Source organism: Camellia sinensis, chromosome 8 (assembly GCF_055761805.1).
Source record: "Camellia sinensis isolate YWXY chromosome 8, ASM5576180v1, whole genome shotgun sequence".
Lineage (NCBI taxonomy): Eukaryota > Viridiplantae > Streptophyta > Magnoliopsida > Ericales > Theaceae > Camellia > Camellia sinensis.
The window spans coordinates 73629814-73701902 of record NC_138968.1 but is presented as its reverse complement, the minus strand read 5'-3'; the positions used below and the strand labels follow the sequence as shown (position 1 = coordinate 73701902).

The 72089-nt window shown below is 38.2% G+C and overlaps 5 protein-coding genes across 5 annotated transcripts; 2 read left to right on the top strand and 3 right to left on the bottom strand.

Annotated features, from left to right (window-relative positions):
* Nucleotides 1-19598: 19598 nt before the first annotated feature.
* Nucleotides 19599-20471, bottom strand: LOC145797837 (uncharacterized). Its single transcript, XM_082885268.1, has 2 exons — nucleotides 20276-20471; nucleotides 19599-20056 (listed from the first exon to the last, which is right to left on the bottom strand). Exons 1-2 carry the CDS (start codon nucleotides 20469-20471, stop codon nucleotides 19599-19601), a joined length of 654 nt encoding a protein of 217 aa, XP_082741394.1.
* Nucleotides 20472-27395: 6924 nt separating this feature from the next.
* Nucleotides 27396-48507, top strand: LOC114273733 (lysine-specific demethylase ELF6). Its single transcript, XM_028215542.2, has 7 exons — nucleotides 27396-28895; nucleotides 37753-37831; nucleotides 38030-38097; nucleotides 38955-39105; nucleotides 44066-44607; nucleotides 45101-45556; nucleotides 46304-48507. The coding sequence occupies exons 1-7, from the start codon at nucleotides 27749-27751 to the stop codon at nucleotides 48277-48279; spliced, it is 4419 nt and encodes a 1472-aa protein (XP_028071343.2). The 5' UTR covers nucleotides 27396-27748; the 3' UTR covers nucleotides 48280-48507.
* A 6016-nt stretch (nucleotides 48508-54523) lies between these two features.
* On the top strand, nucleotides 54524-56292 carry LOC114273759 (lysM domain receptor-like kinase 3). Its single transcript, XM_028215574.2, has one exon. The coding sequence runs from the start codon at nucleotides 54858-54860 to the stop codon at nucleotides 56130-56132; it is 1275 nt and encodes a 424-aa protein (XP_028071375.2). The 5' UTR covers nucleotides 54524-54857; the 3' UTR covers nucleotides 56133-56292.
* Nucleotides 56293-66164: 9872 nt separating this feature from the next.
* Nucleotides 66165-69763, bottom strand: LOC145796596 (uncharacterized). Its single transcript, XM_082881805.1, has 5 exons — nucleotides 69646-69763; nucleotides 66905-68784; nucleotides 66693-66776; nucleotides 66540-66605; nucleotides 66165-66440 (listed from the first exon to the last, which is right to left on the bottom strand). The coding sequence occupies exons 2-5, from the start codon at nucleotides 67430-67432 to the stop codon at nucleotides 66237-66239; spliced, it is 882 nt and encodes a 293-aa protein (XP_082737931.1). The 5' UTR covers nucleotides 67433-68784; nucleotides 69646-69763; the 3' UTR covers nucleotides 66165-66236.
* LOC114258101 (protein FAR1-RELATED SEQUENCE 5-like) lies at nucleotides 68056-68763 on the bottom strand. Its single transcript, XM_028197954.2, has one exon. It carries the CDS (start codon nucleotides 68761-68763, stop codon nucleotides 68056-68058), a length of 708 nt encoding a protein of 235 aa, XP_028053755.2.
* Nucleotides 69764-72089: the final 2326 nt, after the last annotated feature.

Below are 72089 nucleotides of genomic sequence, written 5' to 3'. Positions count from 1 at the left end.
ATGCCGCGGCGAGGTTTTGGGATCCGGTAACACATGTCTTTAGCTTCGGCGAGCAAGAGATGTGTCCGACCTTCGAAGATTTTCAAGTTTTGATGGAATCTAAACGCCATGAAGAGATTTTGTCTCAGCTTCGCTTTGGTCACGCCCAAGCTTTAGGACAGATGTGTGGGCTCACCATGCACGATGCTCGGTCTCTGATCTGCAACGGGGAACTGGATATCCTTCGCTTGATTCATTGCTTTTCTGATGCCGGTAACCGCGGCGACCATCATTGGCAAGGTTTTCGGCAACACGCCCTTTGCTTGTGCATGCTATCTCACTTTTTGCTTGCCCCGGGCTTTAGCGGATCTAGTATCCGTCTGATTGAAGGTGCTCAAGGCTTGAAAGAAGGAAAGAGCTGCATTGCCATGATATTAGTCGAGACGCTGATGGGCTTGGATGCTTTTTATCGCCAAGAGACGACCAGATTCGCGGGGAGTCCACTACTGCTGCAGGTAATGTTTCCCACCCTTTCTCATATATATATTGCTCACATCACTCGGCCTTCAGGCTCAGCTTTTCTCACAAAGCCCTTTTCTTAATCTTATCTCATCGTACATCTCTCTATTCTTTATTATCTCATTTTTCATCCCTCCCCAGGTATGGTTGATGGATAAATTGCAGGTTGTGGACTCTTGCCCAGCCTACTCAGCTCGCGGCTACTTCTTCCAACAAAGACTAGTCGATGCCCTTGATGAAGGATGGTGGTTCGACTGGATGTGTAATTTTTCTGCGGATCGCATTGCTTGGCGCTGTCCTTAGCTCAATCTTCCGGCAATGAGCTATAGCATGTCCCGGCAGACCGGAATCCAGTTGATTGGTCTGACTCACTGTGTGTTCTACTTTCCGTTCCGGTTCCAGTGCCAGTTCGGTCATGATCAGACTTGCCCGCCAGAGGGGATAGAGTATCCTGCTGCATTCCCGGTACGAGGCGCACAGCTTGCCCGGTATGCCACAGCATGGAGGACTAGAGAGCTCCTGGCCCCTGCTCCTACTTTTAGTTGCATCTTGTCTGATGAGTGCTTGGATTGGCTCAATGAAGAGGCACAGGAAGGGCCTACTTTGGCATCAGAGGCTTCGACCAGCTCTGGGAGGGGGCGCAGGAACACCTGACTTAGCTATGCCCCGGATTTATTACTTTATTAGTACTTTCAAGTTTTCTTTCTGCTTGTAATAAAAAAGCAACTTCAATTCGTATGCAAGAGCAGGAGAGCTCTGTATTGAAATCAATGAAATTGAAGGTTGTGGGTACTGAGAATTTTTTGCTTTGGTCCCAAAAATGGTCTAAGTTGTAAAAAGATTAATTTGAACAAAGTCAACTTTTATTAAAACTTTTCAAAACTATTTTCGATATGGATCAGAACTGGACATGCCTGAAATCTGTCACTGGGATGCACAACCTCGGATCCCTGCAACTTGGAAAGTTGCCCCTAGTCTGAAGAGTACCGCGGCACTGCACAGCAACGGAAAGTTGCCCCTTGTCTGAAGAGCACTGCACCGGAGATCATAGTCGAATTTTTGAATGCTGAATAAACAAAGATGACCGAGATGATCAAATGGACAAAGTTGATCGGGGAAAAGTTTATGGCTGAACTTCAGGATGAAGTTACCTACGTATCCCAAAGATGGGAATCAAGCCTTACGTAGTTCAGGCTTAGGTTTACTCGAGTATTTTCACTCTCCTTTTACGGTCTAACTTTTGCCAAGGCCGCCATTTGGTTTTCAACCTTGCGAGCTCAGTTTTTATATTTTCCAATTTTCAATGCTCTAACTTTTGCCTAGGTCGCCCTTTCGGGTTTTTGGCCTAGCGAGCCTCTCAAGGGTAATATTTCTTCAACTTGTCCATGTTGATCGGTTGGGAGAACTCTAGGCCATCTAGGTCCATCAGAACCACAGCTCCACCCGACCAGATAGACTTAATAATGTAGGGACTAGTCCAATTGGGTCTAAACTTGCCCCTAGGGTCGTGGATGGGAGCTCGGTTGTCCTTGAGCACCAAATCTCCTTCTTTTAGATTCCTGGACTTAACTTTTTTGTTGAAAGCCCGAGCAATTCTGCACTGATATCCTTGAACATGGCACAGTACTTTCAGTCTGCGTTCGTCAAAAAGCATGAGTTCTTCAAATCTGTTCTGTTGCCAATCTGCTTCGGCTATCTGACACTCAGTCAGCACTCGCAAAGACGGAACCTCAATTTCAATAGGCAGAACAGCCTCCATCCTATAAACTAAGGAATACGGAGTCGCCCCAGTAGAAGCTCTAATTGAAGTCCGGTACCCCCACAGAGCAAACGGCAGCTTGTCTGGCCAATCCCGATAAGTTTCCACCATCTTCTGCAATATGTGTTTGATATTCTTGTTGGCGGCCTCGACCGCTCCATTGGTTTGCGGCCGATATGTAGATGACTTATGAAAAACCACGTTGTATTTCTCTAACAAGTCAATCACTTCCTTCTTGAAGTGGGAACCATTATCTGAAATGACCTCGTTTGGGACCCCATAACGACAGATGATGTTGTTTCTGATGAACTTTGCAACATGTGACACCTTCAACACCGCATAGGATTAGGCCTCAACCCACTTCGTGAAATAATCTATCGCGACCAGGATGAACTCATGCTCGTTAGACCCCTTCGGAGTGACAACCCCGATCACATCGATTCCCCAAACTGAAAATGGCCATGGCAAAGTCATATTGTGCAGCTTCAACGGCGGGATGTTCATGCGGTTTGCATGGATCTGACATTTGTGGCATCGCCGAACAAAGCCGATACAATCCTCCTCCATGGTGGACAGTAGTAACCCTGTCTGAGGATCTTCCGTGCCAGCATTACCCCGTTCATATGTGCTACACATTTTCCTCCATGGATGGCCTCCATCAGGCGTTTCGATTCTTCGGCTCCAACGCACAGCTTGTGCATTCCCTGATGACCTCTCTTATATAATTTACCTCCGCAGATGATGAACTGAAGAGCCATTCTTCTGATTGCCCTTTTATCCTTGGCATTTGCCCCTAGTGGATACACCTCTTTCTCCAAAGAAGTTCCAAATGTCGTAATACCAGGGGTTCTCATCTTGAACCTCGTCAATAGTAGCAATTGACTCGTAAGCTGGCGTAAACTTCTGATCAATGATGACTGGACGCATCTGGACTCTAAACGGGATGTCTATCATAGAAGATAGAGTTGCTAGTGAATCTGCAAACCTGTTGTTCTCTCTTGCTAGATGAGCAAAGTTTAGCTTTTCAAATCGAGGAATCAACAAATCCAAGGCCTGACGATACATTATCATCTTTTCTTCTTTGACTTTCCAATCTCCTTTCGCTTGAGATACAACAAGGTTTGAGTCCCCGATGACGTCCAACCGTTTTGCCCCTAGTTCCAGGGCTGCTTCTAGACCGGCAATGCATGCCTCATACTCTGCTTCGTTGTTTGAGACGTTGAACCGGAGCTTGAAAGCTAGAGGGATACAGGAATTGTCGGGCGCTATCAACAACACTCATATTCCATACCCATACTGGTTGGACGCTCCGTCGAAATACATCGTCCAAAACTCGTCGTCGATATGCAAAATGGCCTCATCTAGGAATAAGTACTCAACTGCTTCACCCCCTTCCACCGGATGATCAGCTAAGAATTCTACTACTGCTCTTCCCTTGACCAACTTGCGCGCCACATATTTTAGATCGAATTCGGAAAGCAACAGCAACCAACGAGCTAGCCTACCCGTAAGCGCTGGTTTCTTGAAAAAATATTTGATGGGATTGAGTCGTGAAACCAACATTACGGAGTGAGCTAACAGGTAGTGCCGCAGCTTCCTAGTAGCCCATACCAAAGCTAAGCAAGCCTTTTCCAACGGTGTGTAGCGAGTCTCATACTCTAGCACCTTCTTGCTCAGAAAGTAGATGGCCCTCTCCACTTTGTCCTCTGATTCCTGCGCAAGCATGCAGCCCATTGTGGTCTCAGTTACCGAAAGGTACAATATCAACGGTCTTCCCGGTTCTGGTGGTGACAACACAAGTGGGTTCTGTAAATATTCCTTGATCTTTTCAAAAGCGACTTGGCATTGGCCGTCCCACTGGAATTTCATTCCTTTCTTCAGGAGACCAAAAAGTGGTTCACAAGTCAAGGTTAATTTTGAGATAAACCGTCTTATGAATTGCACTTTACCCAGAAAGCCTCGCACCTCCTTTTCAGTCCTTGGTGGTGGCATTTCTAGGATGGCCTTGATTTTGGAAGGGTCAACTTCGATACCTCTCTATGTAATCAGAAACCCCAGCATTTTCCTTGCTGTGACACCAAACGTACATTTCTGAGGATTCAACCGCAACCGGAATTCTCTGATCCTTTGAAAGAACTTTTGCAAGGCGGTGTAGTGGCCCTCCTTTTCTTTGGACTTGACAATCATGTCGTCCACATACACCTCAACCTCCTTGTGGATCATATCATGCAATATTGTGGTCGCAGCCCGTTGATATGTAGCTCCAGCGTTCTTCAGTCCAAACGGCATCACTCTGTAGCAGCATGTCCCCCATGGGGTGGTGAAGGCAGTCTTTTCTTGGTCTTCAGGTGCCATCACTATCTGGTTGTAGCCTGAGAAGCCATCCATAAACGACAGCAAAGCATGCCCCGCTGTGAAGTCCACTAACTCATCAATGTACGGCAGGGAAAAGTCGTCCTTCGGACTAGCTCTGTTCAAATCCCTGAAATCCACGCATACTCGAATCCTGCCATCCTTCTTTGGCACTGGAATGATGTTAGCCAACCAAGTTGGGTATTCGGATACCAGCAGGAAACCTGCGTCAATTTGCTTGGTGACTTCTTCCTTAATCTTGAGGGCCCAGTCCGAGCAGATCCTCCTGAGTTTTTGTTTAACGGGTTGGGCCTCGGGGTCAAGAGGGATCCGGTGCTGTACAATATCAGGATCGATTCCAGGCATGTCTTCGTAGGACCACGTGAAAACATCTTTGAAATCTTTTAATGAAGCGACTAAGCGCTCGCGTTCCTCCGAAGACAACGTGGACCCGATCTGGAGCAGCCACGGGTCCTCCTCAGTACCGATATTCACAGTAGTGATTTCATCCATTAAGGGTTTAACAAATCTTTCCTGCTCTTGTTCAATTAAGCGTTGCAAAACCGGAGGAATTTCTTCCTCGTTGTTTTCATCAAAATTTTGAAAGTCTGAATTAATGCAATAAATCAAGGGCACAGAAAAGTACTCAGAAACCACAGCTACTTGATTCTCATTAAGCACATCTAAATCGTCCGATTCTTCGGTTACAACAGACTCAAAAGAGAAAGAAAAAGACGACCTGGACAATACTGTGGCATCCGGGTTATCACCCCCAAGAATACCAGACTCAGACTCAGTCGAGCTGGAACCTGATTCTGACTCACAAGATTTGGTGGAATCAGATTCTGGCTCACTACCTGACCCGGTGCTGCTGGACAAAAATCCCTCTTCATACTGCCAAATGAGAGAGGGTGCGATAGATGCATCCAAAATAGTTGCTGGTAGGCCCGCAACCATTTTATTCCCGATCACGCATACCGAGAAGTTATCTCCCAAGCACTTCTGTTCGATCAGAGGATCTGAAAGTAGACATGCCAGCGCTACCCCCATTTCATTTTCAACGTCCTCAGACTGCACTTCCTTACTCTGTTTAGCCTCAGCTAATGGGTCCGTCTGCTCTTCGGCGACATCATCCCCGGGTAACTGCAGGTCAAAGAAGATCTCAAACCCCGGCACGCGCTTCCTCTCCGCATTCAGCCATGGCTCTGGGAAGCCACAGAACGGAAAGTCCTCCCCCTCCCAGACGAAGTGTCCGTTTAGGGTACCTTGAATGGACTGGTGCATTAAGTCAAAAGGCTTCCCCGTCTTCTTCGCTCTGGCTCTCCTAGCCATCTCCTTACCCTTCCTTATCCAATCCTCTTTGGTGGGCAGATAACCCAAGCCAAAGGTATGTGGGTTATGTGGCACCTCGGCCGATATTGCGACGCCCTTCCGGCCGCTCTTTCCCAATCCCATCTCGGGGATATGTTGAAGCTTGTTCATGAGGTATACCGATTGAGCACTGACATACACCCCCTCATTAACAGCTAAGATATTCTGCATGACCCGGGCCTCAGCTAGGGTAAAACCGGATAAGAACACATCCTCCACACCGTGCTCAATTTCCAAAACTGGCGTAGATATTTCCGGCGGTGGATGGATTGATGAATTCCCAAAAACAATGGCTACTCCCTTTCCATGAGGGTATTTCACCATTTGATGCAAGGTAGAAGAAACTGCCTTGACTTGATGCAGCCATGGCCGCCCCAAGAGCAGATTGAAAGTGGCGGGAACCTCTAGGATGTGAAAGTCAATTTCATGCTGCCCCGACCCAACCTTGGTTTGAATTTTCACTGTCCCCATGACTTCTCTGCTTGTGTTGTCGTATGCCTGAATCACCTGGGCTGTTGGCACAAAGTCCGCGATCTTCAAGCCAATTGCATAGGCAGTCCTCACTGGACATACATTGATGGTGGACCCTGTGTCGACAAGCACCATGGGTATCCATTTATTTCTGCACTCCACGGAGATATAGAGTGGCTTGTTATGGTTTGCACCCTCAGGTGGTAGCTCTTTGTCAGAAAAGGTCAACATCGGGGTAGCTCCTCCCGGAAAAACTAAGCCCACCAGCTGTTCGGGCGTGGTGTCTATAGAGAGCTTGGCCTTGTCCATGGCCGATAAGACAGCTTGTCGATGTACTCGTGATGCCATAAGCAGTCCCCATATGGAGATGTCTGCTTGTATCTTCTTTAACTGCTTCAGTACAGCCTCTTCTTCGAATTGCTTCTCTTTCTGTCTTTCAGCTTCCTTATCTTTCCCAGATGCCTCTAGCTGGCCTAAGTGCGGGGGCTTCAAATACCGCCCACTTCTCGTCATATGATCGACTTCGTCGATATACCAGGTATCATCTGGCTGATTGCTCCCCCAATCCTCATCCGTGTGGGCAAGACATAAATCATCGTCCTCCCACCACATTCCGTTGGCAGCCAACAGACACCTGTCTGGCTCCGGTTCAACTGCATCCGCAGTACTCTCCATCCACATGCTCGCAGCATTCTCTATCTTCGTGCACACAACACTCTCAGTCCCCTCAGGGCCCTTAGCTTTCCTAATTCTCTCGGCATCCTGAAACCTTTCTTGTTCCAACTGCGTCAGTACAGCTGGCTGTTCAACAATTCCCGCATTCATAATGCCCAAGTCTTGAGCGGAATTCTTAGCACCAACGCTCCCCGGCGATTCATTCTGATTTTCGGCCCTTCCGGCCACCACTGATATGCTCGCCCCTGTCGAGCCCTGTTCTAACTAAGCTTCGTCAACAACGTTTGGCAAGTCATCAAGCCACCTAGTAGCCTCTGCCGATTCCTCATAATCAAACCAGTTGACTACCGCATCTCCTGGATCTTGGTCATTGAAAAACTGGAGGTTGGTCAAGTCTTCTTCCACAATCGTCAAACCATCTGTCCTCTGCTCAAATCCATCGCCTCGGATCACACACCGCTCTGTCCTCTCTGGCAATTCAATATTAGGCTCAAACTGGCCTGCTGGCAGAATGTAATCACTCGAATCATAGGCTTCCCCAGCGACACTCCCAGACTGCTCAAACCCTGATCGGACAATTCCATCCTCCTCTGAAATCTCCTCTGTTCTATCTTTGCCAATCACCACCATTGGCTCGGGTTGGGTTCTGGAGATGTCCAACATGCACAAAGAGTCAATGCAGTTAGGAAGGAGCACCTCCAGCTTAGGTAGGTGGGAATGAGTGATATATATGCTGGGATCGTAAGACACGACCCCAGTCTGGATGAAGTTGATTCTTTTGGGAGGTGGAGCTTGGTTGTGTGGTGGGAGAGGGTTTGTTGTGACATTGGGTTTTTCTAAAGGTACAATCACCTGTTGTCAATGAGGTCTTGAATCTCATGATGCAATCTGAAACATTGGTCAGTGTCGTGACCATGTTGTTGGTGATATGCGTAGTATTTTGCTGGGTTATGGGAAGGAGGGAGTGGATTTGGCAATGGCCTTGGCTACAGGGGTTTTAGATGCCCTTTCCTGATTAATACCCCTAGAGCCTTGGACAGGAGCATATACAGTGGGGTGAAGGTTCTTTGGTCTCTGGGTTGGAATCGAGTGGTTTGTGTGTTGCTTCCGGACGCGCCGGAGAAAGGTGTAGCTGCCATGGGTCTTGGAAGGGGAGGGGGAATGGTGGTGACCACGTTCACCTCCGAAGCTCTTGCAGTTGCAGCACCACTTGGGCCTGTATTGTTGTTGCGGTTAAAGGTTCTTCTGGGTTGCTCTCTATCTTGGTCAATCAGACCCTGTTTCATTGCATCTTCGATTTGTACCCCCATTTCATGTAGATCTGAAAAAGTGGGAAAGGGGAGCACAATCATTTTTTGCATCAGTTTTGGCTGGAGATTGCGCACAATCATCCTGATTTGGTCTTTGTCGGTAGGCCTTAGGGTCATCATCGAAGCCTTCGCCCTCCACCGAGTTACGAAATCCGAGAAGGTCTCCTTAGGCTCCTGCCTTGTTGTTTCGAGATCTCGAGTCGTAATCTCGATTTGGGTATTGTAAGAGTATTGCGCGACAAAGGCCTCGACCATTTCATCCCAACTCCGCTTGACATCATCCTCTAACTTCGCATACCAGATAGCGGCCACACCTGACAGGATCCGGCCGAATAGTGAAAGCTTTTGTGGTCTGGTGAGGCCCATTGGCCGTAGTATATCTGAAAATAGCTGGAGATGCACCATGGGGTCCCCAGATCCGTCGAAGCGATCAATTTGCGGCATTTTAAACCTATCCGGCAACGTAACAGCCACGTCGGTATATCCATCCTCGATATCTGGGATAGCCTTTACCCCTTGGGATTTCTTGAACAACTTCTCAAGTTTGCTCAATTTCAGTGCTGTATGGTCTACCTCGAACTCGAAGGGAGAGTCCGGTTGATTGACAGGCGTAGGTGCCTTAGATAGCTGGGGCAGAATAGGGGGCGGAGTTGGCCCCGTTTGTATGTCCGTATCTGCCTGGACATTTGGTGCCTCTTCGGGTGCTGGGATTCCTGGTGGGGAAGGAACTGGGTGTGAAGCAGATGCTTCGGCTTGTTGTTGCAATCTGGCAATTAACTCTACCTGTTGGGCCATGATCTCCGCTCGACGCCCGCTCGAGCTTGAGACATGACTCCGCTCGAGCGCCCAATCCTCCGCTCAAGCGGACTGTAAAACAGTGCAGAGAGATGCTGGATGCTCAGATTCTCCGCTCGAGCGCCAAGTTCCACGCTCGAGCGGAAGTGCGAAATCTGGAAATTCCAGATTGCACCTCCAAGCTCAAAACCAAGTTGTTAACAACTCAAAACCGATCCTCTTGGGCTTATTTTCTGGAAAACTCTTATAAACACATGGAATAACACGATTCAAAACTCAATTTGAGAAATCAAGGCCCAAGGGTGTTTAATTCAAACTTAATTTCAAACCATTTTCAAGAACATGAAGACCATGCAAACATCCATGAATTCAAATCAATTCAAAGCTCCAATTAGATGCTCTAAGGAGCCAATTCTTTTCAAAACATGGTGAAAACATGGACTATTCTCAAAACATGAACATGCATGTAACATTTTTGCCATGAAAATAACTCAAAACTCAACCAAGAACACATGCAAGCATGGAATGAGCTTCAATTCAACATGTATGCACCAAAACATGGCTTAACTCTACAATTAAAGCATGAATTGTGCAAGAATGGATTCTAAGACAACAACAAGAAGATGAATGTCCTACCTTAGTCTTGTGTTCAAGGTCTAGGAGCTCAAAGTAGCAATCAACACTCTAATTCCAAGCAAGATCAAGTAAATCTCTTAAGAACAACTCAACTCTCTCTCACTCTCTAACTTGGGTCGGTTGAGGCAAGAAGAGGAGAAGAAAATGTTTGTTTGATCAATACGTGGAGTGTATACAAGGTTCAAGAGATAGTGGCCCACTAAGTGGCGGAACGGTAATTAAATCAAACTATGCGATTAATCGATATTTAATCTAATTTAATCATACCTAATCAATTTTCAGATAATTATACTATAAAATCACATTAATTCTAAGGATCATAGAACACTAATCGGTTTCGAATTCGGCCGCCGACAAGGCCTTCAATTAGCAGTTTAAACATATGAACATGAACAGATAATTATGCTGTCAACAGATAAAATGCAATTAACTAACATGTACTCAGTCAATTCGGTTTTCAATTTCAGTCAGTCAGTTCAGTACTTATAATCAGTTCAATTATCAGTAATCAATGTTTATCGGTAATCAGTGGTGAGGGTTATTACAGCATGATATCATGGCAGTCACTCACACGCATGCAAGGATGCTAAAGCATAAACACTTACTGAGTACTCCAAGCCAAAACAAAAGCTATGTTAGAAATCCATGCATGATCCTAACTATACAAAAATGCCTAATGCAACACATGCAAGATGCAACTAAGATAGGCTCGGCTAACACGTATTCAACTTGGAATTGAAATACAAATGCAGTTAGTATGATGTGCCGAGCCCGGTGCATGCAAGACAGATGAATGAATGCAGACATGCTATCATACTGTATGCTAATTGAAACATGCCCTAATCTAACCATCATAAGCTGGTAAATAAAAGGGAGAAAGACGTGGGGTTGGAAGACATACATCACACTCACGCACACTTATTACAACATTGCACTCGCTCGGAGGGTCCGAAAGAATAATGCAGTCCGAATGAATAATACAGTCCGAATAAATAGTACAGTCCAAAAAAGATCCTAATTAATTAACAAATTAATCTAGGAAAGCAGGTAAATTAGCATGTAAGCCTATGGACTGCCTCAGCTCTGTTCCAACTGACGAATGATGCATGCTCGAGTTGCCTGGCGCGGGAATCCATTGCGATGCCCCGATTCGCCTCTATTTGCAATTTTTCTCAGAATATTGTGCAAAGCTCTAGAAGGCCGCTAATTTATGATTTACTGCAACAGAGAACAACAAAGGGGCATGGCAAAGTATTTTCACATATGTATACATGACTACTCTTCAGGGAGTGTAGTCCTCGATCCTCGTGCCACCAATCACGCATATCGATGCATGATGGCCGAGGAGCCGAATTGCACGACTCAATATGAGATGAATGCACATGAAAACATAACAAGACCTGGACTCCATCATGGGTAATTCGGAGTGTCGGCGACCGAGAATTGAGACACGTTCCGTCACTCGGAGTACGGAACGTCCCTCGTTTCCCGTGCTTAGGCTAACTCCTATTCCAAACACAATGCAAATGAGATGGCATACACAATGCGACTAACATACAACCTAGCATACGCAATGCTATGAAATGGCATACACAATGCACGACGCAACATGACATACATAATGCTCTAAAATACAACCTAGCATACGCAATGCTATGAAATGACATACACAATGCATAATGGACTTACACCAACATGAATGGACCTCAGTCACACTCACATCAGTGGCCATAAGATGAAAATGAGACAATCGAAATGCGTGCACACATGCACGCATACCGAGGACCGAACCTAAGGCATTAAATGCCACTCTACCAAAACATGGCAAGAATGAAGCATGGCATTCAAACATGTAATTTTCAGCACTGAAACATAAATCTAAATGGTCCCGAAACATGGAAATATGGCAGCCGATGCATGGAATAAGCCCCGAAACTCAAAACTAGCCCAATGCATTGAACCACAAGTATACAAAGCAAGCATTATTTGATCATAAAGTCTAAAGACAGAGCCAAGGCAGTCCCAAAACATGCACATTTCTAGTTTAGAGCATGGCCAAAAGATGCTAACATGATGGACTAAAATAGCATGCAACATTGGCTAGCAAGCATGGTTTACATGGCATGTATATGAAGCAAATGAGAAATCACCAAACCAGCCAAAAATGGTGAATAAAATATGCCAAAATATGCCCAAATAATCACTGAAATATAGCCAATGCATGCAAAAATGAGGGGCTTCTTTGGAGGGCCTTGCAAGAGGTTGTTAAGCACATACAAGATAGACACTTAGCATGACCAAACCCACCCTGGAAATGGATTATGACAGCCCTAAAACTCACAAAAATGGCCCTGAAATCAGTCAAGGAAGCATGCAAGGAAAAGCCCCCTCAAAAGGCCTCGAATGGAATTGTTCTACACATGCATTGTAGACACAAAATATGGCCAAAAGGACCTTGGAAAGAACCAAGGCAGACCCCAAAACTCACAAAATGAGGCCTGAAACAAGACTTCAATGCATGAAAAATGGGGTCCCTTTGGAAGGCCTAAAAGACCCCCAAACAAGACAAGGAGAGAGGGGGTCACCCCCCCTAATTTTGGCCCTCAAAAATGCATCAAAGCCACTGAAAATCTACTAGATTTCAGTGGCTAAGAGGCCAAACCATGGCCAATGCAAGTGCTCTAATGCATAGCCTTAATCATGAAGAGATGAAGCATGCGTAGGGGGAAGATGACCCCAAACAAAAATGGGACCTTAACAAAACTTGAAAAGGATGTCAAAAAAAGACTTTTTCCAGTTTATAGAAAATCTCAAAAATGCTCACAAGTAAGGATAAAATAGGATGCAAAAATAGCTCTAAAAGAGAGATAGAGAATAAGGGGAAGTAAATGACCTCAAACAGCAAAGTTTCCTTGAACAAAGTTTAAGAGGGGATCAAAATAAGGCACTTTGAAGTTTGGGTTGAAGCCCAGAAATGCTTGCAATTAAGGCTAACTAGTCATGCAAACAAGTGCAAGTTTAAGGGAAATAGGCACTTACCCTTGAAGAGCCGACCTTCAGCAGCTTTTGGACCAAGTTGGTGAGCTTTTAACCTCTGCAAATGACTTCCAAGGTGCTAGAATAGAGGATGGAGGTGTGGTGCTAAGGGTTGTAGTGCAAATGGACCAAGAAAGCAAGGGTTTTGGAGCTTTGAATAGTGACAATGAAGGATGGAGGGTGTATATCTTAAGCAAAAATGTCTAACCCTTAGATATGAAGAGGAGGGCCTCTCTTATAGAGAAGAGAGGCCAAAGCTTCTCTTGGAAGCTTCAAAGATCCTCCATACACGTGTATGCAGGATGCACCAAATGGTCCTCAGCTGGCACAGCTGGATTACACTCAAAAAGGGCAAAAGCAATAAGCAGGCCGGCCAGTTCAAGTAGCCGGCCGGCCACTCCCTCTGGTCGGCCGACCAGGGGTCAAAAGGTTCAAGAACAATTGCTGGTCGGCCTACCCAGAAAGGTGGCCTCCCAGATGAGTAGAACACAGCCCTATGGAGAAAAATCAGAAAAAGTGACCTAGGAGAGAGAAAAGCTAGCTTTTTAGAGGGGTTCAAAAGGGTCAAGTGGAATTACTGGTCGGCCTACCCATATTGGTGGCCTCCCAGATGAGTAGATCACAATGGTGGTATGAAAAGCCAGAAAATGTGGCTTAAAAGAGGGAAAAACCAGCTTTCTGTCAGAAAAATCGACTTTTGGAGAGAGAAAATGAGAAAACTGGTTTTTCAGGGGAGAAGGTGGCTTCCACCATCCTACCACCTCCCACCTCCCTAATAGTGAAAATAGGGTCTCCACAAAAAATGGACCAAAACGGATGCAAAACGAAGGTTCGGGGGCCAAAACATGCGGTTCGGGGGCCCGAAAACAGGCTGTTAGGCACCGGAAGTGACGTATGACCACGAAGGTGGTCTCCCGGGCCACAGTGTCCCTCTAAAGGGAGGAAATAAGGTGTGTACCAAAAACCGGAGCAAACGGAGGTAGTTAAGCGGTCCCGAACCAAGGCACACGGCCGACAGCTCCGAAAACCTAAAATCGGGCTCCAAATGGGAAAAATGGCCTACGACCATGAAACGTAGCCTACGGCCACTGAGAGATGATCTACGGGACCTCTCCCTCCCTTCGGGAAGAGAAAACAGGACCTGATTCGCAAACCAAGGCAAAGCACAAAAGAGCCCCGAAGTCCGGAGGCAAGGCTCGCAGCCGAGACTCTGAAACGTCAGAACGAGCACAATATGCAACATCACCGAGCGCTCAACTGGTGACGTCTGAGTCTTAAGGTCGGTCAAAAATGGGGTGTCTACAATGAGTTCTGCACAGTGGCAAATGTATCGAACTGAGTACCCAACGGATTGACCTGATTAGCCATTTGATGTTCCCATTGAAGGCGTTGATTATAACGTTGTTCTTCCATGGCCAAAAACTCAATCCAATATTGAGGTTGTTCAGTTGATGGCATCACATTGGCAGGAGGACCTTCTGGAGCATCATCTGGTAGGACTTCATCTTCTGAATCTTCTAGAGCATTAACACTTCCCATTAAATTGGAGGCTCCACCAGCACGGGTCAATGTATACTAATTAATGGGTGAACAGATTTTGATCTCTATTTCATCTACAAGGTGAACCCTAAAATGTTTGAAAATTTTTGTCAAGAGTGCCTCAAATAGTAATGACCAGCCCATGAATTGAGCAAGATTTGCATACATCATTTCTTTCATTATTATGTAACACAAATCTAACTTATGGCCAACTTCAAAACAGTATAACAAATAGGCATTAAAATATGGGATCGCATTATGATGTCCTTTTTTCGGAGTGACTTTTTCTACAATCCACCGGTGGAGAATCTGAAGATAGGGTTTTAAATGTCTTGCTTGTAGATTAGTCCCAGTAAATTTGTTCTGACAAATAGTAGTATATACGTCACTAGGATTACCAACAACATTAACTAACTCAACCTCACTCTAAAAATGGATATTTTCATCACCTACCTCATCTCCAATAATGCTTGCCAAAGTAGGAATATCAAACTGTATACCCTTTTGTAACAACCCTCATCACTGATCACTGATTGACCATTGATTACTGATACTGTCACTGATTACTGCTAAACTAAGACTGACTGAATTCCAAAACTGATCGATCGACGGTATCTGTTTAAATACATGTCTATCTGTTTGACTGTTGAACTATCTGTTCATGTTTATATGTTTAAACTGCTAATTGAAGGCCTTATCGGCGGCCGAATTAGAAACCGATTAGTGTTTTATGATCGTCACAATTAATGTGATTTTATGGTGTATTTACCTGAAAACTGATTAGGTATGATTAAATTAGATTAAAATAAGCTAATTAAAGAGTTTGACTTAATTACCATTTTGCCACCCTTAGTGGCCCACTCAATATAACATATTTGAGCCTTAATATACACTTAGGTAACATTTTGCTCAGCCATTTTCTTGCTCTAGCCGACCAAGAGAGGGAGAGAGTGAGAGAACTTGGAATTTATCTTGAAGAATTGCTTGGATTGAAGTGTAGATTTCACATTTGAGCCCCTAAACCTTGAATACAAGACTAAGGTAGGAAACTCACCTTCTTATTGTTGCCATTGAGCTAGTTCTTGCATGATTCATGCTTCATTGTAGAACTAAGTCATGTTTTGGTTCATTGTTGATGATTTGAAGCTCATTTCATGCATGCATGTTAATATTGTTGGATTTTGAGTTGAATTCATGGCAAATTGTCACATGCATGTCCATCTTTTGGTCATACTCCATGAGTTCATCTTGTTTTGAAGGTTTGAGCTCTTTTGAAACAGCATTAAAGCTTTGAAAATGACTTAAGATCATGCATGTCATGTTTGAGGATTGTTCTTGAAAATTGGTTTGAAATTGGGATTGAATGAAACACCCTTGGGCTTTGATTTCTCAAATTGAGTTTTGAATCATGTTTAACTATGAGTTTACAAATGTTTTCTGGAAATTTAGCCCAAGAGGTCGAGTTTTGATGCTTTTGAACTTGGTTTTGAGCTTGGAGGTGCAATCTGGGTTTTCCAGATTTCGCACTTCCGCTCGAGCGGGGGAAGTGCCGCTCGAGCGTGGAATTCGAGCTCCCAGCATCTTGCACTGTTTTACAGTCCGCTCGAGCGGAGTAATGTACGCTCGAGCGTAGACCTTTGTCAGCATGTCCGCTCGAGCGGGGAAATCCACGCTCGAGCGGGACCTCTGATTTTCTAAAAATGTTTTCTGAGTGCATCTTTGCATCCTCATCCCATTCTAGGCATTCCTAGGCCTAGTTTAAGACATCTTAATGAGGATATAGATGTAGAGCACACCAAGGCAAATTAGGGGTTAAGTTATTATCTTTCCCAACTGTGTAGCTTAGTGTGTGTTCGATCTGTTGACTGTGTAGGGTTGACTTCCGAGGAGACGCTCTAGCTTACTATAGCCCAGAACTCTGTGAGTAACATTTGTGTAAAGATATGTTCAAAATGATTATCTTCTGAACAATTAAACTGAACTGTTTCTGAACTGTTATTGTTAACTGAATGAATGAATGTATGACCTATATTCTGAATTGTATTGTGGCATCCTTAGCAACTACTGCTTACTGTTACTGTTACAGAGATCTCTGTCGGTTCCCATGTTGGAACCACTACTGTTTACTGATATGATGGCCATCATTCACTGTTTGGTCTATTAAGACCTGGTCTGTTAAGACCTACTGTACTGTTTAGCTATTGGATGTACCACATATGACTGTTATAATCTGTGAAACTTGGAGCAAAGTGCTGCACGGAACTAAGTGCTACAGAGTGAGCCACCTCTAGAGTCTGTGCGAGACACCTCTTGAATCCATAAGAACTGTACTGTTTTCTGAAATGTTACTGTACTGTTACTGTTACTGTACTGCTACTGTACTGTTACTGTTACTGTACTGCTACTGTACTGCTTGTACTGTTACTGTTACTGCTACTGTACTGTACTGCTACTGTACTGCTTGTACTGTTACTGTTACTGTTACTGTTACTGCTACTGTACTGTTACTGTTACTGTACTGCTTGTACTGTTACTGCTACTGTACTGTTACTGTTACTGCTACTTTATTGTTACCGTTACTGCTACTGTACTGACACTGCTACTAGTACTGCTAACGGATGTGCCACGTACGATTACTATGATTTCTAAATGACTGTTACGGCATCAATATGAGCCACAAACTGACTGACCGATATACTGAATCAATGAACTGTTTAAATTTTGAAAAGACATTCATCCTAAACCTCTTTACGTATTATGTTATTCACTGGGCTTTAGCTCACTGCTCATATATATATGTAGGTGTTCAGGCACTGGACCGCTGCTAGGAGCGTCAGGCAAGCTTTTGTTTTGTCAGCCAACCACTGTGCCTCACTGTGAGGTTCTAAGCCGTTCAAGCTTCGGCTTTGGGGTGTTTTAATATTCCCCGTCTGTCCCTGTAACTGTTTTGTTTACTGTATAGACTGTATAGACTATTACTGTACCGTTTATTAGGAATTAGATCCCTGTTCTGAATGATTGTACTTGTATGTGTAGACTGTCACAGCTCATTGGACATTGTTTATTTACTGTATTGGCTTCCGCCAGGCCCTGTACTCTGTTTCACTGGATTACTGTTCAGCAGGCCTTCGGTAATCTCGGATTACTGGCCGGTTACGGTGCTAAACCCATAGGGCCGGGTTTGGGTCGTGACACCTTTCCTTTCACATATGACAAAAGAGTAAAATTTTCATCTTCTTCCTGAGTACCTCTTAGGTGAACATAAAATAGAGATACCAGCCGTGGATATACCTTTTGGGGTAAATTAATTAAATTTAGCCATCCCATTGCTTCAAGTTTACTAACTAATAGTGCATCATATTGAGGTGGCAGATTTACCCTCCTCCCTGTTACAATAGGTCGGCTGGAGAAGTTTGGAAAGGCTTGTTCATAACTTTCACTAAGAAAATCATCAGTAGGATATGATTGATTTTGAGGCTGCTATTGTTGGCGTTGTGGAGGGTTGGAACTTTCACCAAGTTGTGGTCTGGCTCTTTTAGTTCTAAGCATGATGTCAATATCTGTTGAATTTTAATGAAAATGTGTTACATATGAAAGCTGAATTAGAGTTGGCTTGTTGTTGTTCTGGCGTTATGCTGAATTTTAATATGCAATATTTGTGGTGTTATGCTACATTTTAATAAACACTGCATTTTAATATGCTGAATGAAAACATGAAGTTAATATGCAGTGTTTGTTGTTCAGAAGTGTAGAAGTGCACACTGAAATGGAAAAAGAACATGAAGAAAAATTCAATGGAAGTTAATATGCCAGTGAATGTGTTATGTATGACAGAAGTTAATTTCCAATATTAAACATGAATGTAGTTTGATTAAAACATGAATTTATGCTCTTCAGAAGGTTAAAGTTGAACAAATAAAGCATGCTGTTGTGCTCACTGAAAGACGGGCCAAAGAAGTGGAAGGAAGTGCACACTAAAAGGCAAAAAAAAAAAAATTTGCAAGGCCGGTTGGCCCACCGGTTGACCCGTGCGTTAAAGACTACCTCTGTTTTGATGCTGCCTTGTTGTTCCTGCTGATGTTGGCGTTGTTGATTCAGATGGTTTGCCTTGCTAATTCTATGGATTCACATTTACAATATAGTGAATATGCAGTGTTTGGGAATAGAAATTGGTTAAGCTGAATTTGAAGGTGGTAGTGGAGGGAATACGGTGAATGTGTTCTTATAGAGGCAATTTGTGGATAGAGTGAATTGTGAATAGAGTGAATTTGGCGATGCCAGGTTTGTATACAATCTTGAGCTAATATAGAGGGTGAATTATTGAGGTAGGTGGTGGAGGGAATTAATATTCAACTAAATTGGTTGAATGAATTCAATGAATGGTGCTGTGTGTAAAATGAGGCATTGACTCATTTGAGCCATTGAATTCGTATGCCACCTTTGTAGTATGCCACCTCTGGAGGTTGAATGCATTTATCCACTGAATAAATGAATGGCAACATTATTAAGTAGTATGCCACCTCTGTAGGTTGAATGCATTTCAACTGAGGCAATAAATGAATGGCAACATCCTCACTAATAAGCCAACCAACATCAATACATGAATGGCAACATATCAGTAATAAGCCAACCAACATCAATAAATATATAGACAAATAAATTGGACACCAATACATATATGTACTGAATAAATTTGTATGCCACATCAATAAATTCGTATTCTGAATAAAATCATATGGCACATCAATAAATATGAATTGTGAATAAATGAATTATTTAAAAATTGATGAATCTTTCAATATTTAAATATAAGACTAGCATTTTAATACAAGACTTCCAACAACATCAGTAAGCATTTTCTCAGAGTATTTGTAACTGATTAAGACATAGTTATTATCATTTGTAATTCTTTGGTACTTAAATTTATGTGGTATTATCATTTGTAACTGATTAAGACATGATTATTATCATTTGTAATTCTCATGAATTGAACACAGAACAATTCTCAATATTAAAGATTGGATCATCACAACAGCACATCATCACATAACTTCTGAACTACTTGGTTAATATAGTGCATCATAATGAAGATTACAAACAAGACAACCTTACATTCCAAAACTATAAACAAAATTATATGTATTGATGTGGTGAATTTAGTTTTCACCATGAAGATGCCACAGATGTTCTATTAAATCATTACGGAGGGCATGATATGCCTCCTTATCTCTAATACCTAAATGACGAGACAAAAATGATTGGAAGTCATTGGTAGGAGTAAAGGAAAGTTCCACTGGTGCGTTGGTTGATGCATTTTCGACAATCATATTATGTAATATAATGCAGCTCTTCATTATGTTGGCAAGCATTTTCGGATCCCAAAAACGTACAACACCACCTATAATTGTGAATCGAGATTGAAGCACTCCGAATACTCGCTTTACATCTTTCCTGGCAGACTCTTGCATCATTGCAAAATGTTGTTTCTTTGCTCCTTGGAGAGAAGAAATTGTTTGAACCAGTATTGCCCATTGAGGGTATATACCATCAGCAAGGTAATAACCCATATCGTAACTATGTCCATTAATAGTGTAATGGACAGGGGGAGCTTTATCTTGAGCAAGATCAGAAAACAAAGGCGATCAGTCCAACACATTCAAGTCATTGTGTGAGCTAGGCATTCCAAAAAATGCATGCCAAATCTATAAGTCATAAGATGCTACTGCTTCAAGAATAATGGTTGGCTTTTTTTAATGGCCTACGTATTGACCTTGCCATGCTTTTAGACAATTTTTCTACTCCCAATGCATGCAATCTAAACTTCCCAACATACTCGGAAACCCCCGAACCTCCCCAATAGCAAGTAATCTAGCAATATCAATTGGTGTTGGAGATCTCAGATATTCTGGTTCACAGATTTCAATCACTGAATTACAAAATTGTTGCAAACTTTGAATTGCAGTGCTTTCCCCGATACGCATATAATCATCAACTGCATCTGCTGCGACACTATATGACAATATTCTCATCGCTGAAGTCATTTTTTGTAGGGGAGATAATCCAATTACATGAGCTGCATCTTGTTTTTGAACAAAATATGAATTGTATGCTTGGATTGCATTCAAAATTCACAGATACAAAGGACGACGCATTCGAAAACGTCTCCGAAATATTGTAGGTGAATACACTGGATTTGCAGCAAAATAATCTACAAACAATCTCTCATGACCCTGCCTTCTATCTCTGCGTATATACTTATGGCCTACAACAGAACCACCTATTTTCTTTGAGCTATCACTTGACTTAAGAATCTGAAGCATACTAGCATTATTCTTCTCATAAGCCCCTAAAAGTGTGACCATATATTCATCATCAGACTCATCAGAGGAGAAGGAGGAAGAAGAAGAAGAAGATGAAAATGAAGTCAACATCATGGATTTGAAGGCATTCATTATGCTCTGTTTTGTTTCAGCTATGATCGTATCAGTTGTCTGGCATATGGATAATGTTTTTATATGAGATTTTAGAAGCAAATCATTGTTGGAGGTAAACCAAAACGAAATATATGTAATGGAGGGAAAAAGAAATAGGAAAAGAATTGGGAACAGAAAAGGGAGGGAAACAAAAAAAATAAAAAATTATGGCCTTACCGGACGACCCTCCCCATTTTGATGCTCACCGTTGGAGAAAGCCATATCAAATTGAGAAAATTACCTATTTTTTTACTCAGATTTGATGAAAAAAGTAATGAACGGTTGGAGATGCTCTAAGAACATCTCCAACGTTACATCTAATTTAGCATCAAATTTGAATTTCATGAAAAAGTGTCACATTTTTCCTCTCTAATGGTTTCACCAAACTAATATCAAACTGAGAATAGAGCACAAATTTCATCAAACTAAGGATGCGCGAGATTTCACCAATTTACTGTGAGGGAACGTTGGAGATGGGCCCCACCGGTCGACCAGCACATGCACGCTACTTTAATCTGCTTCAATTCTTGTTAGCTTGTGAAATGTGCCATAGAGTTCATATAACCAACAAATTACAATTACACGCACGTACATATATATATATATATATAATCTTCTATTATATAAAAGCACAAACATTTCTTGGTTTTATTCCTAAATTATTCCTGTGCAATTACTTATATATAACTAGTTTAAGTTTAGATTTTGATTTCAATTTCAAATTTTGATAACGTCTCAGTTTTTCTCTTCTCCATCTCTAGTATGTATATATATATATATATATATAAACCCTAAAACGAGGAACACAAATTTGGAAGAGAGAGAGAGAGAGAGAGAGTTACCAAGACAATTCTTCCTTCTCTCTTCTTCTAGTACAGCTAAAAATGCCTTCTGATTTCTGCTATTTTTGTATATATCATCAACAACACTGAATGTGAATAACACTGAATGGAATTTCAATTTCAGAAGAGGAAGATCTTGATGGGTTTTACAAGAAATTTGTGGAGTCGAGGATTAATGGTGTGAGATGGGGGGGAAAAAAATTCAATCTCCTTGTCCGGTCGACCAACTAGTCAACCGGCCGGTCATCCCCCCGGATGTCCCTGTCTTTTGATGAAAACCATTAGAGCGACTGATATCAAATCAAGGAATTTAGATTTTTTTTACTCAGATTTGATGAAAAATTTAGTTAATCGTTGGAGATGCTCTAAAACGTCTCAATTTGTTTGAGATTTGAAACATAGACTCCTAGGAAAGGTATGTATTGACTACACCGAATTTATTGCCTGTTTACAAGTTTTTGATAACTTGCTGGCAGTTATTGTTTTTGGGTTTAATTATGTCATTTAGGACAAGTTTGAAAGTTTAGATAATAATTAAAAAGTCACTTAAAAAAATTAAAGGATTATACCAAAAAAATTAAAGATTATATTTTGTCTCTATTTTTTATATTTTTTTGTTTTAAAAAATTATTTTAAATATATTAAATTTTTTTCACTTCATATTTTAATAAAAAAAAAATTATTAAAATAATATATTTTCAAAACAACCCTTACCTTGACTGGTGCAAAAGAGACTAATTACTTAAATCTGAGAATATGGCAGTGCATTTGCATTATTATATTGTATCACTACACCCGCATGCTTTGTAAGGTAGTACATGAGATTACTATTTAAGGTTGGTTTGAATCTTGAGTTGGTTTTTTAATTTTTTGATTAATTTAGTTTGGGATTAAAAAATTTAATTTAGAATAATTTTTTTGATTTTTTTGTCTTTTATAAAAAAAAAAATAAAATAATTATACCTTGAAAGCGACATTTTATTTTATTAAATTAAAAAATTTATTTCACCTTTTCATAGCTAAAATAGCCTCATCCCCACCCAAACCTGCATGCTAATCGAGCACTTAGTAACTGTTGACCCCATTCTTTATAGGTGTAGATGGGCCGCAGGCATGATTGTTGGGCCAGGTTATTTTTGAGTGAATAGGTAAAATAATGGGTAAATTATGCTCTTTGCCTACTTTATATTTACTTTTCATTGTAACTCTTAAATTTTGTTTTTTCACATTTTGATCCTTCATGTTATGAGTTTTTTTCATTTAATTCTTAAAATTAATTTTTGTTAAAAATTAAATAGAAAATAATTCATTAAAAATCACATAATATAAAAATATTTTATGATACATAACTCACATTTCTGACATAAACTTAAATTTTAAAACAATAATATATTTTTATGTTATGTAACAGTTATTATAACATTTTTTTTTTGTCTAATTTTTTTCAAAAATTAACTTTAAAAGTAAAGTGAAAAAAATTTGAAACATGAAAGGTCAATATGGAAAAAAATAAATTTTAAAAATAAAAATGAGAAAGTCACCAAACATAAATGGGCAAAGTGTAATTTACTCTTAAATAATAGAGTAATTTGGGCCCCGTGTCTCTAATTTTTCTTTTTTTTGGGTTGGATTACTATAAATTTATTTAATGGTCTATAACTTAAATGCTTATATACTTTATTGCATACCATATTTCATTTCACAAGAATACATGCAAGTTACGGTGAGGCAGACACTTAAAGCATTCACAATGGGATGGTTAAAATTGTTTGTTAAAGTGTATTGTATGACAAAAAGTGATAAAAATAAAGCTAAAAAATGTGTGTTAATGTGTGTTAAAAGTTTGTTAATTTTAGAGAGTGAGTAGTGGTGCAATGAATGTGTTAAAGAGTGTGTTAAGTAATATATAAATAAAAAAATAATTAAAAAAAAGGCAAACATTGATAGCTTTTTCTACTCTCTCACTTTCTCTTTCCTCTCCTCTCTCTCTTTCTCTTACCATCTGATCCAGTCACTACAGTGGGTGGATCCCACCACCACTTTACTCTCTTACTCTCTCTCTCTTCACTCTCTCCCTCCGTTGATGGCTAGAACCATTGTTAATTGTGACGAGCAAAATAATATCTGACACTATTTTTTGAGTTTAGCCAACTCCTTAACAGCTCCATTGGAGTTGAAAATAACATCTTTCACTAGCTAAAATTTATAGACTAACGCTAATATGTACACAAATAACACCATTGTGAATGCTCTTACGTAAATTCCATACTTTTTCAACTTAAGATTATTTTTTAAAAAACTTTGAAATTAGACATGTTCTCGATGCAAACTTGTTATATTACTTATTAAGAAAGAATAAGGTCAAAAAGGATATTTGTCTATTAAAATATCGTGTTTAGATTAGTTATTTTTTACCTAATTAACATTTTGAAAATTGAGGTGTGACAACACCATATTTTCAGTTCACACCATACTCAATTTAAGTATATTGAGTTTTCTTAATATACACTATTTATTCTCCAATAATACTAAAACACCCCTATTTTCACCAATTTCAAATTCTAACCCTAACTCAACCCTAACCCTAGCCACCACATATTACTGTTGCTATTACAACTATCTCTATCTCCTTAGCTCATTTGCAACCCTATTCTTAGCTATGTTGCTTCTGATACCTTTTTCTCTAGCCTAGTCACCCCTCATGCCATTCCAAATATCTCTACTATTAAACACTCTCTCTCTCTCTCTCTCTCTCTAGGGGTTATGCGTTAGAGAAGATTAAAGGAGTGTGAGGTTTAAGTATCACGGAGAATGGAAGCTATGATGATAATGGTCTTGGGCTAATAAGGGAATGAATGAGGCTAGGCAATGAGTGGTGGTAGGAGCGACAAGTTTGTAAAGGGAACAATGGCCCGATTATGAAGAGTGCGGTGGCTTATAGTGCTTAATAGTATGTTTGACAAATTAGATTTTAAAGATTTGTCAAAAAAAAAAAAAAATTTAGTTAAGGGACATAAAGGTAATTTAAAAAAATTAAACCATGGTATGAATCGAGAGAAATGACACTGTGCAAATAAACTACTTGGACTTATGGAGTTATAATTTATAAGATGGGTTGTTACCTTCAATAAGTTTTCAAAATGGGATGAAACGCCAAATAGCCCCTTTTGAATTTTTTTCCCCAATTACAAATCCGTTCACAAATATTTAAAAATAAAAATAAAAATAAAAATAGTGATGATAAGTTCACTTTTATGAGTGTATATGACATTAAATTCACTGATTAATTTGTTTTGATTTTAAGGATATGATAAAACAGTCGTGCTACGTCGCTCGAAAGGGAGCCCCCCCTAATCCCCCGAACCAAAAACGACATCGTTTCGTCGTTTTTGAATTTTTTTTTTTTTTTTGTTCAATCAGAGAAGAAGAAGCAGACGAAGGGAAGAAAGAAAGAAGGGAAGAAGAAGAAGTAGAGGCAAACGGCGGAGGCAGAGAGGAGGAGGGACTGGAGGGAGAGGAGGAGGAGGGACTGGAGGGGGCTCAACAAATGGGGCTGGAGGCGGAGGCGGGGGGCGGAGGCGAGGCAGAGCCGACGAGCAGCGACGGCGGGCGACGAGCAGCGACGGCCGGTGACGAGCAGCGATGAGTAGCGATGATCCTCGGCGGTGGCGAGGCGACGGCGGTGGTGCTCCTCCTCTTTCTTCTCTCTCTCTTTCTCTCTTCCCTTCTGCATTTCAACTCGAAAATGGAAGAAGAAAAAAAATAATAATGCCCAAAACGACGTCGTTTGGGGAATTAGGGGATTAGGAGGAGGAATTTTCGAGCTCTTAAACATTATTCATGATAAAATATATTAGTGAGAAGTGCAAATTATTATTCTAATAAATATATATATATATATATTTTTTAGTTTGACCTTTATACTTTTTCTATTCTTGCACATTACCATCAACTGTCATTGCTAGTTAGGCATCACTGGCACCGTTGACTTGCTGGAAATTCTTGTCCCTTCAAAAGCCAATGACGATTGACAACAATACAAAGTTGATAAATACACAAATAAGTAAACATATAGATCAATAGATAGATGAGAGTAACATAATCTTTTAAATTGTTATTATTTTTAGAATAATAGTAGGTATCATAAAAAAAATTTATAAAATGTATCATGAAGATTTTTTATCCTTTGATTAGTGTGTGATGTTTTATTGTACGTGTAATCCAAATGTAAAGAATCTTTTATAATCATCTTTATGATATTTTTTTTATAATTCCTAACATTACACTTATTTTTATGAACAATAAGAGAATTGAGTTTGAGACAATTGCTCCAAAAATTTAAAATTTAAAATTTAAAATGTTGGCCTGAGTGCCCAAAATTAAGCACATTTCTTTTTGGATAAATTACACTTTTCACTCATATAATTTGACATAAATTTCACTTTGATTGCTATAATTTTATTTTGGATAATTTAGTCCCTATACTTTAACACTTCGTTTGGTTTGAATGATTTGGAGAGAAAAAAAATGAGATGGGGAGAATTGTAATTCAATCACATGTTTGGTGAGAAATAAGAAGAAATAGAGACAAACACGTTTATTCGGTAATCTCTATTTTCAATCTCTCCAAAAGGGGAGAGATTGTGAGAAAAATTAAACCAATCAAATATTATTATGTTATAATACCTAAACTACTTTTTTAGATATGAAACAAATTAAAAGATTAACAAACAAATTAAAAGATTAACATCTATAAAATGTTAATTTGCTAATATAACATATATCTTTTCTTTTCTTTTATTTTATATAGCTTAACAAACAAGATAAGAGAGAAATCAATTTCTTTTCTCTCCACTCTATCCAAACAAAAAGGAAAGAAATTATAATATTTTCTTGTATTTTCTTTTGTCTCATAACTCACCTAATCATTTCTTTCCCTTTATCTCCTAAGTTGCTAAACATAATGTAAATTCAGTTTTAATTTGATCATTTTGTTCAAATTTTTTTGACAACTATCCTAAAATTATTTATTTTAACCTTCAATTAAAAGACAAAAGGGGTTGTTTGGCATCCCCTACCCCTGCAATAGCCATCTTTTTATCATTTTATTTTTGTTAGGTTACATTATCTATCTATTTTTTTACATATTCTTTTCTAAAAAATTAAAAATTGTACTTATTTAAATCATTTCAAATAACTCTTAAATTTAAATTGTAAAGATTAAATTATTTAATTTAAAATTAAATATATCATAATAAAATTTAAATTAAACTATAAGGATTAAATTTATATAATTTACTTTCATTTGTTCTTCAAATCAAAAGTATGAAATGAGAAGATGTATTTTAATCTTAAACACAACATTGTGCGCTACAACTTGGATACAGACTAGACTACCCTTTCAGCCTAATGTAAGACCGCCCAAAAAGAAAAAAGAAATGAAGAGAAAAAACCTAGTGTAATACCGCTAGTGGCTAAAATGCGCCAATAGGGACAAAAGCCTTCAACACAAGCCTCAACCGAAATCGTACGGTCGGGAACAGTAGATTTAACTATGCGCAATGTCGTAGCAGCGTACGTTAGGGAAATCCATTATCGATAGTCTAAATTGCGCAGATTGGAATGTCCCTCAAAACCTAGACACACAAGTTCAGCGCTCTCTTTGTCTCTCTCTTCTCTCTCTGTCTCTCATACACCTCGGTGGTTTTTGAAGGCAACCCAATACAGTCCTTTGGAGTCACAGGTTTTACTGTTCGTATCTTTCCTCAAATTCATGCTTCGAACTGTTATGTTTTCTTGATTTCTAACGTTAATGTAGTTTGAATCACACCAAACCCAATCAACAATTTCATCACAAATCTTCAACCTAGGGTTTCAAATTAACTATATATTACCCTGTGTAACTTCAAGTAACAATGTTATATGATTGAGTATTGTAGCTTTTGAAGCTTGGTTATTGTGTGGTTGTGTTGTTTTGAATCCTGGGTTGTTATGGGGGATGTGAAAATACCCAATTGGCTCAAAGGGTTGCCATTTGCACCTGAGTTTCGCCCGACTGACACTGAATTTGCAGACCCAATTGCTTACATATCGAAAATTGAGAAAGAAGCTAGTGTTTTTGGTATATGTAAGGTTATTCCACCATTGCCCAAACCTTCAAAAAAATATGTTATTTCTAACTTAAACAAGTCACTTTCAAAGAGCCCGGAGTTGGGTCCAGATATAAACGTAGCAGACGTTTCTTCTTCTTCGAAAATGGATTCTGGGAATGAGGCAAATGACGGGGAGGTTCGGGCAGTATTTACCACAAGACACCAAGAATTGGGTCAGAATGCAAAGAAAACTAAAGGAGCAGTTCAGGCTCAGCCACCGGTTGTTCATAAGCAAGTGTGGCAAAGTGGGGAAGTATATACGTTGGAGCAGTTTGAATCTAAGTCGAAGGCTTTTGCCCGGAGTCAATTGGGTATGGTTAAGGAGCATTCTCCATTAGTTATAGAAGCACTATTTTGGAAGGCAGCTACCGAGAAGCCTATATATGTGGAATATGCGAATGATGTGCCTGGCTCTGGGTTTGGAGAACCAGAGGGAACACTTCGGTATTTTCATAGACGGAGGAGGAGGAGATTATTCAGTCGAAACAGTCGAGTTAGCGCTTACAGCAAGAAATATCATGTAAATACTATGAGCAATAATTGTGAAAACACAGGGGCTTCAACCAAGAATAGTCCTAATTCTTTGAGTGAAACATCCAAGGTGTCTGTTAGTTTACCAATTATGTTGTCAAATCAAACTTCACAGATTTCTAAGCAAAAGATCTCAAATGCTTCTAATGAGGTGGAAGGTACTTCTGGTTGGAAGCTTTCAAACAGTCCTTGGAACTTACAAGTAATTGCACGGTCACCTGGCTCACTTACGCGTTTCATGCCAGATGATATTCCGGGTGTTACTTCACCCATGGTCTATATTGGTATGTTATTCAGTTGGTTTGCTTGGCATGTTGAAGATCACGAGCTTCACAGCTTGAATTTCCTCCACACTGGCTCTTCAAAGACTTGGTATGCAGTCCCAGGAGAATATGCATTTGCGTTTGAGGAAGTTGTTCGTAACCAGGCTTATGCAGGAAATTATGATCGCTTAGGTATGTAAAGCACTTTCAGTTATTGGCTTAACAATATTATGGGTATTGAGTGTGGTTTATGGTGCTGATAAATCTTATGTTATTTGCTTGTTGAATGTGTTCTTTGGTACCTAATGAAGATACTTAAAAAGCTGAAGTCTTAAATTTTATTAATTTGATAACTATGAAAAGAACTGCTGCTTCTGCAGAACAGGCCTGCCTTCTCTCTGCTGGCATTACCCCAGCTAGAATAACTGCATGTCCTCAAAGTCACTTGCTTCATGCACAAGTGTGCTAAGGCGTTGTTTCGACCTAATATGATGAGAAGGATTTGTAGCCACCTGGATGAATTTTGTAAGCTGTTGGGGATGAGCCACTGCAGAAGCAGCATTACTTTCATTTTCAAGACTTTTTAAACTTTCCATGTTGGCAAAATATTATGAACATTTTAAGCTCACATGTTTATCTGGTATGAAAATAGTTTTTTGCATGTTGTGTCATCATTGGAAACCTTTTTTTTTTTGGTGTGAACTACACATGACTGGCATATATTCTCTTGTTATATCCTCATCAATGCTGAAGCAATGGCAATATTAGTGGGCTTATTACTCTGCATTTGCTTGATAAGTAATTGAATGGTTTCAAATATAATCTACCAAAAGAAAAAAAAGTAAATAAATAAATAACGAACAGGAAGAAAAAGAGACTGGAAATATGATTTTTAATAGAAGGAAATGTAGAAGAAAAGTTTAACTACCTATTCATCATATAAGAATATCCATTACACATTATTCAAGTATTGTAGCAGATGCTGATAAATGATAATCATAGAATTTCTAGAAGATATAAAACAAGAGGATAAATTCCTGCTCAACCCAACCTAATTCACCATTATCAACCCATTCCATCATGTCCGCCATCCCAATATCATTTATAATTGAAAAATTCGTTGAATAATCTATTGTGGAACCAAAGACAAATAATTTGGAGAAGATAGTCAAATTCCTAGGAGAGGGAAAATGAGAGAGATTGGGGTTGTCAATGGTGGTTAGTTTGGTTGTGATGATGGTATTTGTTTGTATCTGCTGATGAAGGATGTGCACACATTAAATTTCAATGGAGACCATACTTTATCTTTCTACAATTCTCTCCCTCTCTAGTTTGGTTAATGATGAAGGATGGGTTCTTCAAAGTAATTGGTGCTATTGCAATGAGAACACCTGTTATAGAATCTAGATCAGTACCACATTGGTTTACTAGAGTGGTAGCATATTCTTGGGAACTTCAAATTGATGAATAAAACATAAATGTAAATGGCCTGTTATGATATTAGATGGAGTTAGGTGGAGAAAGATATTTGTGGTGGGTGATGACTAATGACTTGTGAGGAGTGAGGACCTATGTTATATGGACTTTCTATGTTATTTGTGGCTGGTAATGACTAATGACTTGTGAGGATTGAGGACCTATATTAAATGGGGTTTCTATATGTATAAAGTGCTTGTGTCGGACAATCGACACTTGGGTAAGGTTTTGGATATGTGTCTGACATGTGAAGCTGGACATTCACCTATCAAATGGATTTAGCACCTATCAAATGGATTTAGCAATTTCGAGTCTAAGTTATGCATGAAATCTCTATGGGACCTTATGAACGCCGTTTTACCATAGAAAATAAAATAAAAATATTGAAAATATAAATATTTTGTTGTGTCATCCTTTGACATGTGAATTAGATGAATCGGACGCATAGATTTAAGCTTGCACCTGACACCCATACAAAACCATGTAACATATATGAGGACCTATGTAGCTAGAAGTGTAGGATTTGGTATTACATAGACTAGGGTATGATACAAGTATCGGGTGTACTTTTGAGGGAGATAATATACCACTAAATTTCTTATCTTGTAACCAAGCAAAGGATATCGTGTTAGTGGATGAGACTAGAGGAGTTAACTGTAGAAATTTAATGTATAAAGAGAAATGATTGTATTATTGATTGTTGTATTGATCTAAATTACAATGATTCATGATTCCTATATATAGAAGAGGGTGAGTGTGTAGTAGGTAAAGAGTAGGTGAAGTGGAGGTGGTAGTGGTGTAGTGGGTTAGGTTTAGTGGAGTAGGTGAGGTGGTAGTGGTGTAGTGGGTTAGGTTTAGTGGAGTAGGTGAGGTGGTAGTGGTGTAGTGGGTGGATTTTAACAGCCCCCCGCAAACTCAAGGGGGATAGGAACTAACCAACTTGAGTTTGGAGAGAGTAACAAAACAAGAAAATACATAAAAATAAAAAAGGATAGGAGACACTGTATGGTCGTGTCAGACCGTTGGTGAAGACACTGTATGGGGTGTCATAACGTTGTAGAGGACACTGTATGGTGGTGTCAGACCGATGTAGAAGACAGTTTATGGGGTCATGTCGGACCGTTGTAGAAGACAGTTTATGGGGTCATGTCGGACCGTCGTAGAAGACAGTTTATGGGGTCATGTCGGACCGTCGTAGAAGACAGTTTATGGGGTCATGTCGGACCGTTGTAGAAGACAATGTTGTGACAGTTTACGGAGTCTTGCTGGACCCTTGTAGAAACTAACCGGAATCAATGTCGGGACAGTTTACAGGGTCTTGTCGGACCCTTGTAGAAACTAACCGGAATCAATGTCGGGACAGTTTACAGAGTCTTGTCGGACCCATAAAGGAGCTAACCGGAATCAATGTCGGGACAGTTTACAGAGTCTTGTCGGACCCTTGTAGAAACTAACCGGAATTTATGTCGGGACAGTTTACAGAGTCTTGTCGGACCCTTGTAGAAACTAACCGGAATCTATGTCGGGACAGTTTACAGAGTCTTGTCGGACCCATAAAGGAGCTAACCGGAATTAATGTCGGGACAGTTTATAGGGTCATGTCGGACCGTTGTAGAAAGCTGCACCCTCAAAAGGCGTGCCATCAAAAGGCGTGCCCGAGTCATCAAAAGGCGTGCCATGAAAAGGCGTGCCAGGTTGTCGGCGAGCGTCGAGTGGCGCGCGATGCGCGTGGCTGCCTCTGTGTCATGGTCTTTATAAACCGAAGCGGAGGAGGTAGAAACTGAGACAGAAGAACTGAGAGAAACCTCTGAAAAATTCTTCGTTTTGCTGAGAAAGATAGTCTGTAACACTCTGTTGTGAGAGATATTCTGTAACACTCTGTTGCCCAGAAAATGGCCTCGTCTTCCCGTGGGCTGCTCACTCTCTTTCCCGATCTTAACGAGGCCACAGGAGAGAGAACTGGTGCGGTGTCCCGTGAACCTCAACCAAACACCACTGGGTTTGCTCCGTTGAACTTTCCGATGCAGTCGGTGGAGCAAAAAATGGCAGTGCAAACGGATGTGGAGGCTAATCAGTATACTTTGAAGGCATGTGTGGAGTCCATGACGGCGGTCACAAACTTGTCGCACCGGCTGCAGAGTAGGACAAATGAGGTGCAGCAATTAAACTCCCAGCTGGCTCTGCTCCAACGCATGTATAAGGATGCGCGAACAGAGATAAGCGTGCTAAGGGCAGAAAACAAGGAGCTGAAGCGGAAGGCCACCGTGATGTTCCGATTTGGAGGGCCGCCATATGCTGCAGTGGAGGAGCAGGGAGTAGGCAACTTGCTTGGTGGTCTAGGAAGTACAGAGGGAGCACCGTCAAGAGCCGCCCAGGACGGAGGCAAGAAAAAGAGACCAGCGGTAGAGTAGAGAAGAAAAAAAAAAAATCCCGCCGGTGGATGTGGTTGTTTTGTTTGTTTGGTTTTTTTTTTTTTTTTTTTTTTTTTTTTTTTTTTTTGTGTGTGTGTGTAAAAGTGTGATCGGGGTTGTTCCCTGAGATAAATAAAATATGATTGGTTGTGCAAATTTGTAAATAGTTTGCAATGGTGTTTGGTGTTTTTTTTTTTTTTTGTTTTTTTTTTTTTTTTTTTGTTTTAATAAGAATAATAATAATAATAATAAAAAATAGGTATCATGGAGTGGGCGGTGATAAAAATATGATTTAGAAAAAAAGAGGAAGGTGGTGGAATGATGGGTCAAAAAGTAGAATAAAAGAGAAAAAAAAAAAAAAAAAGGTGCACATGAGTTGGTATGTCAAAAAGTAGAATAAAAACAAAAGTGCACATGGGTTGGAAAGTAACATGACCTCGTCAATTATTTGTCCATAACTAGTTCCTTTCTCCTTAAACCAGTATGGGATTTTTCTCTTGGAAAATATGATGTTATCATCGGGGAGACCCGGCAAAGCAAATGTCTCTGTAACATAGAACAAGAACCTGGGAATGCCGAGGCGAGCACCAAGGTCGGCAGTCCAGGGATGGAACATGTCGCTGACGATGCAATCAGGGCGGCGTCGTTTGAAATGATCGCCGATGACCTGCGATTTTGGACGCCGATCACGAGGTTGAGATTTTCCGGCGAGGAAAAGAAGCAGAAGCTTCCGAGATCGCAGGATTCGCCTCTGATGGTGACGACGTAGGCGAATCGGACGGCGATGATGAGAACACCGAAGACAAAGAGTCGAACCAGAATGTTCCTCAGTAAGCTTGGCTTAGACTCCATAGCTCTCTGTATATACTAAATCTAGAGAGAGGGAGAGAGAGCCGTGGGTCTCCTTGGTTTGATGCCAGGAGAGTGTAACAGAAATTGAGAGAGAGATGTGGAATTTGTGGCAGCGGAGTGAAGGAATGTGTGGAGGTCCGGCGGGCGGCCAAGGCGAGGCTGCCGCCCGCCGGTGAAGCAGAATTACTAGCTTCTTAACCTTGCTCTGATACCATGTAGAAATTTAATGTATAAAGAGAAATGATTGTATTATTGATTGTTGTATTGATCTAAATTACAATGATTCATGATTCCTATATATAGAAGAGGGTGAGTGTGTAGTAGGTAAAGAGTAGGTGAAGTGGAGGTGGTAGTGGTGTAGTGGGTTAGGTTTAGTGGAGTAGGTGAGGTGGTAGTGGTGTAGTGGGTTAGGTTTAGTGGAGTAGGTGAGGTGGTAGTGGTGTAGTGGGTTAGGTAAAGAGTAGGTGAAGTGGAGGTGGTAGTGGTGTAGTGGGTTAGGTTTAGTGGAGTAGGTGAGGTGGTAGTGGTGTAGTGGGTTAGGTTTAGTGGAGTAGGTGAGGTGGTAGTGGTGTAGTGGGTGGATTTTAACATTAACATTAAGTTGGAGACTTGGAGAGAAGCACTTGAATCTAAAGTTTAGGATAAGCAAAACGAAGACTGAGTGCATGGAGTGTAATTTTAGTAATAGTAACAATGGAAACAAGGGAAAAGTCAAGTTTGAAAACCAAGAACTACCTAAGAGTGACGATTTTCGTTATTTAGGATCAATTATCACAACGGTTAGGGAGATTATAGCAGATATGGTCTATAGAATTAAGGCGGGGTGGCTTAAGTGGAGGAGTGCGTATGTAGTATTGTGCACCATCAGACTAAATGGAAAGTTCTATAGAATAACTATAAGGCCAATTATGTTGTATGGGACGGAATGTTGCGCAACTAAGAAAAAACATGTAGATAAGATGAGTGTTGTTAAGATGAGAATGCTAAGGTAAATATGTAGTAAGACTAGAAAAGATAGAGTTAGGAATAAATATAATCTAGCCTAAAAGCTCATTAGTATGTTTGTTGCTTAGGCAAGAGGTCCAAAATGAATGAATTAAAGTATGAAGATGCCAATGCATGGCTCACAACTATGTTAAATGGACTCGGTTACGGGTGTTAGGTGCGGGTATGTATCTAGAGGTCGGACTGGTCAAACCATAAATTTAAGAATAATTAGATTCGGTAAAAAAAAAAATCATATATATTTTTAATTAATCTAAGTATGTGAGATAAAATGGTGTTATATGTAACTTACATTGTCAAAAAGACATTTCTAGCAATTATACAACAATATGCACATGCAATAATAGTGTTATATACAATTATATAAGAAGTGTCCGTTGAAAAATATCTTAAACATATCCCATACCCTTCTCCGAGTGTCGGATGTCCGACACGGATATTTAATTTATTTTGAAGAGCCCGTGTAAAATAGGCTCACAACATATATGTGGTGGTGCAAAGCTCATCCACTCAACCATAGTCTTCAACACTGTGGCTCTCGAGCACCAAGGTTTGCCCAGTGCTGCCGCTCCAATGGTCCTTCAAACCTCATTCCTGTACAGAACGCTCGAGATTATCACCTCCTTTGCTTAGTCACCTTTGCATTGCAGTATAGCTTGGCTCTTGTCTTGCCTTTGTCTCCCCTATGCACTCCGTCCCTAACTTGGGATCACTCAACTCGCTACTATCACAACCATCACTTAGCAACCTAGGCTGGGAGTAGGGAGTAGGGAGTAGGCATTCATTGCTCGAGATCATCGTAGGATTGTGGATTGGAGGTTAGGATCATAGGTTTGTCAAGGTTTCTTAGTTGTATTCCCTGGGAAGATAGCTCCTTCTTGACCAGTCTTAGAGAGAGAGAGAGAGGACGTTGACCTTATACTCATGCTTGCTGCGCTATGATACACCTCCTAAGGTATCATACCTATCTCTGCAGCTCCTATGATGTAGCCTTCCCAGTCTGAAATCATAAGACACAATAGTAGGGCTGATATCACCACTCTAGCGAGTTGAGAAGAACTCACCACCCATCCATAGGTGGCTTGGGTTCTAATACTTGTGGAGTTCATAAAAGGGTATCATATATGCTGCCACACAATAAAACAGCATTTGCATAACTTACGCATAACAGCCCCATAATTCAAGTGTTCAAGGTCTCTCACTGCCATTCTCTCTTCCTCTAAGGGTGCCTTGGTGATGTAGGATTGTGCTGTGAGGACTTTAAAACTGGATTTCTGTTGGGTTTTATTGTGGTTCAAAGCTGAAAATCAGTGAGAATTTTAGGGTTTCAATTAATGAATGGAATGAACTAGGTTTAGGATTGATAAATTAGAGAAAAGGGATAAAACAGGGGCTGTTTAAGAGCTGTGAACAGTAGCTCGTGTACAAAAAACTAGTGTTGCATCACACAAATCCACAGGAGGCTTTAAAACTCAAAATTCTCTAAAATATAAACTCTATTAAGCATTACATGACTTTCTATAGACTTTAAAGACTTCCTTTACCAACTAGGATTCTAAAATAGGAAACTATTAAAACTTTGACTTAAAAAATCGATTTAAGACCAAAGAAAAAACATAAATAAAACCAATTAAATAACTTGACCTACAAGACAATCCATGGGTGACCGCAAAACTCATATCCAAAAATTTTGCAAATTACCAAACTACCCCTAACCTTAAAATTGATCAGCAACTTTCTTAATCTAAAATAAACATAAATAAGACTCTTCTAAGACTAGAAATATAATTATAGATGATTCCAATTTTCTCAATTGAGTTCGACTTGAAACCAAGCAATTTTCAAACATGAATGCTTCCTTAATTTTGGTTTTCCTTGCTCTTGTTGTGGACTCTTTCACTTGGTCTTCTCCTCTGCTGCCTCTAGTGATCTTTAGCCATTGAAGTGCCCATCATCTTTCCAGAGGTCCACAACCAACCACCTCTCATACCTAATACCTACAAGTGTATATGCCCCTTTTTTTGTTTAGGTTATCATGGTCTGAACTTTTGTACTTGGGTGACATCCCCTTTTGATGCCTTCTTTATATAGTTTGCTTTACTTGTCAAAGAAAAAAAGAAAATAGAAAATAAAAACAAGGAAAGACATGTTCATATGTCTAAAAGGGAAGTGACAGACCTTTTCTAAAGGCATAGAGAAAAAGTGATATCAAGAGAAACATACCCTTATCCTGTGGTTTGGGCTCAAAGGAGTGAGACCATAACAAACAAATTTTTATGATATCCACTTTATATTTCAAGTCGCATATCATATAAAAAAAATACAAATTGTATAACTGCAATGCTTTGAATCACATATCACTATCCTTTCAAGTTGACTCATTCATTCTTCTTTTTGGTACATAAATTTAAAATTAGCTTTCAAATTTCATTGTACTGTGTTATACCACTTTTAAGCTAGTGAAAATGTTGCAACCAGAATTTCTTGTCCTTTCTCTTTTAAATTTCTTTGTCATCTTCATTTTTTTTTTTTTTTGTGAAGGAAAAAAATTGTGATAATTGATGTATCATGCAAATTATGTTCAATTGTGGGAGAAGGACTGATTGAGCAATTTGGCCTGCTTTTTGCATATGTTTACCTTCAAATGAGATTTTAAACCTTAAAAGTTTGTTGGCAATCCTTGGGTAATCGCACCAAGTGCACTTGCAATCGTCTTTAGGTTTTAATTGACAAACATAATTTAAAGGTTGTCTGTATTATCATTATCTATTTACATAATTTCAGGTTCGATATTTGCATTTAAAAGATGTTAATTTCTCTCTCTCTTTCTCTCTCTCTCTAAGGTAGTTGATAAGGACCTGTTTTTGAGATTGCTACGAGTGTAGATGGAGTATAGACCTGAACTTTGGTTTTATTGTGCAAAGTGGAACTCTCAGACTCATTTCTATTTTTTTTGATTTACTTGATGAGGGTGAAAACTACCAGAATTTGTGGTTCCCTTATAGGCCTTTAAGATTTTAGGATACTATTTTTGTGTGCAGATGGTTAATAGTTTTAAGTAAATTTGCATTTTTTTATGATAGAAATAATAGTGACTCCCATATTTTTTTAAAATTTTACATTGGTTTCGAATTTATACTTGGCTAAAAGCTGATTTGACCAATTTGAAAGTTGTTTGATGTTTGGCTCTTTATCAACTTGTTTTTACAGAAAATATCTTTCAATGTGAATTTTGTAGGAAATTATTTCTATTGCATATTATAACCTATGTCTTCTTTTCTATTTTTTTTTTTTTTTTTTTGCAGCTGCTCTTTCACTTTTGGGTGAGAAGACTACTCTTCTATCACCTGAAGTTGTTGTTGAGTCTGGCATTCCATGTTGCAGGTGGGTTACTTCTCGTAACGCATCATCTTTGGTTCTTCCTATTGTTGTCATCCCTCCCCTTCAGCTCATGAATGGGATTATGTTATTGTAATTAATACTATTTTAGGTAGACTTGTTGAGCTGGGTTGGGATATGATTTCTGTTTCTTATTGTTTTACTGAAATTCTTATAACATCTATTCTGGTTTGATTTCTTCAGGTTAGTGCAGAACCCTGGTGAATTTGTTGTGACTTTTCCAAGGGCTTACCATGTTGGATTCAGCCATGGTAATTGCTTTGCAGTTTGTTTCTACGATTGTTATTGTGTCCTTGACTAAATAGCTCTGACTAGTATAAACTCCAATCCAGCCTTTGGTGCCTTGAGAAATTAAATATTATTTGAAAGCTGAAATTAGAATATACCAGTATGACTTATTTTAACAGTTGTGTCATTTGTCATTTGTGGAATAGCAGTGATGATATCGAAGGAACAATAAAGGATACAACCTCTCTTGATGAGCCAACGTTCTTCGATCCATAATTGCTCTAGAAAAACTTCATTATCCAAGTCTAGTTTGTACTCGAGTTGGTTAGTTGTCTATTTCTTTATGTAACGTAGGTCGTCATTGATATGATGATGTATCGCCTATAAGCATGTATTGCCAGAATGCTGAAAGAAAGTGATAGTTTTTACATATTTTATATTGCCAGATTGATACGCAGCTGACAGCAAGTGATCTGAAACATTTTCCGTTTGAATGCTGAACTTTTAAATCTGGAACAGAAGCCATAAGATAAAAAGGGCATAATTTTAAATGCTGTTGTTCATTAGAGAGAGATGTTTCCTGTTATGCAAATAATTTCTGAACATAATTTACTTCTACCATGATTAAATGAAAGCAGTATTGTGCTTGCTGCTGTGTTTTACTAGCTTTATAGTCTTTGTTGTTTATCGTTAACATCTATTAACAATATTCATAATGGACATGCTTATTTGTGCTTCAAAAATCTCTCCTTTTGTATTTGTGCATATCATTTTTTTGGATAAATTTTTGGGGTTGTTCATGCTATGGAAAGTTTAGTTGATTCCTTTATTTTTTCTCTTCTTTAAAAAAATTCTGATAGGATTCATTTTGGCAATCTAGGTTTTAATTGTGGGGAAGCTGCTAACTTCGGCACTTCAAAGTGGCTTAAAGTAGCTAAGGAAGCTGCAGTGCGTAGAGCTGCTATGAATTATCTCCCCATGCTTTCCCATCAGCAACTACTATACCTGTTGACAATGTCTTTCATTTCAAGGTCAGTTTATAGTCTCTTTATTTTCTTTGTTTCAGATTTTCTATCAATCCTAAGCTATTGGGTAAATTAATGCTTGAAGTAAATCTTTTAGTTGTTGCTCCAGAAGTCTGCTTAATGAAAATTTTTAACTTCATATAGTCGTGATTCTTGTAAGATAGATTGGAATCAAAGTAAGTATTCTGACAGAACAATAATAGGAACTCAGAGTAAACATTATTTACAAACTCTCGAGAAAAATAAATATTGGCTTCTTGAATCTGGTGGTTTCTCTTGCAAGTCCTACTCTTTGATGATTGGTTCCACCCCCTTCATTTCCTTCCATTTCCTCTATTTTGACTGAGAGCTTCAAATTGCTCCCAAAGGCAAAAGCTTCATTGTGTATGGTTGTGAATTGAAATGCCAAAATTCATGACACGCTTCAAGATAGGAGACTCAACCGAGCTTTATCTTCTAGTGCGTTTTATGTGGGATGGATAGCACGAACGTTTGAGCTGTTTTACAGGCTTCAGTGGTTTTTAATTTATGGTAGAGTATGTTTGGGTTTGTAGACATATATAATTTTGCCAATTTCGGATTGCGACAAGTTCCATGACGTTATACTAAAAATTGCCACATGTAATGGGTGAATTGCATGATGCCACATGTTTAAACATTGCATTTTTCCAAATTGACAATTCCTGGGCTAATTAAATTAAGCCACTTGTCATATTGGTCTGGTAAAAATGGAAATTAAATATTTCCTCTATTCAAATTTGACTGCATGTCTTTAGATTAATATTGATTTTTATCTCTTCAAAAAATAACTAAATCAATTATCTTGTAGCTAGGGTCTTATCATGACTCTCATTCACCCTATAACTATAAATAGGGGTAAGCTCGCACACAATTATAGATACACAAATCAAGAGGAAAAAAACTCCATCAGATTGAAGCCTCTAATGCTCCCAAAGACTTTCTCATCTAAACTTTAGATCTCGAGGCAATTATTTTATGAATTGTGACAAAACTTCATCAATACAATACAAATTTATCTTCTTTGCACACGTTGGAGAAGGTTTCATTGTTCGATTCAGGAACACAGTGTCCAACCTTCAAGTTAGTGTTCTTTAGAAGAATTTCTTTGTGAAAGAATACTCTAAAGATTGTACTTTCTTTGTTGTTAAATTAATAAATTAAAATTTTGGGGAAATTACCAAAAAAAAAAAAAAATTCTCAACGTTCGACTCTTGGAACGAATCAAATCCTGAAATTTTTAATTTCTTCAATTTAAACCTTGAACTTCCAAACTGGTCTCAATTTAAACTATCCGTCTATCTCCTTCCTGTTAAAGCCATTAACAAAATATTATTATTATTATTTTTTTCCCAACGTGTGCCATTATCTCGTTCTTTTTCAAAATTTAAATCAATCTCAAGTTTAACTTAGCTACACCTAATCACAACTACTCATATAAATCATCCTAATCACCCACCTCAAAACTACCATACACGTCATTACACTTGATTGGCCCTCTCTCCCTTTCAACCAGCACTCCGTCGTCTTCCACCCCATCCTCTTACCCACAACCGCTCTTTCTTCTACCAGAAAACGTCCAACCATCTGAAAATTGAAAGTGAACTTTTTATCAACAACCGTTGACGTTTGCCTAGATGAAGATTTTATGGAAAACCCCAGTTAAAATCTTAATCTAAAGGATCAATTTGGGTGCATAATAAGTAACTGAAGTTAGGAAATTCAAGATGGCAATGTTATGGAGAAATCTAGAATTTGAGGTCTGTAATTGCCGATACCTTCTTCAAGATCTAGTTTAGGATCATACAAGTTTGATATGGGTGGCAGCTTTCTGGGAATCAAGGGAGCTGCTGGTGGTGGACCGTGGTAGAGCAAGATTTGTAGTGTATATATAATGTATGTATGTATGTATAATTATTGTGGGTAATTTGATGGATTTATACATGCATTCTTTGCACCTCTTCCTAGAAAATAATTACTCAATTTGTACCCTTGGCTGCTGGGAATAAACTTGCCCTTGCTCCCTACATTCTAGGGCATGTCTATAGGGCATGCTTTTACTTTTGTGAGAGGCCCCTTGACCCTAATCAAGGTGGTCCAATTTGGATTCTTCAACTATGGCTTTTGGCCTACTCCCCTAACTTTCAAACCAGATACCTTGAGTGTCATGAGAACATAGAACCCAGAACCAATGGGGAAAAATATGCCTGGGTCAATCTCTTCTCTTAGGAATCAGGCGAGCTGTTGGTGGTGGATCATGGAGGAGGAAGGTTTAGAGTGTATATATAATGTATGTATGTGTATGTATATGTATAATTATTGTGGGTGAATTGATAGATTTATCCTTCTCTGTTAATAACTTTTAACAGAAGTTGATGGATAGTTTAAATTGGGATTAGTCTTAAAGTTGAGGGTTTAAATTGAACAAATTGAAAACTCGGGGTTTGATTTGTTACAAGAGTCAAACCTTAGGTTTTTTTTTTTCTTTATAATATATAGTAATTTTCCTTAAAATTTTCCACTATTTTGTGTCTTTATTTTGAAGATAAGAAATTTGTGTGAAACAACTTGGTGGGCTTCAACTGCAAGACACATTTCTTCTTTATTTTAGTGCATGTTTTGAACTTCCTTGTTTTAGCAATCTGTTACCTCATCATCTTTTTGGTGCATTTGCGTGATATCGACTTCCTTCGGAGAAACAAAAAATAAAAAATCTTATGGGCTCTACGATCAAATAGTCTCAAGTACAGGTGTTAGGTGCAAGCATCTAGAGATTAGACCTATCAAACCTAAACTTTAAGGGTACGCAGACGTTGTAAAAAATGTTTATATTTTTATATTTTTAATCTATTAGATGAGATCAAATGGTGTCATATGCAAGATATAGTGTTAAAAAGACATTTAATATCAATTTTACAATGATATATATTCCCCCTGTCCCAAAATAATGGTCCCTTTTGGGGAATCCAACTTTTTTTGATAGTACATTTATGGCACTTTAAAAAAAATGATTTTTCAAAATTACCCTTTGATAGTACATTTTTTGGGGAATATCAATGTCATAATTGTACTTTTTATGTTGTTAATGAATTTAAAAGAGGGCAAAATAGAAAATTTATATTGTTTTTGTCATTGATTTTTGAAAATAGACTAATATTTTGGGACAATGAAAAATGGAATAAGGGACTAATATTTTGGGACGGAGGGAGCACATAAAATGATAGTATTAAATACAAATATGTAAGAATTGTGATGGAATGCATCGGACACATGTCCCACACGGGGTATTTGATTTATTTTGAATAGTTCATGTAACATATTTTATCGTAAGGCATTAAGGAGGGGCTTTCCTCATCTGCACCTTACCAGAAGACTAGAAAAAGGTTCAGAATTTACTGCCTAAGGCCGAAGATAAGTTGAATTTTTTGGTTTCTCTAAAGGGGAATCCCGTTATCATTGTGATTAGGTATTTTCATGTGGAGACTCTTCCTTATTTTTCCTATTCCTTGTGGATGGGTTGCTCTTTGTTAGGCTTAAAATTGAGGCTGAGGCTTTGTTCAGGGTACTCAAATATCATAAAGTCATTGCTTGCAGGGCATCATTGCCCATTGTATTTTCTCTAGTATCGTTTCTTGGACTGGTCATACTAATTGGGGAAAGTTGCTCTTATTATTTTTAAATGTGAAACATACTTCCAAGATAGGGACGCCAAGATCGTGATGCCATTAAGTGCATAGATCATCTAATGGTATGACTGATGAAACCTTGTCAGTTTGAAATTTTAATTGACCATTATTTGCTGTCTTGATGCTTCTCTTTTTTTTTTTTTTTTTTTTTTAATTTTGGTTATCCTTTCTGTTTTTTACGTTTTTGCCCATTGTATTTTACGTTGTTACGTTTCTGGTCATACTAATGGCTCTTTGTTTCTGTAGTTCTTTACTAATAACATCTGATTTCTCATTGAACAAGGGAATTCCAAAACAAATGGTTTTTCATTAAACAACAGAATACCAAAAAATGAAAATAAGAGTAGAAGTTAAAGCGCACCACATTCAAACTAAGTAGGATGTGAAGATTTTAGGCAAAATTAGGACCAAGTCAAGGTCATAGCACATCAAGGCAGATATGAATTAGTTTTATGCTATTACATCAGTAATCCATATAAAGCACATCAAACTTGAATAGAAAACTTAGGGCTGTGTTTAGAAGAGTCTCTGAAAACAGTTTTCTGTTCTCACACTGACAGAAACTAGGAGGACAAAAAAGCATTTAGTTTAATTCTTAAATTTGTTTTCAGAGAACTGATAAAAAGAACCATTTTCAGGGAACATCAGAATGTTATTTTATATTTTCTGTTTTTTGTTTTCTAGTCAGGAATGCTAAAAAAAACTAAAAAAGTGTCTTAGAAATTCTTCAATTTTTGGAAAACATGTTTCGGAGAACTATTTTTTGGAAAACATAGCCAGCCAGGCCCTAAGCTTTTCATGGAAAATACTTGATAAATTATCTTCTTGAACGAATGGAAGCCTGAATCAAAAGAAAATAGATATGGATTTCCATCTGAGAAGCGCTTTTGTTACCCAAGATTTAGTTGATGTAAGCAGTCATGTTTTTTTTATAGATTTTGAAGTGTTTTTTGGTCAGAAACTTTCAGGGTTTAATTACTACTACAGTTGTCATGATCTAGTGATCTTGCTTTGGTGCATTTGACAAGTATTAAAAAGTTGAGACATATTATGTTTCCTTACAAATTGTGACATCATAGCTGGCCCTCTAATTGTAAGAGATATTTTCACTTGTTAAGTTCTGTTAACTTATACTATTGTGCTGTTGTAGATTGTTTATTATTTATTTTAATTATTTTTTATTGTTAATATGGATATCAAAGGGGCTCATAATAGTTGTTTATATCTCACGTTTGGTATGCTGGAATTGTTTTGGATGCCAGAATCCCAAGATCCTTATTGCCAGGGGCACGAAGCTCACGTTTGAGAGATCGCCAGAGGGAAGAAAGAGAGCTGTCAGTGAAGAAGGCTTTTATAGAAGATATTTTAGGCGAGAACAATTTGCTAACCAGTCTTCTTGGAAAAAAATCATCTTATCATGTAGTCTTATGGGACCTGGAATCACTACCATCTCCAAGTAAACAGTCTGAACCATGCAGCAGTGTTGCCGTGTTTGTTCCTCCACCAAGTGAAGACGTCTGCTCAGAGATTAAGGAAAAACAGGATCTGCTAAGTGAGATGAGCTTGTATATGGAAACTGTGAACGACTTGTATTTGGATGATGACGATTTATCATGTGACTTTCAAGTTGATTCGGGGACATTAGCATGTGTGGCTTGTGGGATTCTGGGCTTTCCATTTATGTCCGTGGTGCAACCTTCTGAGAAAGCATCAATGGAGCTTCTGCATGATTTAGGAGTGTCAAAACACATAGAGTCTCATTCCCCTCTAGTCCTTGATGACATGGTTGACGTTTTTGTTTCAGGTATATATATGGTCACAACTGTCTTGTCTAAAGTTTTTGTTATATTCTTTTCGAGTCTTTTTACTGTCTCTTTTTCTTGTTTTTTTCCATGGCTATTCATATTCTGGCTAATTAACTTAACAACTTAACTTTGATGTCACCACGGAGATAGCATAGCAGAAAAAAATGGAGATTTTCCATTGAATCTGTGACATTCCCAGGCCTATACTTGAAATTGAAATTCTTTTAGTTCAGTAATTTTATAAGATGATGTCTGAAAAAATGTTGTAGAAAGTGCATAAGCTTTTAACTAGCCAAATAAGTATCAAGGAAAAAGTAGTTTGGTATGCAGGTGCTGTTATGGAGCTGCCTTTGGCCTACCATATTTACTCATCTTTCTTTCTTTTTTGTTTTTTCTGAGCCTTTTCTTCATCTGTGGAGGTATTTTCATTTTACCAAGTTGTTTTCACTTTTAAAGAAAGTGGGAACGTATCATATTTCTTCTCTTTTGCAGATGGACTGAAGGACGAAGGTAAAGCTCTACAGAGACAAAAATCTTCAGAATATAACTGCCATATCCCAACAAGCAGAGCTTCAAAGTGTGAGAGAGAGTTAAAGTTGACAAAGGATGACGAAAAATCCTCAGCTGATGCTAACAGTTTCCCTTCAGATGCAATTGAAAAGATTGAAAGGAATGAGAGAAATTTACTTCACAATCCTAACGGTGCATCTTCAAGTGCCAAATCGATTGAATCTGTGATTTGTTCCTCAGAGGATCTATCTGCCGTTCCTGATCTTTCTCCACCGCTGAAGGATTTGCCAGTTTCTTCAGAAGCCAAGTTTGACAAGGGTTGGAGTGCTACGAGGGGATTTCTGAGACCACGGATATTCTGTCTAGAACATGCAATTCAAATTGAGGAGCTTTTGCGTTCCAAAGGTGGAGCAAATGTCCTCGTAATTTGTCATTCAGGTAAGGATAGTGCATAAAACAATCCAACATGTGAGGCTATTAGTGCTCTTATTGGGTTTTTCCCATTCTAGTTTTGAAAAGTCAAAAGAGAAAATGCATATGCTTGATACATGAAAAGCGTTCTTTTTTTTTTTGTGGGTGGGGGGGGGGGGGGGGGGGGGGGGTTGGCTATAGAAAATGACGTCAATTGATCATGAATTTATTTAAATTTTTGACAGCCAGCCTTTTTTTGAGCATATATATCACCTTATAACAACAAGCCATTTATGTATAAAATAATAATAAAAATAATTAGAGAAAAAGCAAGGACCACCATCTGTATAAAAGGAAAACAAAACCAAATTAGAGGTTATAATTTATTAGCAGTATAAAATATACTTGCCAGAAAATAGTAGTATAAACTATTAATATTGTATTATTTTGTATTCTAATATAATAGCAACGATAATGAATATGATTATGATAATAACAGTAAGGCTGTGTTTGGTTGGGGATTTGAAAAGGGAAAGGGAAAAGGTAGGTGAAATGTGAATAAAATATATCTACATTTCATCTAGTTTTACACACTTTTTCCTTTTTCTTTCCAAATCACTCCCTAAATCTCCCAACCAAACACAGCCTAAAAGTTACGGTAATGAAGATGATGGTATCAAAACAACAATAATTTCGGTAAAAGCTATATTGCATCTTTGTTCTCCTTATGGTCAATTTGTTTGCATTAATTTACCGATTTTTTGATTTGTGCAGACTTTCAAAAAATAAAGGCACATGCAGCAGCCATTGCGGAGGAGATTGGTAGTCCTTTTGGTTATAATGAAATTCCACTAGATAACGCATCCCAGGAAGATTTGAACTTGATTGATCTCGCAATTGATGACGAAGAACACGATGAATGTGGAAAAGACTGGACCTCAAAATTAAGTATCAACTTACGGCACTGTGTGAAGGTCAGAAAAAATTCTCCGTCTAAGCAAGAGCAGCATGCATTGGTATTGGACGGGTTGTTCTCCAACACAACTCCCAGTTCCAACACCTTTAATATTAAGTGGCCATCCCGAAAATCTCGGTCAAAACGGAACTTAAATCTTAAGAAACCATCGGAGAGCATTCAACTGCAGAATCCCGTCCAGATGAAACTATCAGGAAGCATTCAAATAGAGAAAGATGATGTGTTGGGAGCAAAGTCTGATGGAGGCATGGTTAGAAAAGAAGGTAAACTTAATCAATATTCAAGAAGGAACTTCAAGTCGAAGCCTGGTGGCTTGGCTATGGTGACAAAGACCTTTGGACACTCTTCGAAGTATGTGCAAAATGAAGTTTCAGTTGCTGATTGTGGCAATCTAGACAAGTATAGCAAGAATGTATGTCAGAATATCCTTTTTCACACTGACAATACAGGAAAGAACTCCTCAGGTTTGACTGTCTTAGGTTCTAATGAAAACCCTGGATTAACAATCAGGGACCTCAGTGAGAATTCTGTTCCATCACAAGTTGCAGATTTGCCTCTTGCAGCGGCGACTCCAGGGGTTGAAAATGTTGAGGCGCAGATTGATGACAGTTGTGGGAAGGAAATGATCATGAAGGGCAAAGCTTGCGATTCAACATCAGGGGGTGGTTCGGAGATGCAGCATGAGATAGAGGTTGATGAAGGAAATAAGGAAAATGACAAACTCTATGCTGAAAAATCTGGTGGCTCTCTCTCCTCCATTGCTGTTGAAAGTACTGAAAATTGTGAAACTCAGAGAGAGAATCAAATTACGGAGGAAATCAGCTTGACAAAGGTGGCTTGCGGTCTGGTGACTATTTCTGACGAACAATGCAATATTCAGTCTAATGGAGGTGTTTTGACGAAAGAGGCTTCTGATCTTGTTAACTCTGTTCCTTCATGTGCCAATGGCCCTGTTGTGGGGAGTTCCGATGCACAGAGGGAGCAAAACATGGTAGATAATATTCACGCGAGTGCTGAGGCAATTGATTCTGTAATACAGGAAAAGATTGAGAGTGTAAATAGAAGCAAGGAGAAGGAACCTGTTTTAAGTAATGCTGAACCATTAAGTCGATCTGTTGAGGAAATGCACAGCGATAATGAGAATTGTTCTGTCCTGGAAAATGCTGACTCCACCGTGGTGTGCGCAAAGTCAACTGCAAGAAACGGAAGGAAAAGGCGAAGAGAAGTTGAAGCTGATTTGAGTTGCTTTATTAGGGGTCCATGCGAAGGGCTAAGGCCAAGGGCTGCGAAAGAAGCGAAAAGAGGCGAAATTGATGACAGTAACAAAATGTTTGAGGAGAAACCAACATTGAAAAAGACAAGAAAATCTTCAGATGGTGTGGTTTCTCTGAAGGACAAGAAAGAGAAGAACGGAAAGGGGTCCCACAGGTGTGACCTAGAGGGCTGCCGAATGAGTTTTGAGACGAAAGCGGATCTACTCTTGCATAAACGTAATCGGTGTCCACACGAAGGGTGCGGAAAGAGATTCAGCTCCCACAAATACGCGATGCTTCATCAACGTGTTCATGATGACGATAGGCCCCTCAAGTGCCCATGGAAGGGTTGCACCATGTCATTCAAATGGGCATGGGCTAGGACTGAGCATTTACGGGTGCACACTGGGGAGCGACCTTACCAGTGCAAGGTTGAAGGTTGTGGTCTGACTTTCAGATTTGTATCGGATTATAGCCGGCACCGACGAAAGACCGGACATTACGTGAACTTGCCAACCTGACATTGTTGTTCTAGCCCTATAGCCAGGTTGGTTTTGTAATTTTATGGGGTATAACAAGGATTGGGAATTCTGGGGGCAGAACATGTCTCGGAAACAAACGTGTAAAGTTGGATTTGATGATTTTTGAGTATAGGTTAGGCGTAGACAGTCACTTTGCTTAGGTAGGTATTCTCAATTATCTGTATGGCACTGTCAGTTGATAACCCTTTTGGGTTTTTGGGTTTTTCATTTTTGAATAATTCTAATTGCACCGAATCTAATCTCAAAATTAGACACAACACTCTCACATGTGGTGGGACCTGTTAAATGTGTGGGTCGCACTCTTATGTTAAAAGGGTTAAGTGTCCGGTTCTGTGATCGGATTTCATGTGGGTAGAGGAATTGTTTTCATTTTGAACTTTTATTTGCATGTGGTAGATCACGGCAGACCAAAGTTCCCTAATATTTTCAAGTCGAATAAACTTTATGGTGGGTGAGGTGAGGTGTTCATAACAATAATATTACGGATACAGAATTAACTACTGAACAGTTGGCGCAATGAGTAGAACAACATCAGGAGCGGATCTCACTGTCTAATATGTATATGGTTAGAATTATTTTCTATAGTTGATTTTTTTTAAATTGTTGGTTGTGTAAAGACTCATCATTAAATTATTGAATGGACCCAGTCAATAAGAATCGCTTAGATTACTCCCAATTATGGAAGTCATAGACTTGAGAAGTTCCCAAAGAATCATAATAATTGAGTCTTCCACTCACTGAACGCAGAATTTGGTTGGGAAATTTGGGAAGCGACTTGAAAAGAAAAGAGAGAAAATGTAGGTAAAATGTGAATAAAATATATTTATGTTTTACTTAATTTCACACACTTTTTCTTTTTTCCTTTTCAAACTCCTTTTCAAATTTCCCAACCAAATACGGCGTAAGTTTAAGTTGAATCTATTTATTTTGTATTAGTCGTTCTTATTGGTTTGAAAAATTATGATAGTGTGTCATATAATGATTCTAGTTTAGACCTGACTCATTTATTGCTTTTAGATTGAAAAACCCGTGTGTGTAGCTGTTGTTCAGTCCATTTCCATCTTATTATTTGTTGAGTTTGGCTATTGGGAGCTTTGTCTACGTTTGGATCAGGTTAAGAGGTTAGTTTTTCTAAGAGTTGCTGCCTAGAATTTTGTTTGTTTGTTTGTTCGCTCGAGCGACCATTCCTGCACTTGAGAGCAGTCTTTTATAGTCTGTAAAACTTCTGAGAGTTTGATATTTTCGCTCGAGCAATCATTCTTGCGCTTGAACAAACTTTTGTAGGTCTGAACTTCTAAGAGGGGATCATTGTGCGCTTAAGCGGTGTCACTTATTGTGTTTGTCGCTTGAGTGGTGTTTTGGTCGCTTGAGCAGTCTGTGCGTATATCAGTTCGAGAGACAACCTTTTTCTGTCACTTTTTCATCTCTTTCTAAACATTCCAAAACCCTAGATCTACTTTCTCTCTCTAGTTCTTGAACTTTAGCTCCAAATACTCTCAATTCGTGAATTTCTTTACCCTAGTCTTTTGGAGAAAAACGTTGAGCACGTCGAGAGCTTCGTTTTAATTAGAGCATTTGGTGTTTTTGACTCTGTCAAGTTCTACCCATCTTTTCTTCGTGTCTTCTACTTTGAAATAGTAATTTTTTTGACTCTTCTATATGTTTTTTAACTTAGTTATTTGCTCTTTGAAAAATGTTCCTTATTTGGGAATTTTGGTAAAACACAGGGTTTGGTTTTGAAGTCAAAAGAGGGATTTTTCAAATCAACAATGATTTAGACCACTAAAAACTACACCACTAATAGCACTAATACATTGGAAATGACAAAAAATAAAATAAAATAATAAAAACAAGGCATAGAAAGTGGCCGGGACCCACTGCCACATCATTAGTACTCTCTTTAGTGGTCCATTTTTAGTGCTCTCAAGCATTTTTCTTTTCAAATTGATTCTTGAAAATGGTTGTAGGAACATAGTTGTGGATGAGTTGTGTTGAAATGGTGGAAATCTTTTCTCAAAATTGATTTAAAAAAGAAGAAGAGGGTTTTGCCATAATTTTGGATATTTGAAATTGTGAGAAGGAAAATGGAAAATGATGTTGGATATTGTGAAATTGAAATAATGGTTACGTTGATGATGATGGTAGAGTTGGATATGTAATATCACTCCCATTGTAATTGAGGAAATGCATCTTTTGATTGGAAATTATCTATTGTATAGAAACACCAGTTTTGGGCTATCGATGGAGGATAATCTTGATTGTTGTAGACATTGCATGAGAATTAGGTTGAATTGAAACTAATTTTTCATCCATTGTGCATTGTGCATCATTATACATTAAATATTACAAATGTATTGATTTTTGAAAAAATAAGTGAATATCTTGGTGAATCTGGTTAGGGGATATGGTTTTGGTTATGATGTTGGTCTGTGTGTCCTTGGTGAAAGTCTAAAAACCTGCGTGGTTAGGTGTCGAGCCTTCCAGTTTGTACCGGTAAAATAGCTTTGGTAGTGCCTGTGTAACCTACTGGCAGACACGTACCCAGAGATTCCCAGTGTTTTGTATCCACTGTCCTATTTTCTATATAAAAGGATTATTTTCATGAATTGACATATAATCTGGCATTGCACGGATTTGAGATGGAAAACGAGGAATGTTTGGAAATGGCATGCATGTGCATTTACCATATAATTTTGTTAAGATTCATATATTATGTTAGAGTATCTCTATTAAGTTTTGGCTCACCCTATGTGAAAAATAACTTTCAGATGTTGATGATATGCCTCCCTCAATGACATAACTTGGGAGGACTTGGAGTTTAAGGCTTCTTTTTGGTTTTGTTTTGATGTAATTATTTTGTTTAAACTTCAAGCCTTATTTGTATTAATTTTAAACTCATTTTGTTATAACCAAGTACAGTCTTAAAAAGTTGTAGCCAAAAGGGCATTTCCTTATTTAGTTTTATTTTCCTTTTTACTCTTGTATCCCTGCCATATGCTATAGATTTAGAAACTAAACTTTGTAAATATATATTGCATGTCACATTTTGTAATCATCAAAGAAATAATGAATGGAATGTTTGAGATTGTTAATCAAATGTAGCACTGTTATGTAATGGGTTAACGTTAATTATTTTGGGATGTTACATATCAAGTTTGTGGGTGTTTTATTTAACGCTTCTTTTGTTTTGCAGGAAATATTGTGTATCTTTTGATATTTGGTATAATAGAAAATGAAAATTTATTTAGGTAAAAAATATTTTCATTTTTAAAAGATAAAAAATATTTTGATTTACCAATGCTACAACTAAGAGTGTAAAAATGGTTTGTGGCCCATAGACAGCCTGAAGCCTGCCCACAGCTCGTGGTGGGCCCAACCCGTTTAGGCTCGTTTGGGCTCGGGCCTGGGCATGAGCCTAACCCGAGACCTTAGGCTAGGGCCTGGGCCATTTTGAAGTTCGACCCGTCCCGTCCAAGGCCCATTTTTTTAGTGAAAAATAATAAAATTTTGATAGAAAAAATAAAAAAAACAAAAAACTTTGTTTAGGCTTGCCCAAGCCCGAGTCCAGGCCCGACCCAAGGCTCGAATACTCCATGGCTTGGGACTGGGTTTAATTTTCTGACCCGTGGATCGGCTCGGCCCGAATTTTGGCTGGAGCCCATGAGGTCCGACATGGGCCAGCCTGGGCTAGGGCTCGGACCCGGGGGGTGGGGTGGGACAAATTTACACCCCTAGCTATAACACTACTATTGTCACCATCACTTCCATCACCTTTACACCGAAACCACTATTAGCAGTGTTGAAGCCACAGCCATCTCCACTCCAATACCAATTTGGTAAAAAAAATTAAAAATATTTATCATTTTTATATTAAAAGATTTAAAATTATATTTTTGATATTTATTTTTATCAAATTCATTTCTATTTTTTTAAAAAAATCTAAATATTTTTTTTGGAACACAAACCAAACATATATATGGATAGTTGTCCCATGATCATGACCTTTGCCCCCAATTCCTAACCTTACATGACGTAATTTAAAAGCAATTGTAGGCAACCCAATTCAAAAGTCCAAGATAAATTAATTTACAAGCAACTGTAGGTATTTATGCATATTTAAAATTATAATCTAGAAAGGAAAATTCTATTATTATATATTTTGGCTCGGTTTGTTTTGTTATTTCTTGGACTACTTGGAAAATTTATCTATAAACCCATATGAAGAAATATTGAACCATTTAATTCTAAGAGTTTTTTATGAACCAATTAGTCTTTTTGTTTTGAAAAGTTATATTTATTTGATTTGGTATCATTTGAGTTTAAGTGAATACTTTTTATGAATTATTTTTCTAATTTTTTTTTTTTTTCATTTTTGGGATGAGAATGGAAAAGTGAGGTGTGAGTATTCATTTTAGAAGAATTGGTGGCTGAAGTGTTGGCTGTTGAGTGTGAAAATTTACATTTCTGTCAATGTGGTTTTCTGGTGTTACATTGAAGTGTTACATTAGAGTGTTACGTTTGGCAAAAGTACAGTAAGGAGTTTTTGTATGTTACATTGATTAGAGTATTACATTTGAAAAAAATACACCAAAGAGTTTTTTAAAATACTATATTGTTACGTTTGAAAAAAAAAATACACTAAAGAGTTTTTTAGTATGTTACATTAGAGTATTACGTTTGAAAAAAGTATACTAAGAAGTTTTTTTAGAATGTTATGTTGTTAGATTTGAGAAAAGTTTACTAAGGAGTTTTTTAGCGTTACATTGATTGGAGTGTTACGTTTAGAAAAAGTACAACAATAAGTTTTTTAGTGTGCTATATTAGAGTATTACGTTTTTAAAATGTTACGTTTGGAAAAAGTATACTAGGTAGTTTTTTTGAAGTGTTGCGTTTAATAATTTCTTTTTTTTATTAAATCAAGTTTAATAATTTCAACATTATGAAAAAATTCATAATGATTCTTTATGTAATTCATATTAGAATGAGACTTTTGGATCCATAAGAAAAAATAGAGGACCAAATAGTTCATAAAATCACTATTTAAGATTTATTGATATTTCACCATATTTTATTTTATTTTTATTCATTTAAATTAGGTTAATAAAATATTACGAGTGATTGTATAATTTTGCATTTGAAAAATGCTAAGATCCCAACATTTTTATGAAGAATTTTATTAAATGTCTCATATAAGTGTGAGACTCACACCTATATGACATTTGGTAAAAGATTTGATAATTTTTTTTTCTGTATTCTTTTTATGTAGCATTGTTGTTTTCATTTAGGTTTGAACTTGGGAAGATCTTTTTTTAGTATTACTTTTTAACTTTTAACTTGGCTAAATTAGTTTTATTTAAATTTTTTTTGGATTTTTTTTAAAGAAAAAATAAAATAATTATAATTTAGATGTGATATTTTATTTTATTTTATTTTATTTTACTTATTTTATCTTTTTATGCTATTTTATTAATTTTTTAATTTTTTATAAAAAAATATATAGAAAAATAAAAAAATAATATGATAATTTATAATAATTTTTAAATTATTATTATTTTTTGATTAAAATTAAAGATCGACAAAGGAGTCTAAAGTACGGGTGCAACTCGGGCGAGTTTGGTCAGTTTGGGAGGTTGTTCAAGCCCAGCTCAAGTTGTGCTGAGATCTGCCCAAGCCCGAATTGTAACTCGATGTTGCCTGTCCAAGCCTGACCTGAGTTAAACCCGAGTTGTCTGAATTGTAAATCAATTTCAGGTTTTTTTTATTTAGCTACATTATTAAATTATTAAACTTGGACTCTATTTACATTTTTTTTTATTTAGAAAATCATTAATATTATCAAAACAAATAATTTATATAATATAAGAGAGATACCGCTATTGTAATCTTTACAATTTATGAGTGAACATAAAAAAAATAAGATTTTATACTATTTGTATATATAATATATAATATATATTAAATATGATTTAAATTACTTTAATATCATGTAATGACTAATAATTTTTATATATATATATATAATTCGGGTTTCGAGTTGTTTGAGTTATTTGATATCTTTCTCAAATCCGTTCAAATTTAATTCAAATTTTTAAAAATTTATCCAAGTTCATACTAAATTTAAAAATATTTTATCCAAACTCTAAAAGAAATCAAGTTGATTTCGAGTGATTCGGATTGAGCTTGCCCAAATTGCACTTCTAACCAAAGTGCCGATATATCATGTCGTGCAAGTCGTTTTGGGGAATAAGTTAATTGTGTTCTAGTTCTAGTTCTAGTTCTGTTCTGTTTTGCCATGGTTTACGGGGCAACATCGCAAGCGACGAAGACGACCTGACCTGACGACAATAGAATAGAGACTCTCTCTCTCTCTCTCGCTCTCGGTCCAAACTCCAGCCAATTCACCCTCCGCTGATGTACACCTCTCTACGCCGCATCGCCACCACACCACCTCGAATCTCAGTCTTCCCCATAGTATCTATCTATCAATCATGTCTAAATTCAATTCGATCACAAAACAAATCCCTAATTTTTGAGTGTTTCTCTGTCTCCTCTAGTCCATGTGTAAGACCAAGAAGAGCACGGACGTGATCGAGCCCAACAACTCCACTACCACCTCTCGAATCTCAAGATCATCTCCCAGAAAAAGCTCCGAAGCCTATCGATCCTCTCAGAAATCTTCAGGCGATCCTTCCCCGACCACTAGCGCCAACTATACCAGTTACAAGGACTCATGGCAATCTTCAACTTCCAGCCGCAATTCACTGTTCACCCTCCGAGAATCTTTGCCAGAGAACGCTCACATTTACGACTTCTCTCTAATTTGCTCCGCCACTAACAATTTCCTCGACTACAAATTCTCTGCCTCTTCTTCTTCCTCTTCCTGGCGGTGTCAGATTCGCGGCAACGACGTCGTTGTCTTCCAGAGGAAGTTCCGCCGCTCCATCGACACCGAGAAGCTACGCCAACGCCTTTCCTTGATCTGCAAGAGCCACCACTCCAGCTTGATCAAACTTCGCGGCGCTTCTGTCTCTGGAAATTATATTTACCTTGTTTATGACTATGTTCATGGTGCTAACCTTGCGAATTGTCTTCGAAACCCTAAAAACCCTAATTTTACTGTACTTTCGAATTGGATGTCTCGAATGCTGATAGCGACCGATCTGGCTCACGGTCTCGATTATATTCACCATTCAACAGGATTGAGTTCGAGTTTCGTACACAATCATATCAAGAGTTCAAGCATTATCGTCACAGAACCATCGTTAAACGCCAAAATCTGCCATTTCGGCACCTCGGAGCTTTGCGGCGAGATCGCGGAGGAAGAAGAAGAAGAAGAACAACAAGAAGTGATATCGAAATCGTCGAGATTGAAGAGATCGGACAGTCGAGTGTTGAAATTCGAAGGCACGAGAGGTTACATGTCGCCGGAATTTCAGTCCACCGGTGTATCGACTCAGAAATCGGACGTGTTCGCGTTTGGAGTGGTGATTTTGGAGATACTGTCAGGTCAAGAAGCTCTCAAATACAAAATTGACGATGAGAGCGGTGGTTACGAGAGGATATCGGTGATTGAGACGGCGAGAAAGGCGGTGGAAGGTGGCGGAGGAGTGTTGAGGAGGTGGGTGGACAAGAGGTTGAAGGATTCGTACCCGATGGAGGTGGCCGAGAAGATGGCACGGGTGGGGCTGGATTGTGTGGAGGAAGATCCTAAGATGAGGCCGGATATGGGGCAGGTTGCGGGTCGGATCTCGAAACTCTATTTGGAATCGAATAATTGGGCTGGGAAGATGAGCTCCCCAACCGACTTCAGCGTCTCTCTCGGCCCACGCTGACGTCAAAGTTTTTGTTTTCTTCACAGCTCGCCATTTTTGCAATTGAGACTACATAGATGAGATGAGTGATTATATTTATGATTTTATTCAGTTTTGTACATTTATTTTAAACATTTTCTACCATTTTTATATACTCTCAACATTAGAGATTAATGGTAAAGTGTGAATACTTTTTTTGATTGACCTATTGTAACGCATTCAAAATAATAATATTAAATCCATCAATATAAACATGCATTTATATATATAAAAAAATCCACATTCTTCAATTTATCAGAGTATTTCATTACAAAAGTATTACATGTTAACAACAAAAGCAAATGCCCTACGGGCTTACAGCTTTCCAAGTTAACACTTGGTTACAAAAGAGAGTACTAACTCAATTACACGTTAAGCCCTTGGCTTGAATCTATATGTAATACAATCAAGAAAGAATAAGGCAACAAAAGTATGTCTGTCTCTAGCCTCCCAAGCTATGTCCTCAGAGGTGGCATGCTACCTGTACCTGAAATTGATGTTCTCATATAGGGTGAGCCACAGCCCAGTAGAAGTATACTAAACCGACTATGAACAATGCCTAAAAGATTAGCAACTGATAGATGGTCAATACTTACACTTCCATTTACATCTTATTACAATTCCATGACAGCCAAGTCTATGTTACAATTCACTTTCCATTTTTTTTATTCAACTTTGAGTTTGAAAACAAGGCTCAGTACTCTGGTCAAAACATTTGATGAGATTATAGTTCATCACTAGAACACTTTCGAAATCCAAAGTGGATACACATTTTGATGTTGTATCAATAACACATAAACTACTTCCATACTTCGCAAACGATGATGATATACATTTTAGTGCTATGTCAAATCAAACAAACTTTTCAATAGATAAGCATATGAGCTATATCACTATTACAACAGATAAGCATATGAGCTATATCAATACTTCAACAGATAAGCATATGAGCTATATCAATACTACAACAGATAAGCATATGAGTTATATCAATACTACAACAGATAAGCATATGAGCTGTATCAACATTCCAATAGATAAGCATATGAGCTGTATCAACACTTCAACAGATAAGCATATGAGCTATATCAATACTACAACAGATAAGCATATGAGCTGTATTAACATTCCAATAGATAAGCATATGAGCTGTATCAACACTTCACTAGACAAGCATATGAGCTGTATCTACACTTCTCAAAGATAAGCCTATGAGCTGTATCTTCACTTCTCTAGACAAGCATATGAGCTGTGTCTACGGAGTTCATCCCTCATCTCCTCCAATCCTATCCGGTTTAGAGGTACATCTCCCATCTTCCCCTAAACTGCGGAGTACATCCCTCACCTCCTCCTCTACACATAATGCATATAAACACAAGGGTCCTATACACAATCAATCAATACATAGAATTAATGTATTCTATCAACTGTCTACACATAATGCATATAAACACATTGGCCATATGCACAATCAACCAACACATAAAGTTAATATATTCTATCAACCGTCATACTCTATGACACATTCAATTGATTAGTTTTAGTTTGCCTAATCATCATGCATTGTCTACAACAATCAACACTACCATCCACCGGTAGCCCCAAGCAATTATTTCTAAGCAGGAAATAAATGTACAAGTGGATAATATATCAACATTTCAACTAGATGAGCAATAAAAGATTCGACTACACTCTTTAGTCCCATATATTCCCAATTTCAACATTCTCAATTCAATTCCTCGTTCTCTTCAATTAATTATATGCAGTAATTAATTAAGCCAATTAGGGCAAATTACCATAATTCACAAACAACCCTAAGGTTCAATTTCCATCAATGTCCCAACATTAATCTCATTTCTCTATGCCAAACATGCATATGGGTTTATATATTTTAAAACCCCAACTTTTGTAAAATTACACAAAGGCCCAAACTTTCTCAAAATTACCCAACAACCCCCAACAAATCAAAATGCTAAAATTCAAAGACAAAGCTCATAAGATGGAGTAGGTTATCCCTACCTCGAATGATGGGGCTCAACGAAGAAGATGAAGAAACGGAAATGCTTCAAATCCCAAAATTTTCAGATTAAAAGATAGCCCTCGACGATCAACATAACTTTTGTAAAGGCCCAAGGTGAGAAAACAACTCCTACTAGATCAATCCTAAGAGAGAAGTTAGGGTTTTAGTGAGAGGAACTCTCAAAATAACTTTTTGGAAAAGTAAGAGAGAGAAAGGATGTTGAAAAGTGAACAAAAAGGTCGGATCTCGGCTTTATATAAAAGTCGCCCCGCTCAAGCGGCAAAATACCCGCTCGAATGTCACTCATAGATCCCCGCTCGAGCGTCCAATCTCTCGCTCGAGCGGCGGATGCACGCTCCCAGAACTTTTACAGACATGGTTCCCGCTCGAGCGTCAAACTCCCCGCTTGAGCGTTAGACACAAACTTCCGCTCGAGCGTCCAATCCCCCGCTCGAGCGTCTACCATTGCAGACAAAAAACTGGATGGGTGATTTTCCCGCTTGAGCGCCAACACCCCCGCTCGAGTGGACAAGCAACAACAGAGTCCCACTCGAGCGTCAAAAGCGCCGCTCGAGCGGAGAGACCAAGAACTGGGCAAAGATTTTACGTTTTAAAACACAACCAACTTATTCCCAACTTGCCCAACACAACCCAAAGCTCGAACACAAAGAGTAAGGGATAGAAAGAGGATAAGACAACAGTACCCTTACGAAACCGAATCCGGATTACAGTTAAGCACGAAAGGAAAAATCGGGATCGCTATACCTATTTTTCCTCAAATTTCTTTTGGAATTGTTTAGTTTTACTTTTTTGAAAATTAAGTTTTTTTTTATATTTTTTTTAAGTGAATATTTTTTAAATTTTAAATAATTTATTTATTTATATTTTTTTAAATATATCTAAGTAGTGAATATTTTTTTATTTATGTTTTTTTTAGATGCACTTTACTTAGATGTATTTAAATGATAAAATATTTGTGAAAAGATATTTTAAAAAATTAATAAATACAAAAAAATTTTAAAAATGTATTAAATTTTTGTATTTTTTTGTATTTTTTGATATTTAATGTATTTTTTAAAAATTTTTTTCATAGATATTATACTTTTTAAGTGTATTTATATTAGGTGTGTTTAACAATTAAAATAATTATTTAAAATATTTAAAAATTTTCATTAAAAATATTAAAAAACAAAAAATAAAAAAATAAAAATTTTTAAAAACTGTTTTCAAAAAATTAAAACCAATTTTGATTTGGATTTGATGATTTTGTTTTTAAAGAAAAAGAAAAACAGAATACAGTTTTGAGGTCGACGATGAGGGCCCACAAATCTCATAACAACATGGTGTTGTCCATCCTAAAAGATTTATTAAATTTTTTAATAAATGTTTCGGATGAGTGTTGGGATATAAGTTCACAAAAGTCAGCGATTACCAATTTTTTTTTTTATGATAATAATTATAAAAGATTTATAATTTTTGAATTATCTTAATTAAGGTATGATGTTTTATTTTAAATGTAATTTAAGAGTCACAAAACTTTCATAATTATTTTCATAAAAGTTTTTTCATGATACAGAATTGCTATAAGACATTTGGGTTGTTGAAAAGAGCCATTTGAAAAGTTTTAAAAGTCAATTTTTTATTTATTTTGAATCATATCATCTCTTATATATTTTTACATATTGTTTTTAAAAAATATTTTAAAAAAACTAACTTTTAACTATTTTTTTAAAATAAGCCTAAAGTCCAACCCTAACTAGATTAATTATTATAAGATGGATTTGGTTGGAATTTTAGCAGTAGACATGTGATATGTGAGAATGAATTCAATATATTATTACGAGATAAACGAAGAGAGAGAGAGAGAGAGAGAGAGAGAGAGAGAAAATGAAGATTGTAGTAGTTTGGCTTTCACATAGCGTGTATCCACTACCCGAGGCTCTTCATTGAGTGTCTTCAATTTATTCTTTAATAGCTTTACACCAAGTAGCTTTCCAAAGTAAGAGCCAAACCACTGATAATAATAATAATAATAATAATAATAAAAAGGGTACTAGCCAAACCTTACAACAAGAGTTCTGTACCAAAAACAATAAAAAAAATCAAGAAAATTGGCTGAGACTCCTAGTGGAGTGGGTAGGAATGACAATATAAACCTGGCCCGACGGGGATCAGACCGCCCCGTCCCGATAAATAAGTTTTTTTTCGAAAATTATTTCTCATAGGGCCAGGGCTGGTATTAAAAAATACATCCCCGATAATTTTTGGGTCGGGGACGGTGATAGGTCCTCCGGCCCCGACCCCGCCCCGTCCCGAAATTCTCCGAAAAATCCCCGCCTGTGTTTAGTTGTATATTATATATATATATATATCACTCATTCTTTGACTCTTTCAAGTCTCTCACTGACTCACTCTCTCAACTCTCATTCTCTCTCTCAACTCTCTCACTCTCTCGTTCTTCTCTCTCTCACTCACTCACTCACTCACTCACGGCGACACAGTCACCGTCACCGACTCTCTTCTCTCTCTCTCTCTCTTTCTCACACACACACACCTCGTTTTCTCTCTCATCTCTCCCCTTTAGCCACTGATCGCACACTAGTCATCGACACCACCACCACCGCTAGTCCAGACTCCGATCTATAGATGACGACATCGACTTAGGACAAAAACCTCGGATCTCATTTTCTCCATCATCGATCTCAAGTCTCTCCATCGTCAATCTCATTTTCTAGATCTGTGATCTTAAGTCCCCGTTTGAATCTGTTTGTGTGTTTGTGTGTGTGATGATGACGATGACGATGACGATGACTCAGATCCGCAGATGTGTGCGCTTGTGTGTGATGATGATGACTACTCAAATCTGCAGATGTGTGTGTGTGTGTCTCTGTGTGTGTGTGTATGTCTCTGCAGATGCCTGTGTGTGTGTGTGTGTGTTTATGTGTTTGTGTGTGTGTGTGTGTGTGTCTGTGTGTGTGTATGTCTCACGGTCGGGGGTTTTTCGGGGTCGGGAAAGCCCAATCCTCGTCGGGGGCGGAGGTGGGGGGAGTGATGGGTTCCCTACCGGGGATCGGGGCCGGGGACGGGGAATTTCATACTGTCGGGGATCGGGGACGGAGAGGGCAATCCCGGGCCCCGCCCCGCCTCGCCCCGCCCAGCCCCGTTGCCATTCCTAGGAGTGGGGTGACCCACCATCCTCACGGTTTTTTTATTAGTCCATATTTTTTATTTTTTTGGTCTTTCCCTTGTTGCCCCCCACGTGGAGGTGGGGTGCCGGGGGTCACCCCTGGGGGTCCCAATAGGACTATTTAAAAGCACTACCACTGTCCCTGTTTTGCCAATAGAAAACCCGGTAGTTAATGCACGACTTCTTCCAGGTGTTTCTATGCGAACACTTGGCAATCAAAGCTAGGGCACAACAATCCTTCATACAAATGATTTGAGAAATAATTGTGCAAAGTAATAAAGACAATAACTCAAAGGGGGTAATTATTTAGTACTTCAAAAATGTTTGAGGGCTCGAAAGTCGTTGGCTCGAAACTCAAAATGACGTCGTTTTGGGTTTCGTTTTTTTTTTCTTTTTCTTGCTTTTCTTGACCCACGCCTCTCACCTCTCTCGCCTCATCCCTCCCTCTCATTCACTCTCGCCTCTCTCTCGCTAGTGTCTCTTCAGTCTCGCCCCTTGTGTAACAACCCTCATACTGTTTACCGATTTATGACTGATTGAGTACCGATAAACATCGATTACCGTTAAACTGAACTGATTATGACTGATAACTGGACTGGTTAAAGTACTGAACTGACTGATTGAAAACTGAAACTGAATTGACTGAGTGTGTATGTTAATTTGTATTCTATCTGTTTGATTGATTATTTGATCTGTTCGTGTTTTATGTTTAAACTGCTAATTGAAGGCCTTATCGGCGGCCGAACCGGGAATTGGTTAGTGTTCTATGATCCTTAGAATTAATGTGATTTTATGGTATAATTGTCTGAAAGCTGTTAGGTATGATTAAATTAGATTAAAACAAGCTAATTAAAGAGTTGGACTTAATTACCGTTTTGCCCTTGAGTGGGCCACTACCTCTACACCTTGAGCTCACTATACTTGAGCCAAAAACATTTTCCTCAGCCTTCTTCTTGTTCTTGCCGACCTTGAGGGAGAGAGGGAGAGAATAGAATTGTTCTTGGGGGTTTGGCTTAGTCAACTTGAAGAATTGCTTGAAACTGAAGTGTATCTGCCTATTTGAGCTCCCTCACTTCTAATTCTACACCTAAGGTAGATCATTCATCATCTTAATAGTGTCCTTGAGTTGTTCTTGCATGGCATGATTCATGCTTCATTGTAGAACTAAGTCATGAATTGGTTCATTGTTGTTGAATTGAAGCTTAATTGTTTCATGCATGTTAGTATTGTTGGATTTTGAGTTGAATTCATGGCAAATTGTCACATGCATGCCCATGTTTTAAGAGTAGTCCATGTTTTCATTATGTTTGTGAAACAATTGGCTCATTAGAGCATGTTTTGAAGCTTTGAAAATGATTTAAGATCATGCATGTCATGTTTGAAGATTGTTCTTGAAAATGATTTGAAATTGAGCTTGAATTAAACACCCTTGGGCTTTGATTTCTCAAAATTGAGCTTTGAACCATGTTATACTGTGTTTATAAATGTTTTCCAGAAAATGGGCCCAAGAGGATTGGTTTTGATGCATTTGAGTGTGAGTTGGGGCTTGGAGGTGCAATCTGGGTTTTCCAGATTTTGCACTTCCGCTCGAACGTGGAAAGTGGCGCTCGAGCGTGGAATCCGAGCATCCAGCATCTCTCTGCACTGTTTTACAGTCCGCTCGAGCGGAGGATTGGGCGCTCGAGCGGAGTCATGTCTCAAGCTCGAGCGGGCGTCGAGCGGAGATTTCACCCATCCAGTACTTTTACAGTACGCTCGAGCGGGAAAGTTTACGCTCGAGCGTGTACCTTTGTTGCATGTCCGCTCGAGCGGGGAAACGTGCGCTCGAGCGGGACTCTGTTTTTCTGAAAACTTCGAGACTGTTTTCTGATCACATCTTTGCATCCTCATCCCATTCTAGGCATTCTTAGACCTAGTTTAAGGCATCTTCTTGAGGATATAGATGTAGAGCACACCGAGGCATTAGGGATTAAATTATGATCTTTCCCAGCTGTGTAGCTTAGTGTGTGTTCAATCTGTTAACTGTGTAGGGTTGGCGACTGGGGAGACACGCTCTAGCATACTGTAGCCCAAACTCTGTGAGTAACAACTGTGTAAAGATATGTTCAAAATGATTATCTTCTGAACAATTGAACTGTACTGCTTTCTGAACTGTTACTGTTAATTAAATGAATGAATGTCCTCTATTCTGAACTGTATTGTGGCATCCTTAGCAACTACTGTTACTGACTGTTACTGTTACAGAGATCTCTGTCGATTCCCTTGTGGAACCACTACTGTTACTGACTGATGGCCATCATTACTGTTCGGTCTTTTAAGACCTACTGTTACTGTTATGCTAATGGATGTACCACATATGACTGTTTACTGTACTGAGCAACTGAAATACTGATTGAAATGAACTGTTTTCATTACTGTAAGGACATTCATTCTAAACACCTTTACGCTTTATGTTATTCACTGGGCTTTAGCTCACTGCTCATATATATATGTAGGTGTTCAGGCACCGGACCGCGGCTAGGAGCGTCAGGGTTAGACACCAGTTTTGTCAAGCCAGCCTTTATGCCTCACTGCGAGGTTCCGAGCCTAACCGTTAAGGCTTAGGGGTGTTTTACAATTCCCCCTTCTGTACTGTCTTACTGTTCTGTATAGACTGAATGTTTACTGTACTGTTATCAAGGGATTAGGTCCCTGTACTGTGTGACTGTAAATTCTGTATAGACTGTACTGTTTGTATATGTGAATGCATGAAAAATCTTTTTGGCATACAGACTGACACAGCTCAATGGACACTATTCATTTACCGTATTGGCTTCCGCCAGGCCCTGTACTCTGTTTTACTGTACTACTGTTCTGCAGGCCTTTGGTAATCTCGGATTACTGGCCGGTTACGGTGCTAAACCCATAGGGCCGGGTTTGGGTCGTGACACCTTGCTATCTCTTCAGTCTCGCCTCTCTCACCTGTCTGTTGAAGTAGTACGAAGAACGATTGAGATAAACCTGAAATCGAGCCATGTTAGGGTTTATGTTTGGCTTCAATTTTTTTGTAGAAATTAGTCGATTGGAGCGTGTTTGGGTTTGGATTTTGCTTGAAATTTGTGTTGGGGTTTGGGATTTGGCTTGAATTTCTGATGTGTTAGGGTTTGAGATTTGCATTTGAATCTGTTACTCTCTGTATACATTTGATTGGTTTTGCTTGACACACACATCTGTGATGACTTATGATTGAAATATATTGATTGAAAAATTTCTGTATACTCATCTGTATATTGATTGAAATACACAAGGTAATCGTATTTTGTGTATATTGATTGAAAAAAAGTACAACAAAAAAATCAGGAAGAAAAAATTGAAACTGGTATAAAACATAAAATAGTCATTTATGAAGAAGACATATACCCAGTAGAATGGACAATTACCTGTTTTCATTCTTGGCACTAGCCATGTTGCCATAGACAGTAGAATTTGGAAGGGGAATCATCTCACTCTTAGAGACAGCATATATGTTATGGCCACAAATTGCAGCAATCTGCCTTCTTTTTGTGATAAGCAGCATGTAGTAAGGACCCAGAAATTTAATGAACCCTAAAAAAACAATGAACCACAATTAATATTATAATGGAGACACATGAGCTTCTTTAGGAACAAAGTTTGCAATTAAAGAGTTCACATACCAACAATTCCGTAACAAGTAGTGACAAATTTAAGTCCCCCAGTGGACCTGTTTCCCTCATGTATCCTTCTCAACAGGTCACAGCTTCACTCTCTGTCTAGGTGGTAGAATCTTCACGAATATTTAGCTCAGAAGGCTCTGACCTATCAATCTTTAACACTTTCCATTATGTTCTACTCTTATCCCTTCCTATCATATAAAATTGCTGCAGCATAATATATGCAAATGAGTAGTGTAAGTGGTGCATTATTGCAAATTCATACAAATAATTGTTGATCATTATGTTTATTCACATCAAAAAATTGTGTTGATCAATTTCAAGGCTATAATCATCATGTTAAAGCATAAGATTAGAGAATTGTACAAGTCCCTGACAAGGCCCCCATGGGGACACAAGAAAAGGACAAAAATTAATAACACATGACATTTTTCACTAATTTCAAAACACTTGTCATTGAATTTAAAAGCTTCTATAACTTTTTCACTATTTTCAAAGCAGTTTTTACACAAATCTCAAAATTAAATAATACCCCCGGGGCACTAGTTAGCAATAGCCATAGAAGAAATGTTGCAAGTGAAACCACTATGATAACATAGTTCCAAAAATGATAGGAAGGCATGTTCATAGCCAGATTATTCAGACATGGGACTGTTAAAGATATTCCAACAGTGCACAGTAGATGTCACAACTTGAAGTCTATTGTTTTCTGGTAAAGACCTAAAACCATTGACAAAAGTAAGCTGGAACTTTTGGTAGTTATTCAAGTTACATGACTCGACAGTTTTGGAAAATCTGTAAAGTTGGTCATTGTGATTGTATTGTGTTGGGGCTCTTTGGACTATGAGCCTAGTAAAAGTGAAACATTAATGTATTGGTATTTTTTATGCAGATAAAAAAATGGCTTCATCTTCTACTAATAATAGGAACATAAGATTAAAGCCAAGATTCTGTTATTGTGGAAGAACCACTTCCATGCATATTGTACGAACCAATGAGAATGGAAATGAAAGACGTACATTTGAGCATTCAAAATGTGGCCCATTCAGTCACATTCATAGACATAATCTGAACCATAACCTGGAGCATTCACGTAGATTCATAGACATACAAGCTGAGCATAATCTGAACCAAAATGTGGCCCATTCAGTCACATTCATAGACATAATCTGAACCGTAATCTGGCCCATTCAACAGACAATTTGCCATCATCTCGAAATAGGTGATAAAATATTAGCATTAAAGTACAATGCGAAACTAAAAAAAAAGGGGACATTTGGATCTGCATCTACATGGAAGTGAACATTTGAAGCGATTGTCAAACTTTGACTGCTGATGTTGTTCACCATTCCTAATTGAGTTTGAGATGTGCCTCCAATATTGTCCACCGTTTGCGTTTGACTAAACTGTGCCTATTCAATAAACAAGTACACTTTACAAATATTGTCCATTCAACATATATATCAATTAAAACAAGAACAAATATTTTAGTTTAAACATTGACCACATACCGGTACATACATACTCTGTTGCGTGCCATCCATGCAAGGAAAATAGTAAGATGCAGTTTGCGTCACCTTATGATCATAGCAACACAATTTCATTATACATAAAAAGACATTTAAATAAAAAACAACCAACAACATAAAAATTCAAATACATACCGGGTCATGATAAGTATTGTATTGCATATCATTTGTACCAGGAAAATTTAACTTCCGAGGCTTAGATTGAGGAACCGTGCGTCCCTATAGTAAGACACAGACACATAGGTGAATAATTTATCTTAAATACATTCAACAATTTCCATGTCACACACAACAAAAAAACTTATTCTTTCCTTTAACCGATTCACTATTGCATCCACTTTGCTAACCTTCCGTTTGGTACATGGACGTCCTCTTCGGCGAGCAACCATTGGACTAAGCATCTTGCGAGACATGCTTGCTTTTGTAGTACTACGAGCAGACGGACTTCTCAACGAACTAGTAGAAGGTGGCACGTTACTAGTAGAAGGTTGTGCATGACTCGCACTACCCGATTGATCTTTTCTCACTCTATCCTTGATTTCTATCAACCCAAGATCAAGCACTTCGTGTTTACCATCATCGTTGGCAGCAATTTTTATGATTTCATCCAACATCTTGTGGTATTTGTCATGCAACTTTGCATTAAGAACAACCCCAGCTTTAGTGTATGTGGTTGGAATGCATGTGTACCCTCTTTCGATATCTTTACTCCATCTTAATACAATGTATTTATGTGGCACCTGATATATACACCTCTCAAGTAGCACAGTAATTGCATGGGCACACATAATGCCCCTAAACTCAAACCACCGACACATACAATGCAATTCACATTCAGTTGTATTAAGGTACACAACAAATTCCACAGTCTTCATTTTCTCACCCACAAGAACTGCCCCCTTCACATGATAAGTACAAATTGCTCCCTCCTCTTTGACAAGATTCGCACGACAATACAATAGTCATTTCAATTCTACTTGCACTTCTTTAAATTTTGCATTCGTGTAGGCTGCATGAAATTGCTTCTCAAACTCATATACCGTTAAGAAATCATACAATTTGTTTCGAGATTTAAAGTCTGCTTTCATCTCTTTCTTAACGTTTGCAAAGCAAGCTTGATGGATTCATATTAGGCATATCCTCTTAATTTCTCAGGAATTTTCTTCATGATATGCCATAAGCACCAACGATGTCGAGCTTTTGGAAAGACAACTTCAATGGCATTTTGCATAGCTTTGCACTGGTCTGTTATTATAGCTTTTGGAGGAACGTCAGACATGCAACTTAACCATTCTCTGAATAGCCACACAAATTTTTCAGTGTTCTCATTAGAAAATAGCCCACAACCAAGAAAAATTGACTGCCCATGGTGATTAACTCCTACAAACGGAGCAAATGGCATATCATATTTGTTTGTCAGATAAGTTGTGTCAAATGAAACCACATCCCCAAATGCTTTATAAGTTTCCCTACTCCTTGCATCTGCCCAAAACAAGTTTCACATGCAACCATCTTCATCGAGGTCAATTGCATAATAGAAGTTCGAATTTTTTTGTTGCATCCTATGAAAATAAAGTGCAACTGATTCAGCATCTCCTACCCCAAGCCTCAATCTTCTCATACTCTGAATGTGATTCCATGCATCTTGTTCATCAAATGTTAATGCCTCATACCCCCCTGCTTCAATAACTATAGAATGAAAATTTCTAGCCACCCCTATCCCTGCTTCATCGTTTATTTCTAGTCTTCTCTTCACAGAGGTAAGAATTCTCTTATTCATTGCAAAATGTCGTGAGTCACTAGGAATCAAGTCATGCGTATGTTCAAGCACAACTGTGGTCAACTTAAATCTTCCATCAGTTTGTAGAGTTGCTCTAACCTTTGCTTTACACTCAATGAATGATGACAAAGATGGTTCGAGAGGGTGTACTTCTGATCGTTTTGTTCTCTTGCGTGCCCGAGTACATTCAATTCCAAAGTAATTTACTTCCCCATCTTGTCCAATATTCTGTGTTCTATAAGCTACAGCAAATCCGAGGTGCTTCGCATATTTTGCATAAAACGAATATACTTCTTGCTTTGAGCTAAAACACATGCCCTTCTTAGGTTCTTCAACTTCACCAATCTCATTTAATGACGGATTGTTTTCTGCCTCTTCAACTTCCTCACTCCCATTCAATGAAGGATTGGTTGAATCAATGTCCATTGAAGCATGTAGTTCGTGTAGCTTCAAACCAAATAGAAACTAAAGTGTAAGTGCATGTATGTGCATTTCAATTTTTCCAACTAAGATGTATTCAACACTGAGATTAATTCAACACATTGATCTCAGTAATGAGTAATGAGTTGATTAATTCAACACACTGAGATTAATTCAACACTGAGATTAATTCTTACACTGAGATGATCTCAGTGATGAGTTGATTAGGTAAATTAAGAACAGTGATTAGGACTTTCAGGATAAATGAATTAATGATTAGGACTGGATAAATGATTAATGAATTAATGATTAGGACTGGATAAATGATAAATGAATTAATGATTAGGACTGATTAGGACTTTCAGGATAATTCAACACATTAGTTATTGATCTGTGTCTGGATAAATGATTAGGACTCTCAGGATAAATGAGATGATCTAAATGACAAAATTAGTTTCAAACATAATTTCTCAACCAACACATAAAAAATCACGACTTTCAAGATTTTAATTACACAGATTAGCATCAGGACTTTCATCAACCAACACATAAAAAATCAGGGCAATTTCTCTATGCGGACTTTCATCAAACAATTGGCATGCATCACTACCATGGAAATGTTTAACAGAGGGCTTGCTTCCAGAACAACCAATTTTTTTTTTTTTTTTTTTTTTTTTCACATACACAGATCAATAATGAGATGTTCAATCTGTGTCTTACAAAATGTTGACCACAGATCAATGTTAGCAAAATAAAAATGCATCTTAGAAACGAAATGTTGACCAAAGATCAATGTTCAATCAATAACGAGATGTTCAATCTCGTTCCTACAGTTCATCTGTTCGTTTTGTTTATGAGTAAGAGACAAATGCATCTCAAATTACTTACCTACATGCACAGATACAAAATGGAGATTCCGAACAGCGGTGGACGGTGGTCAGCGACGCCCGTCAGTGAACACCAGGTCGGTCGTCGTCGTGGTCGCAACCTCTCTCTTTCTCTCCCTTCTCTCCTTTCTTGTTTCTGTTTTTTGTTTCATTTTTCTTCATCACTTTGTGCAGAACACGTGAGCTCCGCGTGCATCAAAATTTCGACGGAAAACCATTTTGAGCCATTCGAGCCGTTGGGTCTTTCGGGCCCTATAACGGAATTGTTAATAGTTTCAGAATATTATGTGATAGGGTGTATGTATTATTCTCAATCAATAACATAGTGAAAAACTTTATAGGTGAGACAATACTGATGCACCTTTATTAGGTGGGTGTGAGATAATGAATGACTCATCTAGTATATTTTGTAGTTCCTCATATATTAGGAGTACCTCATAATCAAATACCACATGGTACTCCGAGACTATCTAGATTTTGTAATGTCCCCTCATGGTCGGAGCCTGGAAAATTTTTGAAACCTACCTGTATTGATACACATCCACAAGCTGCCACTGAAGACACTTTGTTTGGAGGGACTGGATAAGGGGGGATTGTAATCCATCGGCCTATTAGTCCTGGGATACATTGTCCTCGGACTATTTGGTTGGACTGGATTTGAATCCTATGTTTGTTTAGTCATGGGATTAGATGTCTGGATTAGACTATTTTTAGTGAATCCAATGTTTGGTTGGATGGACTGGATAAGAATAAATGTTTAAAAGACTATTTTACCCTTGTAATTTATAATTTTTATTTAATATATAATTTTAAATTTGTAATCTATAATTTATAATTTAACAACACTAAATTTTTTTAATTTATAAGGCCATAATTTATAATTTATAATTTCCAATTAAATTAAATTTATAATTTATATTTTTTATTTAATATATAATTTTAAATTAACAACGCTAAAAAAATAATTTTATTTAATATATAAATTAAATTTTTTAACAACACCAAAAAAAATTATAAGGCCATAATTTTTAATTAAATTAAATTTATAATTTATATTTTTTATTTAATATATAATTTTAAATTAACAACATTAAAAACATAATTTATAAATGTTCAAAAAACTATTTTACCCTTTTCCAATTGTTAATTAAGTAATAGCATGAGGATAAAATGGACATTTCACACATTAATCCCATGGGATACCAATCCCATGGAAATAATCCCACCCTCCCCCATAGGATACAATAATCCCTCATATGAGGGACTAATAGTCTGGAGAGACTATTAATCTGGAATAAAAAAATTGAACCAAACAATAGACTATTAGTCCATCAGTTTGGATGGACTAATAGTCCAATCCCATGGAATAATCCCTCAAAACAAACACCCTCATACTAATTTGGAACGGATAGGAATTACATTGAGATTACTTTCATATACAAATCTCATGAGTTCCAAGAGTTTCATCATGATTTGACTTAAGACCAAAAGATAAAACTTCCTGAAATTCTAAGAAAATGGTAGTAGCACATCACCATTTGATTAATATGGAAATTTAAAACATTAAAAAATGGAAGCACCATCTTTAGATTCTTTCTATCAAGCACGGACACTTCTCCGGAGGTGACGTATAGGTGTCAGACACAGACATGCTTTGGACACATGCTAGAAAGAGTCGAACATGTTAGGACACTTGGGACATGCTAGGGACACATTGGTACACGCTGAAAACATGCTGGAGATATGTTGAGGACCGATTTTTTTTTTTTTTTTTAATTTTTTTTTTTCAAAATTTTCTTACTAAAATAACAAACCTAAGGCTGATAAATTTGATAAAATTAAATATTTGATATAAAATAAATATTAAATATTTAAAAATATAAAATATAATAAATACATTAAATTATATGTCTTGGATGCTATGAAGTATGAACACTTCAAAATAGGCATCGTAGCGAAATCGAACACAAGAACACACGTCGGACATGCGTTGGACACGCCAATTGGCGTGTCCCATTTTTTTTGGTATGGGACACAGTAGGACATGGTAGGGGACAAAGCACAAAGAAGAAAGAGAAGAATAAATCCAAAATCAGAAGAAAAGAAAGAGAGAAGAGAAAAGTGAACATGTTTATCACGCGAAGTCCTCAGTCGATCTCTATCGCAATCTCCATCTCAATCGATCTACATCACCGAACGACTTGGAAAGTAGTCTACCTGTCATCCGTCTCTCTTTCTCTCATCTCTCGTTTGTCTGTCCTTTCGTTTTTCTTTATCTCTCGTCTCTCGTCTCTCCTTCTTCTTTTTCCTATTTTTTTTTTTTTGACACTTGGTCCATAAATCCAATTTTAGATTTTCTTTGGCCAAAAGTCCACAATCTAAACTACTTTGTCCATAAAGACAAGCTCTTGGAAAATAACTAAGGTTGTGTTTGGTACGGCTTTG

What these genes read in the sequence shown, in the direction of transcription:
- LOC145797837 (XM_082885268.1), bottom strand. Translation starts at nt 20,471, where the DNA reads ATGAGAATATTGTCATATAGTGTCGCAGCAGATGCAGTTGATGATTAT. An exon ending in GGAGGTTCGGGGGTTTCCGA is followed by an intron (nt 20,057 to 20,275) that starts GTATGTTGGGAA and finishes ATCTTGCTCAAG; the next exon opens with ATAAAGCTCCCCCTGTCCAT.
- LOC114273733 (XM_028215542.2), top strand. Translation starts at nt 27,749, where the DNA reads ATGGGGGATGTGAAAATACCCAATTGGCTCAAAGGGTTGCCATTTGCA. An exon ending in TCTGGCATTCCATGTTGCAG is followed by an intron (nt 37,832 to 38,029) that starts GTGGGTTACTTC and finishes TGATTTCTTCAG; the next exon opens with GTTAGTGCAGAACCCTGGTG. An exon ending in CCATGTTGGATTCAGCCATG is followed by an intron (nt 38,098 to 38,954) that starts GTAATTGCTTTG and finishes TTGGCAATCTAG; the next exon opens with GTTTTAATTGTGGGGAAGCT.
- LOC114273759 (XM_028215574.2), top strand. Translation starts at nt 54,858, where the DNA reads ATGTGTAAGACCAAGAAGAGCACGGACGTGATCGAGCCCAACAACTCC.
- LOC145796596 (XM_082881805.1), bottom strand. Translation starts at nt 67,432, where the DNA reads ATGAAGACTGTGGAATTTGTTGTGTACCTTAATACAACTGAATGTGAA. An exon ending in ACAATACTTATCATGACCCG is followed by an intron (nt 66,606 to 66,692) that starts GTATGTATTTGA and finishes TATGATCATAAG; the next exon opens with GTGACGCAAACTGCATCTTA. An exon ending in AACAGAGTATGTATGTACCG is followed by an intron (nt 66,441 to 66,539) that starts GTATGTGGTCAA and finishes TTTATTGAATAG; the next exon opens with GCACAGTTTAGTCAAACGCA.
- LOC114258101 (XM_028197954.2), bottom strand. Translation starts at nt 68,763, where the DNA reads ATGGACATTGATTCAACCAATCCTTCATTGAATGGGAGTGAGGAAGTT.